A 68,000-nucleotide genomic window follows, 5' to 3' on the forward strand; every position below is an offset into this window, starting at 1 on the left:
TCCTCTTCGACCACAGTAGCTGGGTGCTGTGCTACACCTTCAGCATCCTCAACTGCCTGCAGGGCCTCTTCCTCTTTGTGCTGTACTGCCTCCTCAACAAGAAGGTGGGCTGCAGGCCGGGCTGCGGGCGGGGCTGGGACCCTAGTCCGGGGGCCCCCTCCTCCCCTGACCTGGCGCCCTGTGCCCCACAGGTGAGAGAAGAGTACCGGAGGTGGGCCTGCATGGTCACCAGGAACAAGTACTCCGAGTTCGCCACATCCACCTCTGGGTCTGGCTCCAGCCACAGTCAGACTCAGGTAAGGGCTGAGCCTGGAGTGGGGGTGCAGGCCATAAGGCTGCTGGGCCTGGGATCAGTTCTCACGGGGCTCCTTTCTCTCCAGGCCCTCAGGCCCTCAGAGTCTGGCATGTGAAGGCGCGGTTCTGGCCGGGCCAGCGGCTCCCGTGGCCTCAGCAGCTTCTGCACGTGCTGAAGACCTCCTCTCCTCTCCCACTGCTCTGCTCCCTCCTGCCTTGGTCCCCATACGCACCATGGAGAGAAGGGTGACACCTGCCATCTGGCACCGAACTCCAGAATACCCAGCAAGGGTGGAGAGTCGGACCTACTGGGCCTGCTTCTGGCTGCCTCTCAGCTCCACCCCAGCCAGGACCCAGGGTAGGGGCAGAAGCTGGCCCAGGACTGCAGCCCCTTGCCCTGGTACACAAGGCCCAGACAGACTGAGGGCTCCTGTGCCCCGCCTGGCCCTCCCCCCTCATCTGTCTTTGCTACAGAACAAGAGGCCAGGGTGCTGGGACTCAGCACCGGTTAAGCTAAGACTGAGGTCAGGGGTGGGAGGAGGGCAGGGCCGAAGGCTCATGGTACAGAGGCCCATCTGCCCCCAGGGCAGAGGGTTCTCACTGATGTGAAGGCTGTGGATATTGTGTAATGTTTTGTATCTGTATAAACCTTTCAGTGTTGACACTTAAAATTAAATATCACGTTGACATAGAAAGTGGCATTTCTTCCTGGCTAAGGACTCGGAGACCAGGCCCATGGTGTCCACGAAATGCCGAGAGCTGACAGAAACAGACATGGTGGGAGCCAGGCTTCCATAATAAAAATTTATTCTTACACAAATCTACAGCTTTTGAACAGTAAAAAGAAAGGCCCACTGTCACCTAGGAAGAGGACTTGAAGCAACACGTGGGAAGCAGGGAGGCTCCGGGACATCCGGGCACGTGGTTACCGGCTCTGCTCAACTGTAAGACACATACAGGGAAGGCCAGTGAGGAGGGGGCGGGGGGAAGAAAGGGCCCCACCACCGTGGCCCCCCAGCCCTGTCTGAGCCACTTACTGTATGTGGAGATGTCTATTTCTTCTGGAAGTTCTGCCACATTCACTTCAAACCGGTCCTGGACATCATTGAGGATTTTGGCATCATTCTCATCAGACACGAATGTAATGGCCAGGCCTTTGGTACCAAAGCGACCCGCACGGGCCACCTGCAGGGAGACAGGAGCAGGGGTCAGGCCACAGGACACAAGCTGGGGATCTGAGAACAAGCAGGGAGAGGTCCTCATCCAACACCAATCCTGGGAAGGGGGCACCAGGGAGGGGACACCTCTGGGGGGCCACTCACGCGGTGGAGGTAGGTGTCTGAGTCCTCGGGCATGTCATAATTGAAGACAATGTTGACACGCTCAATGTCCATTCCTCGGCCAAACAGATTGGTGGCCACCAGGATCCGCCGCTGGAAGTCCTTAAACTGCTGATAACGTGACAGGCTGGGTGCAGGAGGAACAAGGGGCGGCCATCAGATACAGGGATCCTGGGCGGTGTTCCCCTCCAAGGGGCCTGCCTGGGGCTTTGAGGGCGGCGTGCACTCACCGCTCCTCCTGGGCCATGCCCCTGTGGATGGCAATGGCTGGGAAGTTCTGCTCCACAAGGAGCTGGGCCAAGGCCATGCACCGCTGCACCGACTTCACAAATATCACCACCTGTGAGGGAGGGAGCGGCAGTCAAGGCCAGAATCCCTCCCAAAGGCTTAGAGCCCCAGGACAGGCCACAGGAGTGCGGAAGCATCACCTGGTTAAACTCCAACACATCCAGGAGGTCAAAGAGCTTGCGGTTCTTCTCACTGTCCTTAAGTTTGACGTAGTACTGCTGCAGCCCATGCAGCGTGAGCTTGGTCTCGTCGTCCACAAACACCTCCATGGGCTGCGCCGGAAGGAGAGGAGGAAGGGGCAGGCAGGGCTTACTTCTGGGCGTCCTGCCTGCCGAGAACCTTCCAGGAGCGACTCCTTTGCTGCAATGCTTCCAGAGAGCCTGCTGTACCCCAGTAAATACTTCTCTCTCAGCAGCTGCATCTAAGGTCTGGTCTGGCTCTAGTGTAGACCAAGCTCTCAGCTCCCAGTGTGACAAGCGAGGAAGAGAGCTCTGCTGGGCTCCCAGCATTCGTGTGCCATGAGGGCAGTGTGGGAGTGGGGGAGCAGCAAGGACTCTAGGAGGCCAAAACTACTGCACCGAGGTCCTGGCCTCTACTCACGTCTTGCATGAACTTCCTACAGACGGGCCGGATCTCCTTGCTCAGGGTGGCGCTGAACATCATGCACTGCTTCTCGTGGGGTGTCAGGCGGAAGATCTCCTGCACGTCCCGCCGCATGTCTGGGTGGGGAGGGCAAGAAACAGGTGGACGTGAGCGCCTGCCAGACCACGACCCCCACCCGAGACCAGATCCAGCCCCTCCCAACCTGTGCCAGGGAGCCGTTGGCACCATGACGAGGGCGGTGTGAGCGAGGACTGGCTGGAGGGGAGAGTCCCAGGTGCCCGAAGGCCCGGACTCGGGGTGAGCACAGGCGCGGGAGGAGCGGCAATCCACTTACACGCTGCCAGAGCGGAGCAGCCGTGCCAGCGCGCCTCGAGCCACGCTTCAGGGAGGGGAGCCTGAGGCAGAGACAGCCGCTGGGGTGAGAGCTGCAGCCGCCTCCCAGGACACAAGCCCCATCTCCCACCGGCCCTGTCAGGGCTCACTGAGGGCAGGCAGGGGCCTAGAACTAACCCAGCAGGCAGCGAGGCCACGGTACTCTGAGGGCTAACGTGGACGTGTGCCTGGATACGGCTCACGTGGGGCGCCATGGTCCTACTCAATCTTAAGCTCAGAAGAAGCAGGTCACTCTGCCAACACCAGAACTCTCCCTAAAATCGCTTACAGGAGACCTGAGTGCTGGCCACCCACGGGACCCCACTTCGGGGAAACCTCCGGCCTGCCCTGTCAGGGCCCGCCTAGCTCTGACGTCTGGGGGGCTGCGAGGGCGAGGAGGGTGCGGCTGCGTGGGCCTCCACAGCCCCCAGGCCCAGCGAGGACACTCACCCAACTGCTCCAGCATCTTGTCACACTCGTCCAACACGAAGTGCTTCACGTTCTTCAGGTTGAGGCTCCTGTTCCGCACAAGTGCCAGGATCCGGCCCGGCGTCCCCACCACGACGTGGGGACAGTTCTTCTTCAACACCTCCTCATCCTTCTTGATGGAGAGACCCCCGAAGAACACAGACACCTGTGCAGGCGGAAAGGTGCTTTCAACCATCTGGCGGCCGAAAGCTCACACCCCACCCTGTGCCTACGGTCGCTCAGCTAACGGCCCCGCCAGCAGCCCCCCAGCACCCCAGGCCTGGTGCCTGGAGCCAGTGGAGGCCTGAGAGTCTGGCCCCAGCTTCACCGAAAAGCAGCCCCAGGGCTGGGACCGGCACAGGCCTCTGGGGGCCATGCATAATTCATCAAGCTTTTAAGGAGCATAAACCACCACAAACCTCAAAGGCAGCCGCTGCAGCCAAGCTTGGTTAATGCTGGCTGGGCTAGAGCTGAGGCCAGCAAGGCTGCAGAGGACCACATGGCACCCAACCTGGCCTGAGGGGGCTCACCTTGACGCTGGGCATGTATTTGGAGAAGCGCTCATACTCCTTGCTGATCTGGAAGGCCAGCTCTCGAGTGTGGCACATAACCAGGACCGTCACCTGTGGGGCCGGTCGGGGAGAGACACTCAAGACAGTCCCCTAAGTCCTCCCCCGGTCAGAGCCCACGCCGGTGCTCACCCCTTGGCGGCCCCCACCCCTCGGGCCATTGGAAGGCCCAGTCCAGATGCCGCCATCTTCTCACAGCCCGTCACGTGCTGCTCATTCCCTGTGTCTTCTCACAGCTCCTCAGCTGTGTCTCCCTACGCCAGGTCCTGCACTGAGGCCTCAGTAAGGGTTAGACCCAGCCTAGCTGGTGACGCGCCCCATGCTAACAGCTTCCTGAGCCTGCCCTCGGGCTGGCCTGTGACCACCAAGGGGAAGGCTGCCCCTGCCTCTTGGCCCACAACACCAAGCACTGAGACCACACCGTGGCCTCGAACGAAATCCTCCTCTCCTTGACCATCCACCCTAAGGTCAGTAACAAGGGCTCACACACCCACACACAGCCCAAGGATGTGTGCCCCAGCATGTCAAGAATGAACACCAGCATGCACCTCAATTATCCCCCAAAACAGGGGACTACAATGTTCATGACATGAGAAGTACAGCTGTGGCCTGTCAGCAATAACAACAGGAACAAAACCGTGTTCAGTGTAATCCCACCTTCATAAGTGTGCACGATCTAGAAAAGCACATATGGAAATACCAGCCATCTTGCTGGATGGTCAAATTGTGGGCACTTTTCAGTTTTTTCTCTTGGCTTGTCGTTTTTGGGGCGATTTTGTTACAACTAAGTACTGTGTTTAATTTTTAAAGTCCAGAAAGAGGATGCGGGAACAGGGATTTTTAAAAAGAGGAGCCATGACTCCTGCTGCCTCGGGTAGCTTGGGCCTAGGAAGGAGGGTGCCCACCCACCTGTCCGTTGACGGGCTCAATCTGCTGCAGGGTGGCCAACACAAAAACCGCCGTCTTGCCCATCCCTGACTTGGCCTGGCACAGGATGTCCATGCCCAGGATGGCTTGTGGAATACACTCGTGCTGGACTGAGGGGGAGAGAGCACATGAGCTATCAGAAACCGGATGTCCCCTCTGCGCAGGCCCCTCACCGGCTGGCTGAGGGGACCACACTGAGGCGGTCAGAGGCGGGCCTCGGCGGGAAGGACCAGGGAGGCATACCCTCAGATGGATGCTCGAAGCCACAGTCCACTATGGCCCTCAGGAGCTCAGGCTTCAGCAGAAAGTCCCGGAAGCCAGAGCTGTGGATGGAAACGTAGGAACCCTTGACATCTTTCTTGGGGGCAGCTGGAGCGCTCTCTGGAGGAGCCTGGGGCTCTTCATCTTCCTCGTAATCCAGAAGCTCGTTTTCCACATCCTGTTCCGCCATGGTGCTGAGAAACAGAGGAGGGAGGGAAGGGCTGAGGGAAGCAACTAAGGTGACTGATGCATGCAGGTAAACCCACCCAGCATGGGAGAAGAGGGAGATGGCTGCACAGAAGCTGCAGGCTGTTGACACAGGTCCCAGAGGGGCGAGGTGCTGGCGTCAGCTCTTGCGAGCTGGCACAGAAAGCCACCCAGCCACTGAAGTCAAGACCGGACATCGTTCTCCGATCCCTCTTTAGCTCACCCCCGACACTGACTCCAACAGCAGGTCTCACCACTCCATCTGTGCAGCACCTCCCAGCTTCTGCCTGTTGTGGCCACATCTCCACCATGCCCCGCCAAGCCACCTCACCTCTCCCTGCACCCTGCCAGCCACGCCCACATGTGCACCCACACTCTCCACCTCCAAGGGCTTCCCACTGCTCTAAGTGAAACCCCAATTCCTCTCCACTCACAACCCTCCCCACTAGCCCCTGCCCACCTCATTCCACACCACCCCTTTCAAACCACCCCCAGCCTTATTTGGCTGCTGATACTCATCGAGCCCCTACTCCAGCTCGGGCCGCCCACCCCCACCCCTGGGAACGCACTGCTGCACTGCTTCCAAGTCTCTGCACAAATGCCTCCTTCTCAGCATCAAGGTCAAGGTCTCAGCTCTAATGAATGGCCTCAGACCAGCTAGCTTCAAGGAGTCCCCTCCCCTTCACTCCCCAAGGACCCCACCCAGCCTACACGGGGCAGGACCCCCCACACCCCGCTTTCCCACTCCCGACCTGGATATGTGGCGGCCAGGATGCTGGAGAGACAGGGGTTTGTGAGGAAGCAGTGTCTGCCCAGGCCCAGCTACTCCTGCTATTTGTGGTCTGCACAGGGGAACAATTAAGTGCTCTCATGAAAAGACCTCCCATTGGGCCCAGAGGCAATAAGAATACAGCTGAGATGGTAAATGGAATTAATACAAAGCACGCTCACCTCCTGGCTTCGTTTAATCCAATACATACAGAGCGCCTACTGGGTGCAGGCTGCAAGGGACCCAGACATGAGAATACTGTCTTTTGTCCTCCCTGCTGCAACCCAGCCTCCAGACTAGGGGGTGGAAGTACTAAAGCAGTCCCTCTTCTTCCTGAGCTGGATGCTGAGGGTCCCGGGCCCAATTTCTGGCCCTTCTGCCACTCATTCTCTGTGACCATCAGCCCCAGGGCTTTAACCACCTCTGTGCAGCCTCCCAAACTGTGTCTCTATGGAGACACAGACTCCATACTCAGTTACCTAGCTGCCTCTTTCACCTCTCCCCCTGGAAATTGAGGCCTGTTTCCCCCATCTCAAAAAAGGCAATTCCATTCTCTGAACTGTTCTGTCTTTTCTCTCTCTTTCCCTGTTCCATCAGCCAACGAATCCCACCAGGTCAATCAGGCCACTTCTCACCCCTGCTACCTTGCCAGTCTCAGGCTGCCATCTTTCTTTTTAAATTAGAATAGCTTTATAGAGATATTCACATGCCATACAAGGCACCAATTAAAAGGTACAATTCAGTGGTTTCTTGTACAGTCATATATATGCGCAATCACTGCCACTATCAGCTTTAGCACACATTTCCTCAAAAAGACTACATCCTTTAGCTACCATCCTATGCCACCAACTCCCTTTGGCAACCACTAATCTATCGTCTTTTTATGAATTTGCCTATTTTGGACATTTCATATAATGGAATTATACAACATGTGATGGTTTGACTTCTTTCACTCACATGCTTTCAAAGTTCGTCTACATTGTAGCCGTGTATCAGTACATAATTCCTTTTCGTGGTTGAATAATATTCTTTTATACTGCGATACCACAGTTATTTTATCCATTGTCAGCTGACGGACATTTGGGCACCATCATCTCTTGCCTGGATTATGCCAATAGCCTCCTTGTTGGTCTCCCTGCTTTCCATCCCCGACTCCTCCTTCCATGCCCCTCAGCAGCTGGAGGGAGCCTATAAAAGCTAAGTCAGAGAATGTCATTCCTCTGCTCAAAACCCTCTACAGGTTCACCCTGTGTTCAGAATAAAACAGTCCTCACCACAGCCTATCAAGCCCCACACAACCTGACTCCCTTTACACTCAGACCTTATCTCCCCCATCACCCTCACTCACTGGCCTTGCTGCTGCGCCTCAAACATGCCTCAGCGCATTTGCACTTGCTGTTCCCACATCTTTCAGATCTCTGTTGCTCCAAAAAGGCATTTCCCATTGGCCCAACTGAAAAAGAACCCCCTCCAGTCATGCCAGCCCAGCACCTAGTACAGGGCCTGACATACATTCCGTAAGCACTCAACAGCAATGGCTGAATGAATGGAATTAGGATCAGGGCCTCAAAGCAGAGTTTAGGGGCTAAAGTTAAGCATGTACCCTTGTCTGATTCTTGAAAGAAGCAATCTGATACCAACACTGGCAAAAACACGAAGGAGTCAGTCCCCAGGCATCAGAGAGAAGAACAGGAGCCAGCAAAGGCCAGTCCAGAAACCACCAGACCCTTTCAGGGAATGGAAAGGACTGGCTGCTTGAAGTAGAGGCAGAAGACAGAGCTGGAAGAGCTGGTCAAGCCCAGGGCATTCATACTTAATTTACTAAGCAATAAAGAATCGCTGATTAAGTTTTTGAGTTGTGACTCAATCAGGATTTGCCCAAGAGCAAGTTACTCCAGAAAACATGGAATGGGGTAAGAGACCAGCAGCAAGGAAAACCAGACACCAAATTAACTACAGTGGGGGCATTGTTAAGTAGGGAAAAAGATGGTGGAACACCCTACAGGGTGGGACCACCCCCTGGGAGAACCTCGGACAGAAAAGAGCCAGAGTCATCTACTCTGGGCTTCAAATCTGGGAGTAGATGGTGTATTAAAAAAAAAAAAAAAATTAGGAATTCAAAGTCTTTTTGTTTTGATGGGGAAACAAATTTGGGGACAGACTAAGTTTGATATACAAAATTTTCTAGAGTAAGTGACTAGACAGGATCTAAAGCGCAAAACAAATTACATCAGGAAAGGATTTGGCGGTGTTTGTTCCACCCAGAGAGGGTGGCCGAGACAGCTGAGGCCCCAAGAGCTGATGAACTTGAAAGCTGACACCAGAATAAGTAACAACTCTGACTCGCACGCGTACCCTTTCACCCTGAAGTGTCCCCAGAGAGAATTTCTACCTAAGAGTTTATTCCTTATTGAACATCTTTATTGCCCGAAATCTCTGGAACCACGAATCCACCCCCTAAACGCAAGAGTGGGGGAGGGGAGAGTCTCTCGAACTCGGAGAAGACCGTCAGGTCTACAAGTTCCGGCTTCTCCCACCGCGGCCCCACACCCCGGCGTCACCCCCTGACGCCCTCCACGAATCGCCTCGGGCCTCCTCGAACAGGCAGACCTCCCCCAGAATCGGGCTCAGCCCGCGGGCGGCCATGACAGTCCCTGCCAGAAGCGGTCTCCGCACACCGCGCGCCAAAGGCCGGCCCGCCCCTTGCGCGTGCGTCCCAGCGCCCAAAGGCCGCCAACGCGCGCGCCGGACACCACAAGCGCCCCGCCTCCCCTCGTCTCGCACCCAGTCTTCGTCCTTCCCTCAACCCCTGGCGTCTCCCATCGCCCGCTCGCCCGCAGGTCCGACGTCTCCACACCGCGACCCCGCGCCTGAGCCCGCCGCTCACCTGATTCCTCGTTCGCCTCCGCGTGCTGTGAGGAGCGCCAACCGACTCCTGTTACCGGTCGCGCGCCCCGACACGAGCTATCGCGCTTCCTGTCTCGTGCGTCCGACTGCAGCTCCGCTCACTGGACCGCTCGCTTTTCATTCAAAAGAGGCGGAAGCGATGATTGGAGTCTGCGGGAGGCGTCTGGAAGCTATTGGTGGAGAATGGAAAGAGGGCGTGCCTCATGCCTCGGATTCATTGGTCAACCTAAAAGTTGGAGCCCGAGTGGGCTGACTGAGGCGGGCGTCTGCTAGCGTGCTGTCATGTGATCGGGGATGTGAGCGCGGTGGGTGCCGCCATATTTGGTACGGGCAACTGAAGCCTGGATGTGGGCCCGGGGTGAGCGTCTCCCCCTTATGAAATATGGCCTCTACGCTGGGCTCAGAACTCAGTTTTCGAAGTGGATGTCCATCCGCGAACTCCTGGTCCTGCAGAGTGGAGGCTCTGAAAGGGTTCTGAGAAAGCTTGGGAGCTTGGAATGACTCCAGCGTGGAGAGGACATTTAGCACCAGCAGTGGGAAAGGGGCCCCTCAGGGCGTGGGAGTGAGAGAAATGGTCCTAGGCCACAATTCCCGTTTGCTGAGAGTCATTTCCTGGGTCAGACACTGTGCCAGTGACCATGCAGGTTCAGGCCAAAAAACCAAAACCAGATGTTTTTGTCATAAAACTTTTTTGTTGTTGTTAATTTTACTTTTCCTTGTATTAAATTTCCCCAACCTTTTTCTCCCTCCCCCCCCTCCCAGTACTTTACTGAGTTGAGCTAAAGTGTATAGTAAAAGGAACAGGTCCGTGAGTTTTGACGATTGACACCCGAGTGACAATTCCCTGGTGAAGATATGGAACATTTCCGTCACCCCAGAAAGTTCTGCTGTGTCCCTCTGAAGTCAACCACACCCCTTTCCTCCTGCCCTCACCAGGCAACCAGTTATGTGGATTTCTATCACTATCGTTTTGTCTGTTCTTGAATTTCATATAAATGGAATCATGCAGTAGATTGTCTTTTGTGTCTGGCTTCTTTTGCTCAACAAAATGTTTTGAGATTTTCCACATCGCTGCACATAGCAATATTCCTTCTTTTTCATTCCTGAGTAGTATTCCACTGTGTGGCTATACCACAATATAGCCAGTATAGTTTCTCCACTCACCTATAGATGGACATTTGGTTTTTTCCCAGTGTTTGGCCATTATTAATAAAGCTTGTACAAGTATTTTTGTGAACACAAATTTACTTCTCTAGGGGAAATACCTAGGAGTGGAATGGTGGGTGGAAGATTATGTGGGTGTTCAGCTTTAGTAGATCCTGACAGTTTTCCTGAGTGGTTGTTCCACTTTACACTCTCACTAGCACGCTGTGAAACTTCCAGTTACTCCCAGTTCTTGCCCATACCTCAGTCTTTTCTCAGCTATGTTAGGATTGGGGGATTTGGTGGGGGGGGGGAAGGAGGGAAGGTAAGTAGGACAAACTCAATAAGTCTGCTCCAGCATTCCAGTCTCCCTAAGCCCCTGACACAATTAAATCTTCCTCCACAGTTTTCCAAAGAGGTTCAAGCATTTCATTTTCATTTAGTATAAGCTATCTCAGGGTCCATGTTCTAGACAACCTCAGAGCTAAAGTCATCAGAGGTATGTAACTTCAGCCAAAAAGCCCAATGAAGAGAAACCAGTCAATCCAGAGGGAGGCTTTACATAATATAAGGTAAATATTGTATGTACAATAATAATTACATCCTAACACTTATAGAGCACTTCCTGTGTACCCAACAGGGCCAGGATGAGGGTGACGCATGCAAAATTTAAGGGGGCACCAGGGACTTCCCAGGTGGCACAGTGGTTAAGAATCCGCCTGCCAGTGCTAGGGGACACGGGTTCAAGTCCTGGTCCGGAAAGATCCCACATGCCGCAGAGCAATTAAGCCCGTGCGCCACAACTACTGAGCCCACGTGCCACAACTACTGAAGCCCCCGCGCCTACAGCCTGTGCTCCGCAACAAGAGAAGCAACCGCAATGAGAAGCCCGAGCACCGCAACGAAGAGTAGCCCCTGCTCGCCGCAACTAGAGAAAGCCCGCACGCAGCAACAAAGACCCAACGCAGCCAAAAATAAAATAAATAAATTTTTAAAAGGGGGGGGCACCAAACACCAAACCAAACAAAAATAACCAAAAAAACTCAGTCATCAAGATAAATTATATTTGAATGCACTATTTTAAAATCAAATTAATTTAAAAAATCTATCTAAAATCTATGATGAACAAAATATCAAAATTTTAAATAAACACAGGGTCAGTAATAGTGCTGCGTGAAGCCGAGCCATATTGGCACCTGAGGCAAAAGGAAACGATCAGATCTACTGATCCTATCTTTCTTTGGATTTTCTGCATTATTTTGATTTTTTAAAAACTGTGCTAGGACTTCCCTGGTAGCGCAGTGGTTAAGAATCCGCCTGCCAATGCAAGGGACATGGGTTCGAGCCCTGGTCCGGGAAGATCCCACATGCCGCGGAGCAACTAAGCCCCTGTGCCACAACTACTGAGCCTGCGTGCCACAACTACTGAAGCCCGCGCGCCTAGAGCCTGTGCTCCGCAGCAAGAGAAGCCACCGCAATGAGAAGCCCACGCACTGCAACCAAGAGTAGCCCCTGCTCGCTGCAACTAGAGAATGCCCGTGTGCAGCAACGAAGACCCAACACAGCCAAAAATAAATAAATAAATACATTAAAAAAAAAAAAATTGTGCTAAAACACGTGTATCTTGAATTTGGGAGTGCCTCTTAAATTCTGTGTCTGAGGCAAGTGCTTCCCCTCCTCACCCCAGTCCCTGTCCTGGTGTTCAGCCTTGTTCGGAGAAACCTAAATATATGAACAGACTAATCACCGCCTGGAGCAGATGGGGTGCGTATATTAGCACATCCATTGTCCATATCCATTGTCGGGTGGTTAACAGGAGCTCCAGAGAGGATTAATCTCAGTCCCAAAGTCACACAGCTGGCAGGGATTCAAGCCCAGGCCATCTCTCATCATTAGACATGGCCAAAACCTCTACAGGTGGAGATAGAGGCCAAAGCCAGGTCAGTTGGAAGCCTGGAGAAAACCACTCCCCGGGGAGACAGGAGGTGCTCCAGGAAAGCAGGTGGGAGGTGAGCTTGGAGTAATTAGATCATCTGAGATGATGCAGGAGGAGTAGGAGACCGAAGCTAGTTGAGTCCAGTAAAGAAGTCTGGAAAAACAGGAAAAAAAAAAAAAAAAAAGCCCAGCACACCCACCATCCATGCAGCTGTGGGCGGGGCAGGGGGGTGGGTTTCTATGCTTCAAAACAAACAAACAAACAAACAATAACAAAAAACACAAGAAACAAAAAACCCCACAAACTTTAAATCCAGAAAAGATCAGAGCCTGCTAAAGTACCTCCACCACGCAAGATGAACAAATAGTAACATTTGTCACGTTGGCTTGATTCACTTCAGAATTATTTTAAGATACAGAAAATTTGAAAACACCCACCCAAATGGCTAAAAAGGAAAAGACTCACAGTACTGAGGCTGGAGGAGAGGCTGTGGAGAAACCAGAATTCTCACTGCTAGCAGGCTTGTAAAACGAGAAAACCACTTTGGAAAACGATTTGGCAGTTTGTAATAAGGTTAAGCAGGGTATCTCAACCCCAGCACTCTTGACATTTGGGCTGGATCCTTCTTTGTGGTGGGAGCCATCCTGTGCATTATGGGATGTTTAGCATCATCTTTGGCCTCTCAATGCCAGTAGCACCCACGCCTCAATGTCTCCAAACCAAAAATGCCTCCAGACGTTGGTAATGTCCCCGCCCCTGGGGGGGGGGGGAAGGGATCATCCCAGATCAGACCCATTGGATTGAACAGGCACCTATGTCATGACTAAGCAGTCCTCCTAGGTATAGACTTAACAATCAATGAAACACTTTTTGTCCCCAAAAAGATATGAACAGTGAACATTCTCTATGCATAAGAGCTCCAAACTGGAACAACCGAAATGTCCATCAACAAATGAATGGATAAAGAAACTGTGCTCCATCCATACCATGGACTAACACTAGAAATAAAAAGGAATAAACTATTGATATACACAACATTATGGATGAATACCAAAAACATCATATTCTTTGCAAACATACTAAAAATCACTGGACTGTACACTTAAAAAGGGTGAATTTTATGGTGTGTGAATTTTATTCTAATAGAAAACAAAACAAATATATTGAGTGAAAGAATCTAGACATTTTAAAAAATCATAAAATGATTCCATTAGGTATGAAGTTCAAGAACAGGCAAAATTAGTCTATGGTGATAGAATCTACATGAGAAGGTTGCCTGGGAAAGAACACAAGTAAAACTTATGCAGCAGGGGAATGGCCTGGGTGGTGCCACAGGGGTGTGTACGTATATACAAATTCACGGAACTGAACACCAAAAGATTTGTGTACTTTACCATATGTAAGTTATACCTCGATCAAAATAAAATGAAAGACATAACACCTTATCGTTAAAGTGGAAGTCACTTCTGTTCACTTCCCCCACTCCACTCCCCTCCCCCACTACAGAAACATCCTCAATAAAAATAACGATACTGAACAATTACTGCACGCCTATTCTGTGCTTTACAAGAATTAATTCATTTAAGCTTCCCAGCAACCTATGAGGTAGGCGCCACTATTATCATCCCCTTTTACAGATGAAGAAACCGAGGCACAGAGCAGTGAAGTAACTTGCTCAGGGTCTCACTGTTCATAGGCAGTGGTGTCAGGATTTGAACCCAGATAGCCTGGCGGGCCTCAGCCAGGATGCCAGGCATACTACAAGCCAGCTACTCTGAACATTCCACAAACTTAATACACAGTTCCACTTTCTGTTTTTTAGTAATTGATATAGACAATATCAAACTGTATCATTTTTTTAACTTTCTTTTTTATCCCCCCCTTCCCCCCCCCCCCCACACATGGTGTTTTTGAGTTTAGCCTTGTTGATACATTTAGTTCTTCTGGTGTCAGATGAATCTACTCCCATTTCTTTTCTCTGGCCTTGACTGGTGGAGACTTGGTTTGCAAAGAACCTTATCTTTTGAGAGATAACCCTCACTCAGTTCCTCCCCTGCTAAGAATCCACCAGTGGTTCCCACAGTCCTCAGGGTCAAGTCTGAATTCCACTCCCACCATCTGCAACATCTGGAGCCTTCCCTCTACTCCAGGTTCATCAGCAGTAAAAAAAAAAAAAAATCCAGCCATGCTTTATGATACCTGGTTTGTTCATCCATCTATTCATCCAGCAGCTATTTTTTGAGTACCTTCTGTGTGCTAGACCCTGTTCTAGGAGCCAGGGACCCAACAGTGAACAAGACAATGATCCCTGCCCTCTGGGAGCTGACATCTTCCTGGTGAAGTCAGACAAGAAAGAAAACAGTAAAGTCAAATTTATTAAAATCTGCAAGGAGGAAAAATCAAACTATGTGAGGAATAGAGTTTGGTAGGGATGGGGTGGGCCTTGTTTTAGGTGGAGATGCAGTCAGGGAAAACTTCTCTAAGAAGGTGACATTTAAGTAAAGATGGAAATAAAGTGAGAAAGAGAGAAGGCCAAGATGAGAAGGAAAAGCACTGCAGGCAGTGAGAACAGCCAGAGCAAAGGCCCTGAGGTAGGAATCAGCATGTGTGAGGAGCAGTGAGGAGGTCATGCAGCCATAGTGTGAGTGAGGGGATTGGGGCGGGAGATGAAGGCAGAGGAACTAGGACATGCCGAGTTCTACCTCACCCACCTCTAGGCCTTTGCCCTGACTGTTCCTTCCACCAGACACCCTTTTCCTCTTTATCTATTTTGTAATTTCCTAATTTGTCCCTTAGTGCCAGCCCTTCTGCCTCCTCTATAGTGGGACATCTATGTCCTCAAGGCATTCACTGGGCTGGGATACCTTTCTCCTGACAGCTCACAGTGTATGCATTCACTCATTCCACAAAGACTGAGTGAGCTTAGGCCAGTTACTGGGAAATTTCAGAGAGGAGTGATATTTAAAATAAATAAAACAGAGCCATGGGCCAGAGATGACAGGGCATGGAGGTGCTCTGGGAAGGTCTCCCAGAGGAGGTGACATTTAAACAGAGACCTAAGTGATCAGAAGAGGCCAGCCTTGGGGAGATGTGAGGGAAGGGCATTACAGACCAGGGAACAGCCAGCGCAAAGGCCCTGTGGTTGGAAATAAGGTGAGAATATTTGAGGAACAGAGAGAAGGCCAGTTTTGCTAGATGGGGTTGAGGAGAGTGGAGGGGGATGCGGCTGGACAGATGGGCAGAGGCCTGACAGGACCACCCTGTAGGCCAGGTGAGGAGTGTTTTTCCTAAGAGCTCCAGAGAGCCAGAAACAGGTTTTTCAGCAGGCAGAGGTAGGGGGGTGGGTGTGATTTAGGGTTTCCAAGGCCCCAGAGAGGATTGGAGAGAGGCCAGAGGAGCTACAGGGAGGTGCTGGCGCAGTTATCATATTTGGCTGAGATTATACAATAAGTCCTTGGTTTCCCTGTTTCAAGCCCAGAGTGCGACTCTGTTTCCAGTGCTACCAAAGTCCCCAGTGGGTGCCGATAAATATTCACCGAGTAAATGAATACCGGAAGCTTGGAGAGAGAATCTGGCAGGGTTCCCCAGCTCCATCCGGGGAGGCAGCCTGGCAACCTGGCAGGCAGCAGAGGACCCATCCCTGGATAAGGTGACCCAGTTCCTGGGCTGGCTCTCAGCCTTGCTTTGCCCCCTCATCCCCATCTGTAAAATGGGTGGGCTGGAGAATTAGAGGAAGACAGGGCAAGGACTATAAACATCCTGACTTCATAATTGGGGTGAGGGGCTTCTCTCTGAGCCTCAGTTTCCTCATATTTAAATCAAGAGCAAAAGAACTAGCTCAAAGGTTTCTTTAATTCAATGGATGAATATTCGAGGAACTGCCAGGAAGCAGGTGTAGCTGGAGGGAGTGAGCAAGCGAAAGAGGTGGGAGAAGAGGAGAGAGGGAAGGTGAAGGGGGCAGATCGTGCAGGGCCTTGTGGGCTGCGGGTAAGACTTTGGCTTTTACTCTGAGGAAAGTGGGAGCCAAAGAGGGATCTAGGCAGAAGGAGGGACAACGACCTGACTCAGGTGTTCCTAGGAGTCCTTGGGGTGTTGTGGGGAAAAGAGACTATGAGGTCGAGGGAAGAGCCGAAAGACCTGGGAGGAGGCGACTGCACTGGTCCAGGCGAACGATGATGAAGACTGGACCCGGTGGAGAGAGTGGAAGGGTGAGAAGTGGGTGGATTCTGGATTGGTATAATTTCTCCTCCTCCTCCTTCTCTTTCTTTCTCTGTTAACCACCACCACCACCAACCAGCCCCAAAGAGTCGCCGAAAGGAAAAAGGGAGAAAGAAAACATCCCGCCCCGGTCTCTGGGACGGTGCAAACCACTCACAGCTGCGGGTAACCAAGGTACCCGCAGCCCTCCACGCTCTGGCGGGTCCCAGGAGGGCACCAATGAGGCGGCGCCGCCAGGGAGCGCTCCCCGCCCCGCGCCCCAGGGACCGCGGCTTGGCTCAGTCACCGGATTTGAAAGGGAGTGCGGGGTTGGCCACGAGCCCGGCTGCATGCCCCAGAGACTCCGGAGACCCTGAGAAGCTCCTCAAAGGTCTCCACCTTCTGCCTCTGATAGGGCAGGAGTCTGCATTGTGGAGTGCCACCTGCATGCAGCAGCCCCGAAGAAGAGGCGGGCCCCCATTTTACAGCAGGGAAAACTGAGGGCTCAGCGGCCACAGGGCCCGCAGCGAGTCCGTGACGGATTTAGGGTTCGAATCCCTTTTCATAACAACGGCAAAAACACTAAACATCACAGCAGCTAACCTTTATTGAGCGTTGTGTTCACAGCACTTGGCATGTACTGTCTCATTTAATTTTGCCAACACCTAAGGGGTGGGTAGGTAAACCCTTCCCGTTTTACAGATGAGGGGCTTTTAGGATTTGGGGACTCTCCCAAGGCATGGAGCGCTGGGATTTGAACACAAGTCTGCTCAGCGCTTGTCTCCAGCCTATGGGGAAGCTCCGGTGCCCTAGAATGACGGACCGTTCCAAGAGGCCTGAACTCGCAAACACAGGCGGGGATGAATTGGATTTGTTTTTTGAGAGGTCCCGGGAGGCCCAAAGGCCTCCACAGCTCCCCGCTTTAACGTGGCTCACTCTTTTCTTCGGGTTCCTGCGCGCTCAAATGGGGCACCCGTGAGCAGAGGGAGGATTCAGAAAGAGGAAAGGGCCAGGGAAGAGGACAAGGCGCTTTCGGCCGGCGACGGGGGCGTCCGGCAGGCAGGACCCCGCAGCCCCGGGGGCCGCCGGGAGCCGCGCCCCCTCGGCCCCGCCCCCTCCTCGGGCGCCGACCTAGGCGGTCACGTGACCGAGCCAGGCGGCAGCTGGGGCCGGAGGGCGCGGCGCGCGGACACGGCGGCCAGGCCAGGCGGGGCTAGAGCCGAGCAGGCCGGAGAGGGCCGTGCGCCCGGGGCGGGGGGGTCGCGCCGCGCCCGCCCCCTCCCCGCCCCGCGCGGGGCGTACGCACGCTCCTCTCACCGCACCTCTCTCCGCGCGGGGACCCCTGGCGGACGGCGCGTGGACATGGCCAGCGATGCTTTGCAGGTAGGCGCACCTGCGTCCTCAGCCCCCTGGCGGCCAGCCGGCGCCGGGGACCCCCGCCCGCGCGCTGCCGGAGCCCCCGGGATCGGGGCGGCCAGGGCGGGTCCCCCGAGCACTGGGCGCCCCCTCCCGGGGCCGGCACCGTGGAGCCAGCACAGTCCCCTTCTCGGCAGGTGGAGGTACGCACAGGGGGGGAGCGGGGAGGTCCTGCAGCACCCCCAAGCTCCGCCCTTCCCCGAGAATTAGAGAGGGCGCGGCGGAGGCTAGAATTCAGGTGTCTGTGGCTGGCTGTGCATCCCGGTGCCTGTCGCCCCTGCCACTCGTTCTCCCTCCCAGCGTTCGGTTCCGGGCAGGTGCAGCTCCACCTGAGCAGGTGCCTGGCGCGGTGCCCCGGGAAGGGAGGAGGCCGCCTGGCCCGTTCCTCTCCCCCGCACAACAAAGCTCCAGCCGCCCCCACCGCCGGACTGAGCTTTATGATGGTCCCGACGCCACCCACATTGTCACCTGTTGCCGGAAGTGCCAGAGTCACCTCATTAGGTCGGGGACGGGAGACCCACACGGCCACCCGGCTGCCAGGTGGAACCTTATCCCAGGTGGGGAGTGTCCATGTCAACAGACTGGGGATTCTCTTATACCTGGAATCCCACCTGGGCATGGGCTGGGTCACCCCACAACATACACACACACACACACACACACACACACACACACACACACACACACACAGTTGACTGACACCAACCTGCCGCCCAGCCAGGTTCTTCCTGTGCCACCTTGTGGACATCACAGCCCTGGACTCACCTTCCCTATTTGTGGCAAGCAGGGCCAGGGTGACTTCTGAAACTTCTTTCGTTCAGTGACCCAAATCTGAGACATGTCCTGTACCTCTGGTGCCCCCATTAGCGCCTCATCATCCCTCCGTCGTCCTGTGGTTGCTGTGTAACTGGGTTCTCGTCTCCTTCTGCACCTGCCCCCACATCCCCTTTGTGTCTGTCCCATGACCCCCATCCCCCACCCCAGTCCTGCTGATGGCCTGCCAGCCTTGCCGAGGAGCTGGGCGTATCTGGTGTTGCCGATCACACAAGGTCAGACCTTGGGGGCTGGGGAGGGCTGGGGTCTCTGCCTCTACACCTCAGCCCTGGGAGGGCTGTGTAGGAATCCCCTGGCGCATGCATGCGCTTGGCGTGTAGCAAACATGACCCGGACGGAGGCTGTGATTCCTGGAACGAGGCTGGACCTGTGCCCTGGTCCCCTTTCCCATCTCCTTCCTGCTCTCTTCCCCTGTCCTGGTCATTCCTTTCTCGTGGCTGCTTGGGTCTGCTAACCTGTCCCTCTGTCTGTCCCAGCGTGTGCCTGTCTGTTCTGTGTCCAGAAAACGGATGTCCTGTCCAGATTCCGGAAACGCCCAAAGCATTGAAATCTCCGGACATGGGGTCTAGGTCCCTGGCCACTCTGGGAAGAGGGGAATTCTGGAAGATGGACCCGCTGGACCTGGGGTCTCCTGCTTCATGGTGGGAGTTGGGGGAGCAGGGATTCTCCAAGGCCAGGCCAGGCTCCTAATTCATGGGTTCATCATGCTGGCCCTCAGGTGACCCCTGCCCTAGGTAGGAGTGAGTCACCCAAGAGAGGAGAACCCAGGAGGGCAGGCCTCCCTCCCTCCCTCCCTCCCTCCCTGCTCTGCATATTCTCGGGCCTCAGCAGCTGGAGGAGGTGAGGCTGAGGGAGCCTGCTTCTCCTCTCTGCCTGGACTTCCCTCATTTGACCCGGCCCTGCTCCTTCCTGGCTGTACCCCTGCTCTGCCTGCTGGGGATAGTGTGGGGCTGGGTGGCAGGTGGGGCCTGGTTGGTAGCAGGTGGTATTAGGTGAGCCTGGGTTTAAATTCCAGAGCTGTCACTTCCTAATGGTGTGTCCTAGGCCCAGTGCCTTTCCCTCTCTGAGCCTTGGTTCTGCCATCAAAAAAATGTAGCTGGAGGGTTTTCGTGGTGGGGAAAGATGTAGACCAGGCCAGCACCTTGCATGTGGGGCTGCTGTGAAATCCTTCCTGGGTCACGGTCAGCAGCTCAGCATGTGCATCTGTGTCCTTTAATCCAGGGTTTCTAAGCCTCAGCACTATTGACATTTGGGGCTGAATCATTCTTTGAGATGGAGGCTGTCCTGTGTACTGTAGAACGTTGAACAGCATCCGTGGACTCAACCCAGTAGATGCCAGTAGCACCCCCAGTTGTGACAACCAACCAGAAATGTCTCTGGATATTGCCACATGCCCCCAGAAGTGGGGTGGTAGTGGAGGCGATCCCCTCCCCCACGGAGAACTGCTGCTGCCACCTCTCTGAGCCTCAGTTTCCTCACCTGTAAAGTGGGGGAGAATTATGGCAGTTGCTCAGGATAAATGTGAGGGGTCAGTAGGATCATGGGAGTGACGCTTTTGGCCTGAAGTAAATCCTCCCTGGGGCCAGCTGCCCTTGAGGTTGGTCGGGAGCCAACCATGACTTTCTTCATCTCTGAAATGGGTTCTCATGGCGGCGGCAGATAATGTATGTGGGGCTCTTCATGCCGCGCTGACACCTAGCTCAGATTCTGGGCATTCCTGTTTGATATCCTAGTTCTGCCTTCTGCTGGCTGTAGGACTTTGGGCAAGTTACGTCACCGCTCCAGGCCTGTTTCCTCATCTTGAAAATAGGGTGATAAGAGGGACTTCCCTGGCAGTCCAGTGGTTAAGACTCTGTGCTTCCACTGCAGGGGGCACGGGTTTGATCCCTGGTCAGGGAACTAAGATCTGGCGTGCCATGCGGCATGGCCAAAAAAAGAAGAAAGAAAATGGGGTGATGATAGCACCTTCTGGAGTTGCATTAGTTGACCTGGGTGCAGCCTGTAGTAACTGCTATCATACTTGAGCTTTAATGGAGACACTCTCACCCCAACCCTCCAGCGCTGCCTCCTCACAATGTGGGCCTCAAGGAGGTGCCGCTGGGCTGGCCAGGCCCCTTAGGCCTCCAGGCTGTGGTCAGCAGCAGCGAGAGACCGAGCTGAGAAGAAGCCGGAAGCTGGGACAGGCTGCATCTGCAGGAAGGGGGCTGGGCCACCCATATAAGCACTCCTGGGTGTTTGCGTATAAGTGTGCACGGGTAGATGCAGCGGGTGTGCACACACTTGCTAGCCTGCGATGCGTGCACATGCCTATAGGTGTATGAGAGTGTGTGCACACCCAAGGCAGCCCCTGGAGCCTGTATACACGGGGGAGGCTGCTCTTCATGTCCACACTAGTGGGCCTGTGAATGTGTGCACGCTGTGTACACCTTGGGCATCCTCTCGGGACAGGGAGCAGGGGCCATCCCTGGGGTGCCTCCAGAGAAGCCGGCTCAGGCTGGAGTGGGGGCTGAGAGGAAGGCCCTCTAGATGCCCCAGAGGCCCAGAGCTGGCCTTTTGCAGGGGTTGCCGGGAGCTAGCAGGAAAGAGGAAGTAGCAGGCGAGAGGCCCTGACAAGGCTGAGGTTCAGGAAGAGGGCGGGGCCCTCAGCCGGGACCCAGGATGGCGGAGGCCAATCCCCCTTTGGACCAGGAGCTGGAGGTGCGGGCTGGGGTCCTTGTGGGGGGCCAGCAGGGGAGGACCCCAAGTGGCACAGGCCAGGGGCCCTGCCCCCGGTACCTCTCGGTTTTGGACTGAAGGGAGGAGATGAGGTGTTGGACTTGGAGTTTTCTGTTTGAGAGATGAAACTGGGGCCCTTTGGGCTTCCAGGCTGGGGAGATAGAGGTGGAAAGGGAGAGGACTCTGCTGTTTAGGGTGCCGGTTGTAGAGGATGAAAGGAGGGGAGATGGGGCCTGTCCCCGGGATCTAGTTTGGGGGTACAGCAGGGGATAGATGAGGCCTCGCCCCGTGTCCTCCTCGTTTGGGGGTATAGCAGAGGGAAGGTGAGGCCTGCCCTCAGTACCTCCTAGTCTGAGGGCACAGCGGTGAAGAGAAGGGGCCTGGGACCCCAACCGTATGATTTGGGGGGGCATCAGAGGCCTGCCCTTGATACTTCCTTGTTTGGGGAGCAGCGGAGGGAAGATGAAACCCGCCCTCAGGACCTCATAACTTGGGGGATAGGGGAGTGGAGATGGGGCCTACCCTTGGGACCTCCTAGTTTAGGGGGGCAGCAGAGGGGAGAAAGGGGTCTGCCCTCAGGACCTTGTCATTTGGGAGGGCAACAGAAGGGAGACAAGGCCTGTTCTTGGGACCCCCTAATTTGGGAGGACAATGGAAGGGAGATAGGGCCTGTCCTTGGGGACCCCCTAGCTTGGGGGGCACAGTGGTGGGGTGATGGGATCTGACCTGAAGAATCCCACTGCATAAGGACAGATGAAGGGAGATTGAACTGTATTTGTGGTCCCCTCCTCTGAGAGAACAGGGAAGGAAGAAGCCCCTGCCCTCGGGACTTAGCAGTTTGGGGATGTCTGAAAGCAGGGACAGGGCCTTGCCTCACCTCCCACTTTTGGCGGCGGGGTGGGGGGGGTGCCCATCAGAGGACATGGAGCAGGCCCTGTGTCAGGAGTTACAGTCTGGCGGGGGGGGCCGGCCAGGTCGGCTGAGCACGGTCTGCACCCCGTAGGCCTCCTGGCCCCGCTGACCCTGCTCCGTCCTCCTCAGAGCGAACCGCGCAGCTGGTCCCTGCTGGAGCAGCTGGGCCTGGCAGGTGCCGACCTGGCGGCCCCCGGGGTGCAGCAGCAGCTGGAGCTGGAACGGGAGCGGCTGCGGCGGGAGATCCGCAAGGAGCTGAAGCTGAAGGAGGGCGCCGAGAACCTGCGGCGGGCCACCACCGACCTGGGCCGCAACCTCGGCCCCGTGGAGCTGGTGCTGCGCGGCTCCTCGCGCAGACTCGACCTGCTGCACCAGCAGCTGCAGGAGCTGCACGCCCACGTGGTGCTGCCCGACCCCGCGGCTGGCGTGCACGGTAAGCCAGGCTTCCCCCAGGATGCGGGGCAGCGGGGCGTTCCACTGCCCAGGGCTCACCCGCCGTGTCCTAGAGCGAGGCCAGCCCATTGCCTCTGACCTCCAGGGAGACACGCTCGGTCACAACAGCACCGAGCCTCAAAACACAGGCAGACCAAAGGCCAAAAGCAACACCCAGAGAAAGGTACACACAGTCACACCCACACCTGGACAACACCAAAGGGCTTACACGGGGTCACACGAATATCCAGACTCACAGAGTCATACCACCACCCGGACAACACCCAAAGACTCTTTCTAAAATATCTTTAATTTTGATTGATTAAAAAAATTTTCAATTGTGATCAAAAAACACATAACAAAATTCGTCATTTTTAAGTGTATAGTTCAGTGGTGTTGAGTAGATTCACATTATCGTGCAAGGGATCTGCAGAACTTTTTCATCTTGCCACCGAAGACAAAGATGTAACACACATCACATCAGTAGCCAGAGACATTCACACACGGTCACACCAGCACCCAGACAACTCCAAGGCCATACACACTATCATATGAATACCCACAGACTTCCATACTGGTACCCAGCACCCAGAGAAATGCACACACAGTCACGCCAACACACAGACAATACCCAGAGACTCGCACATGCTCACGCCAACCCCCAGAGATTCACACTCACACAGAGCTGCCCAACCCCTACAGACGTCCACCGACCTATCAACAGCCTGAGACCTATACACATGATCAGACAAAGCCTGAAGACTCAACACCACTTAGCCCAACACCCATATACCACTTAGGTGTGTCAACAGCTAGAGACCAACATTGTCATGTCAACACTCAGAGATAACAGTTCAGCCGACACCCAAAACTTCATCCGGTCACAGCTGCACCCAGAGTGACCTGGACAGCCACACCACTCGCTAGAGACTCACAGAGCCGTGCCAGCATCCAGAGACACGCACGTCCGGCTGTACCAGCACCCAGACACGTGGACACAGTTGTACCAGTGCCAGGAGATCAGAAAGCACAGTTGTGCCAACAGTCGGAAGCATATGCCTAGAGTCACCTCCAGCACCCAGAATCTCACACAGTCATTCTAACACCTCGAATCTCACAGTTAACACTAGCACCTGGGGAGACACACACTTGCTCAGTTATGCCAACACCCTGCGGGTCACAGACTTAACCACTGCCACACCCACGGATGCCCACACAGCTGGGTAAGTAGTTGGGGACTTCCGTACGAAGGTAGATACAGTCACACCAACAGCAAGGACTCAACGCACACCTGGACACTTGCCTGTGCTCATTCATGCTGGTCCTGCCCCAGTCCTGAAGGGGTTTCCCTACGAGGGCTGGGGTGGTTGGGCCCTCTGGACCCTGGTCCCCAGCTCTTCCTCCCCCTGGCCCCCGCGGTGGATCTTCTCAGCTGGGGCAAAACCACCTGGGCAGATGGAGGTGAGGGCCGTGGTGACTCTGCCCCATCCACCCCCTCCAGATGCCCCCCAGTCCCCCGGTGCGGGCGGCCCAGCCTGCTCAGCCACCAACCTGAGCCGCGTGGCCGGCCTGGAGAAGCAGCTGGCCATCGAGCTGAAGGTGAAGCAGGGGGCGGAAAACATGATCCAGACGTACAGCAACGGCAGCACTAAGGTGGTGGCAGCGCGAGTGCACATCCCCCCGTGTGCATGTACACCCTCAAGCGCATCACAGTCGGGGTGGGGGCAGGGTGGCACCTACATCTGCTCCCCTGGGAGTCTGGGGTCCTCTGGGTTGGGGACAGAGGGGCTGATGGGTGGCTTTGCAGCAGGACTGGGGTGCGGGCAGCTCATGGGGGCATATGGGAAACAGGGTAACTGTGGGTGATGTCAGACAGACACATGGCAGAGACTGTCCCCCCATAGTCAGTTACCCCCAGAGACGGTCAGGGCAACATGCAGCCTCTCGCTGCTGGTGGTCTCTCTCTGACACCTGTACACACAGATCAACACCTAGGTGCACCACATACCATCATCCTAACATCTAGAGACACAGCCATGGTCATGATAACACCTAGAGACACACAGACACACATACACCGTCATAAGATCTAGGGTCACATCAGTAACAACGCTCATAAACATGTGGAGGATAATCACCACAGCCACCTCTAGATACAGAGAGACACACACCATCGTATAACGCCCGGACACACGGCACAGGCCAACAGAACACCTAGACACACAGACACACACATCATTCAATTCACACTCGGAGACCAGAGCTGTCACACGGGTGCTCCCCCAGTTGTACCAACACTGAGTACACAGTCACAGGTTTGCACCAACACCCAGAGATACACCCACAGCACAGCCAGACCTGTAGCTAGAGACCCGGAGAGCACCCGTGCCTGTGTGCGCACACAAATGCGAATATTATGTGGGAGGGCACGAACCATGCAGAAGTTTTTTGTTTTTTGTTTTTTTGTACCTTTTATTGATGTGTAACAAATGGACGTAAAGTGCAGAAAACTAAGTGTACAGACCGATGAATTTTTATCTGGGCACACATCACCCACATCGAAATACAGAACACTTCCTGTCACCCAGAAAGTGTTCCCTCCTGCCCCCTTCAGTCAATACACAGGCTTCTTTCACCACAGGTTAGCAGTGCCTGGTTTTGAAACACAGCACCAAGTAGATGGAAAAATCCACAACCAGTGTCCGGTGCTTGTACACACCACGGGGTCCTTGGCTATGCCCAGTCATCGCTGTGCCTTGACCTGCACACACAAACATCGGGACTCCACTTACTGCAACTGTCTCACATCCAGTCACCCTTGGACTCACCCACGTGGCTACAGTCAAGGCTACACCCAGCACGGGGAACACTTACACATGTACGCCATTCTCATAGCTGACACAAATACAGTGCCTGCTGGTGCAAGGCACGGCTCTGAGCCCTACACACAGATTAGCTCCTTTAATCCTCAGCCCAGTGTTGGTTGGTGCTATTAGTACTCCCCTTCCTGCAGATGAGCAAACAGGCCCAGAGTAGTTGAGTGGCTTGCCCAAAGTCACACAGCTGTTAGGCGGCAGAGCCAGGATTCAAATGCCATGGGCTACATCTCCCATGAACACCCAGGAACACACGGAGGCACATGTTATCACACCCACACGTGAATGCTCTGTCACAGGGTCACCCAGGGCCTGCACAATGTGGAGAGCAGGCCTGGTGGTCAGACCCTCATCTGCCCAGCCTTTCCCTCATGGCCCATCTCTGCCTCCAGGACCGGAAGCTGCTGCTGACGGCCCAGCAGATGCTGCAGGACAGTAAGACCAAAATTGACATCATCCGCATGCAGCTCCGCCGGGCGCTGCAGGCCTGCCAGCTGGAGAGCCAGGCGGCCCCAGACGAGGCCCAAGGTGAGTCCCTTGCCATGAAAAAGCCTCACCTGCATTCCACCTTGGAGAGTTCAGCTCCCAGCCCCACGAGGGGTCCCTTTCTGAGGCAGGGAGGTGGGTGCTGTGACTTCACCATGTGACTGGAACCCATTCCTGACCCTTGCCAGGCCTCAGTTTCCCATTTTGTCCTATTTCAGATTTGCATGTGATCATGTATTGGCAAACCACAGTTCTTGGACCAGATCTGCTACTGCCTTCTTTTTTTTTTTTTTGCAAATAAAATTTTATTGGCACCCAGCCATGCCCATTCATTTACTATCACTTAAGGCTGCTTTTGCAGTGCGACAGCAGGGCCAAGTAGTGGCAACAGAGCCTGTGTGGTCTGCAAAGCCAAAAATATTTACCCTTTGGCTCTTTACGGAAATAATGTGTGGACCCCTGGACTAGGTGATTGCCTTGTCACGTTGGCCCCTGTGCTGTAGAACTGTGGGTGTCCACGGCGTGTGTGTGTTTCTTTGTGTGTCTCAGTGTATGAATGCCTGGGGGTGTCTCAACCCCACTGTTAGCCTGAATTTGTGACAGGGTCTTGATGTATTGTGTGCAGAGATTATCTGTGCTACTGATGTGTGTCAGTGTTGATGTGATGATGACCGTGGGGACCAGAGGTTGTATGCATGCCCTGTAACTATGGTAGTTTCTGTGTCACCATGAGAGGTAAGTGTCAGCTGTTGGTGGGTGTTAGTGCATTTGGGCTGCTGTACCACAATACCACAGACTGGGGGTGGGGGCATGTAAACAACAGACGTTTATTTCTCACCGTTCTGGGGGCTGGGAAGTCCAAGATCTAGGCGCCAGCAGATCCAACGTCTGGTGAGAGCCCTCTTCCAGGTTCATAGACAGCTGCTTTCTTACTGCGTCCTCACTGGTAGAAGGGGCAAGGGAGCTCTCTGGGGTCCCTTTTATAAGGACACTGATCCCATGCATGAGGGCTCTGCCCTTATGACCTAATCACCTCCCAGCGGCCCCACCAACTAATACCATCATATTGGCGGTGGGGTTTCAACGTATGAATTTTGCAGGGACGCACACATGTAGTCCATAGCAATAGGGCTTGGAACTCGGATGACAATGCATGTGTCTTTGTAGCGGGGAGGTGTCGGCGTGACTGTGTGGTTATTCATCTGTACTCTGAATGCCTACGTGGGCTTCTCAGTGACAGTGTGTGATGGTATGATCACGTCCCTGTGCTTTTGGGTGACATTGTAACTTTTGGTGACAGCCTGATTTTGTCCCCATAAGTGTAAAAGCTTTGATGACTGGGCACATGTGACAGCAGTCCCGGTGGGTGCCACACAGCTGTGGGTGACTGTGACTGTCGGAGTGCCCAAGTCTGAGTCTAGGTCGTTGTGCAGGACAGCGAGAACGTCCTTGGAATCTACAGCCTTGGATAAGGGTGACCGTGACCTTGTGTCTCTGAGTGACAAGTTTCCTGCACCTGGGTGACAGTGTATCCTTGTGCCTGTCCCTGTGCCATTGGGTCTCTGTGTCTATGGGTATCAGTGATGCTGCCCTGCCTATGTGACAGTATGACGGCATTTCTTTACCTGTCCCTATGCCTTATCCATGTGGCAGTGCGATTCTGTTCCTGTGATTCTCCCTGGGCTGGAGTTAGAGCCCTGGGAGTTTTGCCACTCTGTGACTGTGTCCTATAAGGGTATTTATGTTTTGAGACCATTTCCCTCTGCCCCTGTGACTGCGTCCCTTCGCGGGGGGTTGACAAGGCATATATCTATGTAATAGCCTCACCACTGTGACAATGTCCCTATGTGGCAGTGTGATGGCGTCTTTGTGAGAGTGTGTGTTCCTCAGCGTGTGGGTGTGTGTGTTCCAGTGCCTACACTGGTGACAAAGTGATAATGCTGCTGTCATCCTGTGAGTGACAGTGTGACGATGTCTGTGTGACACTGTTCCTGTTCTCCCAACTGCATTGTATTTCATGGGGTGGGTGGTCACTATGCATTTATCCAGACCCCTGCTGGAGGAAATGAGGTTGTTTCCAATCTTTTGCTCTTAGAAGGAAGGTTGTGAATAACCGTGTAGAGGTGTTTTTTTTTTTTAATAAATTTATTTATTTATTTATTTTTGGCTGCATTGGGTCTTCGTTGCTGTGCACGGGCTCTCTCTAGTTTCGGCGAGCGGGGGCTACTCTCCATTGCGGTGCGCGGGCTTCTCATTGCGGTGGCTTCTCTTTTTGCGGAGCACGGGCTCTAGGCGCGCGGGCTTTAGTAGTTTTAGCACGTGGGCTCTAGAGTGCAGGCTCAGTAGTCGTGGCGCACGGGCTTAGTTGCTCCGTGGCATGTGGGATCTTCCCGGACCAGGGCTCGAGCCCGTGTCTTCTGCATCGGCAGGCGGATTCTTAACCACTGCGCCACCAGGGAAGTCCCTGCAGAGGTGTTTTTTATGGGATAAAGTCCCTGAACTGGGATTGCTGAATCAAAGGGTAAATACATTTGTGATTCTGATAGAAATGGCCAAACTGCCTCCATTGGAAAGCCACTTGTATTCCCATTAGCAATGAATAAAAGTTACTATTTTTTTTAAGTGTCCCTGTGTCTGTGTGACTATATCCTATCCAGTTGCCATGGTATCCCTGCGACAGTCCCTGGGGATGAAGTGGGACCCTGACAATGTATCTGTCCCTAAGACTTTGTTAATGGTGTGCCTGTATCTATGACTGTCCCCAGGTGACAGCTTAACTACATCCCTGGGACGTCCATGTGGGTGTGAGAGTGTCTGGATAAAAGAGGCACAGCATCTGGGTGGAAGTGTGGCCGTCTGCCTGTGGGTGACAGTGTGACTGTGTCACCGTGACCCCCCCCCACCTTGGGAGAAAGTGATGCATATTGATGGCCATCTGTCTGTGGCCAGTGCTTGTTCCTGCAGATGGCTGCGTGTCTGGGACCGGACTGGTTGGACCTGGGCCCAGGCTAGCCTCACTGCCTCGTGTCCCACACCCACAGGGAGTCCGGACCTGGGGGCCGTGGAGCTGCGCATCGAGGAGCTGCGGCACCACTTCCGAGTCGAGCACGCGGTGGCCGAGGGCGCCAAGAACGTGCTGCGCCTGCTCAGCGCTGCCAAAGCCCCAGACCGCAAGGCCGTCAGCGAGGTGAGGGACGCGGTGTCGACCCAGAGGGGTGGGGCTTCAGCGAGGGGTGGGACCTCATGTTCAGGGAGCCCAGGGGTAGGACCCAAATGGCTGAGGGCTTGGGCTTCCAGGGAGGAGCTCCAGGTAGGACTTAGCCAGTCGGGGGGAGGGGCCTGGGTCTGCACTTGGGGAGGGGCGTGCCGGATCCCGCCCCCAGCCCGGCCAGGCTCCTCCCACCGCAGGCACAGGAGAAGCTGACCGAGTCCAACCAGAAGCTGGGGTTGCTTCGGGAGGCGCTGGAGCGGCGGCTCGGGGAGCTGCCCGCTGACCACCCGAAGGGGCGGCTGCTGCGCGAGGAGCTTGCTGCGGCCTCGTCCTCAGCCTTCAGTGCCCGCCTGGCCGGGCCCTTCCCCGCCATGCATTATAGCACCCTGTGCAAGCCCGCGCCGCTCACAGGTGGGTCCCGACGTCCACCCCCAATCCGGACCCTACTTCCCGCAGCTCTGGACTCCTGACCCCTCCGAGTCCCCCAGCCCCGAGACTCCCAACCGGGATCTCCACTCTCCCCAACCCTGGACTCCCATCCCACTGTTCCCTCCCTTCTCCATTCACCCCAGCCCTCTAGACCTGGGCCCCATTTCCCATGCCAGACAGCCACATGCACCCTGGACTTCCCACCCCACCCTGCCCTCTGAGGGACTCTTGCCCCCATCCCCATCCTCACTTTCGCCACCCCTCCCCGAATGACCCTGCCTTTTTTCTCCAGCCAGAGTCCCCCAGCCCAGTCTCACAGTCCCTTGCTCTCAGAACCCTCAGCCCTGAACCTCTGTCCCCCCACCCCCAGGCTAGCCAGCCCCTCCCTCCTTAGATCCCTCAGCCACTACCTCCTCAGACCAGCCCTACCATAGACCCCAGCCCCAGTGTCAGACCTCAGATCAGCCTGCCGAATCTAAGCCTGGACTCCTAGTCCTACCTGGCTCACCACCGCCTGGACCTTCAGCCTACACCCTGAACCTCTCTTCTGTCACTAAACCCCGGCATCCAGAGCCCCTCCCCAGATTGACCCACCTGTCCCCTTGTCCCATGTTTCTCACTTCCGGACACAGCCATCCCTGCATCAGACCCCCTGCCTCACCCTGATAGTCCCTCACCACCTCCCACTTGCATGCTGGCCACTTCTGCACATGCCCACTTTACCTGCAGGCCCTTCCCCTCGTCCTGCCCCAGATGTGACCACCCCCCCGCCCCCGTCATGAGCCTGCCCCTCTCTCAGGGACCCTGGAGGTGCGTGTAGTGGGCTGCAGAGACCTTCCAGAGACCATCCCTTGGAACCCCTCGCCTTCAGTGGGGGTGCCTGGGACCCCTGAGAGCCGCACCCCCTTCCTGAGCCGCCCAGCCCGGGGCCTTTACAGCCGAAGTGGAAGCCTCAGTGGCCGGAGCAGTCTCAAAGCGGAATCCGAGAATACCAGTGAGTGGGCATCGAGGGTCTGGAGGGATGAGGTGGGGTGGGGGGGTCCTGGATTTCCCACATTTGTAACATTCTTAAAAACTAGTACATCACACCCATTAGGATGGATACCGCAAAACAAAACAAAACAAACAACAGCTGTTAAGGAGGATATGAGAAATTGGAACTCTTCTGCACTGTTGGTGGAAATGTAAAATGGTGCAGCCACTGTGGAAAACAGTATAATAATTATCCTCAGATAATTAAACATGGAATTACAATATGATCCAGCAATCCCGCTTCTGAGTAAATACACAAAAGAGTTGAAAGCAGGGTCTCGAAGAGATATTGGTATACCCATGTTCATAGCAGCATTATTCACAATGGTCAAAGGTAGAAGCAACCCAGTGTCTGTTGACAGATGGATGGGTAAACAAAATGTGGTCCATCCATGCAATGGAATATCTTTCTGCCTTAAAAAGGAAGGACAGGGCTTCCCTGGTGGTGCAGTGGTTGGGAATCCGCCTGCCAATGCAGGGGACACGGGTTCAAGCCCTGGTCCGGGAAGATCCCACATGCCGTGGAGCACTTAAGCCTGTGTGCCACAACTACTGAGCCTGTGCTCTAGAGCCTGCGAGCCACAACTACTGAAGCCCACATGCCTAGAGCCCACGCTCCGCAACAAGAGAAGCCACCGCAATGAGAAGCCCGCGCACCACAACAAAGAGTAGCCCCCGCTCGCCACAACTAGAGAAAGCCCGCACGCAGCAGTGAAGACCCAACGCAGCCAAAAACAATAAATAAATAAAATAAATAAATTTATATTAAAAAAAAGGAAGGACATTCTGAAACATACTGCAACGTGGATGAACTTGAGGACATTACGCTAAGTGAAATAAGCCAGTTATAAAAAGACAAGTAGTATATGATTCCGCTTATATGATCTAGAGTGGTCAGATTCATAGAGATAATGGTTGAGGGTGGGGGGGAACGGAGAGTTATTGTTTAGTGGGGACAGTTTCAGTCTGGGAAGATGAAAAGAGTTCTGGAGGTGGAAGGTGGTGATGGTTGCACAACAGTGTGGACGTACTTGATACCACTGAGCTGTACTCTTAAAAATGGTTATGGTGGTAAATTTTATGTTACGTGAATTTTACCACAATGTGAAAAAAAACTAATACATACATGTTTAAAAGTATGAATAAAAGAAGAATAACAATAGAGTAACCATCTGTGTTACCACCACCCAGGTCAAGAAGTAGAATTCTCTGAGCCCCCTCATGCCCCATCCTCAATTCCAGCCCCTTCCTCTGTCCTAGAGGTAGCTACTCTCCTGAGTCTCATGGTTATCATTTCCTTGTTTTGCTTTGTAGTTTTAGCACCCATGTACCATCTGAAAACAATGTAGTTTAATTTGCCTATGTTTGAACTTCATATATGTGGAATCATACAGAATGTATTTCATGGTAATGGCTTCTTTTATTCAACATTGTTTGGGAGACTTATCCCTATCGTTGCATGAAACTATAGTTCATTCATTTTACCCCTGTTTAATTGTCTTAGACTGAGGCATGTCAAATTGCTGTCTTTTTTTAGGTAAAAAATAGTTGAATATCAGCCATTTCATGGTTTAGCTAATACGACTATATTACAATTTATATATTAATTCATGGACAGTGAGATGTTTCTAATTTAGGGCTGTTATATAAGCATTATATTTATGCATCTCCCGATGTACACTTGCTTGCATTTTTCTAGGATGAATACTTAGGAATATATTGCTGGAACTTGTATACAGCATAAAAGTGAATTTGGATGCCCGCCTCACACCACACGCAAAAATCAACTGGAGATGGATTAAAGGCCTTAATGTGAAAGGCAGAACTGTAAAGCTTTGTCACATAGCACAGCAGAATATTATGGGGGGAGGAGAAGATTTCTTCAGTAAGATACAAGAGATTACCCTCCCCCTGCCAGCATCTCCTGACACCCTACCCCACCCCCTGTTCCAGGTGAGGTGAGCACCGTGCTCAAGCTGGAAAACACAGTGGTGGGGCAGACGTCCTGGAAGCCGTGTGGTCCCAACGCCTGGGAGCAGAGCTTCACCCTGGAGCTGGAGAGGGTGAGTTCGGTTAGGGGATGACAGGGCTTGGAGGAGGAGGAGTTTGAGGCCTCGGGCACCCCAAATGACGGCCCTCTTTCTCTCCCTTGAGGCACGGGAGCTGGAGTTGGCCGTGTTCTGGCGGGACCAGCGGGGCCTGTGTGCCCTCAAATTCCTGAAGTTGGAGGATTTCTTGGACAACGAGAGGCATGAAGTGCAGCTGGACATGGAACCTCAGGGCTGCCTGGTGGCCGAGGTACAGCCTGACCCCGACCCTGAGAAAATGCTTTGGCATCTCCTGCTCTCGGTTTTCTGGAAGGGGGAAGATGTGTTCTCCATTGGTCTCTGAATCTCGATAGAAAAGTACATATAATTAGTCACATCAATGCATGACTTAAGCTGGGAGTGGTTTTGTTCTGAAACAAGATATTAAAAAAAGAAAAAAAAAAAACCCAAAATTTTGTCAAGCTAGAAAAGCAAAGCAAAACCTAGCAACATATCACGGAGGTTGCTACCAGAGCCACGGCTGAGCAGAGAGATTCCTTCCGCAGTGATGTCAGGGTTAGGGTCCAAATCAGAGTAGCCCACCCTGGGCACTGTGGACATTTGGGCTGGGTCATTCTTGGTTGCAGGGGCCGTCCTGTGTAGTGTAGGGTGCTGAGCAGCATCCCCTGCCTCCACCCGCAGGATGCCAGTAGCAACCCCCCGCTCCACGTTGTGACAACCAAAAACGTCTCCAGACATGGCCAGGGTCCCCTGATTAAGAGCCCATAGTCTAAATAACATTCCTAGCTGACCCCCGGTAGTATGGCCAGGCCCTGTTCAAAGTGCTGTCCTGGCACTGACTTGTTAATCCTCACAATAACCCAATGCAAACAGGACCATTATTAGTCACATCTGATAGAGGAGGAAATGCACAGAGAAAGAAAGTCACTGGCGCCCTCATTTAACCAGAATTATCCTCAAATTTCTGTAAATTTGCCCCTAACATATACATGTGTCCTGTTTTTTGTATATATATATACGTGTGTCTGTGTATGTGTGTGTCTCCCCATGTCCTTAAACCCAGGAGGAAATTTGGTTTTTTTTTTGCTACTTGCTTAGATTTTTAAATACCACTTCTCTTTGCAAGAACATCAGACCACGTGAAAGAGATCAGAAATGTGAAAGAGAGACAGAGTTCACAATGCACAGTATAAAAAACAGCTGTATAATTAACTCTGTTTTCGGGAGTGGGATAAATATCAAGTGAGTCATTGAGTTCAAGTGAGTTTAAAGATTAACCTGAAAGAAGCTTTTCCTTGGTGGCCGGAGACCAAATATATATTAGTCTAAGTTTTCACTAAAAAGTGCTTTCAAAATTAAAAAAAAATTAGTAAATTTTCACTAATTCCTAACATGTAGTTTTTTCTTGAAAAAGTATCTAGAAAAATTCTTAAAATATTCAAGGGCTATTTTACTATCCAGGTGGAAATTCTTATGTGATCTCATAATCGAGGACTCCTGAAGGAAAGGAGCAGAGAAGGGCAGACTTCAGATGGTAGGGCCACGAAATTCTTCTTCTATTAGGAAGACTGTCCAAAACCCAAGTGGACAATAGAGGTGGGTGGCCCGGGGGACAAGTTCTGAGGCAGTCCTTCTTGCCTTCAAGGTTTACTTATAACATTCTATTTTGTTCTCCCCAAAGCACCAGCCTGTAGGACTTTCTGCAGTTCTGTTGTCAGTGAGCCTACAATAGTTGAGTTCTGTTGTAGGTAGAAATGTTCTATATCTGTGTCATCCAATACAGCAGCCGCTAGCCAGTTGAAGTGTGGCTAGTGTGACTGGGGAACTGACGTTTTCATTTCACTTAATTGAAATAGCCACATGTGGCTAGAGGTGACCAGATTGGACACCCATAAAGTCACACAGTTCTATGACTTCAGCACCTTCTAGAAGATGCGTTGGAATCGGGAGAATTCAACTAGACCACTGGTTTCCCCACATGGGTGGGCGCCAGCATCACCTGGAGGGCTTGTTGAAACACAGACTTCTGGGCTCCACCGCCGGGGTTTCTGATTCAGTGGGTCCAGGTTGGGGTGGCGGTGCTGAGAATCTGCATTTCCAGCAGGTTCCCAGGTGATGCTGCTGCTGGTGGTCTGGGACCACACTTGGGGAATCGGGACACTAGGTGAAGTGTAGGGCCTGTTTGCTGGAGTTGTATGTACATCTCATTGGATCAGACCCACTCCCCACCCCTGGAGGAGGGCCTGCTTGCCTACTTCTTGCCTTTCCAAGATGGCACTTCAGGAGGTGGTCCTGTCGAAGGATGGATTGGCTTTATGACCCCTTAATACGATGCATAGTACTCTGTGGTTGGATGTGATGCCACAGCGATCAGAACCCCCGAAACATATGGGCGTGCACACCTATGATCCTAAGGGCTTCCCCACCAAGCTGCCTGGAGGTGGGCGAGGGTCCTCACGCTAGCCCCTCCCTCAGGTCACCTTCCGCAACCCTGTCATTGAGAGGATACCGCGGCTCCGACGGCAGAAGAAGATCTTCTCCAAGCAGCAAGGTGAGGGGATGGGCTGGGGCAGGGGAGAGACCAGGGGTCCCGGGAGTGTCACAGAGGGTGACACCTGCCCCCGTCTCCCCAGGGAAGGCATTTCAGCGCGCTAGGCAGATGAACATTGACGTCGCCACCTGGGTGCGGCTGCTTCGCAGGCTTATCCCCAATGCCACTGCCACAGGCACCTTCAGCCCCGGGGCTTCTCCAGGACCCGAGGCTCGGTCCACAGGGTAAGGAGGGAGGGCCCCGGGGTTCCGGCTGCCTCTGGTTGCTGCCTGGGTTGCTAGGTCTTAGATGCACCCTCTTCCCTTTGCTGCAGCGACATATCTGTGGAGAAGCTGAACCTCGGGGTTGACTTGGACAGCTTACCCCAGAAGAGCTCTCTGGGTCCTCCTTCCAGCCCATCAAGTCTGGTGAGCTTCCCCCTTGGCCTGGGCAGTGTTAGGGGACCTCCACTGCAGCTCAAGGCCCAGAGATCGCCAGGAACTTCCCTGGTCACACAGCACACCTCTGCCAGAACCGGGGTCCTGTTCTCTATCCCGGATAAAAACATGAGCTTGGGAGCCAGGCCACCTGGGTCCCGTCCCTGCTCTGCTGCCTCCTAGCTGTGTGACTCACGCCAAGCAGCTTCACCTCTCTGTGTTTAGTACACTGCCCTGTAAAACGATCACATTTAAAACTCATGTCGATGACAGAAGTCCAGTTAGTGGTTTTCTCTGGGCGGGGGTTTATTGATAGGAGGGGGGACACAAGAGAGCCTGGCAAAGATGATAAAAATGTTCTGCATCTTGATCTAGGTCGGAGGTCAGCACACTTTTTCTGGAAAGGGCCATATAGTCAGTATTTTCAGCTTTGTGGGCCAGAGGGTCACAGTGATGACTAGTCAATACTGCTCTCGTAGAAAGCAGCCACACCTGATACAGGCAGACATGAAGGGGTGTTGCTCTGCGCCAGGAAGCCTTACTGAATGTCTGTCACTTTCGTGGATCATGAACTATTATTCTTCTTTTGATTTTTTCCCCCAACCCTTTAAAAACGTAAAAATCATTCTTAGCTTACAGACTGTACAAAACATGGAGTTTACCAACCCTTGGTCTAGGCGACGGGCATCTGGGTAGATACGTATGTAAGAGCTCTTTCCATTGCCCACCTCACTGAGTGCATTTTATACCTCATTTTCTAAAAAAGTGGAAACAATAATATATGCTTCATGGCATTAAATTAAAACGAGATGCCTCATTAAATTAGATGAGTTTGGCAACAAAAATGCAAAAGTTGAATAACATTGAATGCTGGGGAGGATGCAGGAAAACAGCACGTGAATCACTACATCTCCTTCGGAGGGCACAGCTGGCTGAGTTAAAAGAATGGGCATTATCTTGACCCAGAAGTTCCACTCCTGGACATCTGTGATGGACATGCACACATGTGCACCAAAATGCTTGAATGGTATAAAATACATCTAGAAAGGTACCCACGAAATCATTAACAGCAGCTGGCTCTGGGGAGGGCAGCTGGGGCAGGAGAGGACTGTTTCCTATTGTACACCTGTTTGCACTGATTGAATCTTTAGAACTGTCTCTATAGTGGAGAATGATGGACCAGTAGGTAAATTTTTCCCACTTAAATTATTAATTTTGATTCTTCTCAAAGTTATATATGCATATGATGTAAAGAATTAGGTCACTCCTAATGGGACTAATACCAATAAAGGGGATAAGTAGATAAATGATAAAATACAGCATAGAATGTGCTGGGAAGAAAAATAAAGCAGAGAAAGGGGACAGGGAGTGTTGGAGCTTCTGTTAGTTATTTAATATGGCGGTCAGTTGGCCACCTTCAGAGGTGACATTTGAATAAAGGCCTGAAGCAGGTGAGGGAGGAACAGTGCAGGTGCTGGGAAAAGAGAGTTCCTGGTGAGAGAACAGCCCCATGCAAAGGTCCTGGGGTGGAAACATGCCTGGTGTGTTCAGGGCACAGTGAATGGAACAGTGTGGCTGAAGGGGGATTGAGTGAGGAGGGGAGGGGGAGGAGAGGTGAGGTCAAATTGGTGACGGGAGCCTTGGTGGCTGTTGTGGTTATGGGTTATTGTACTCTGACCTCCTCTGTCTGCCACAGACTTCTCTGATCCAGGAAACTACCACCACTCCTGAGCTGCCTTCAGAGACCCAGGAGACCCCAGGCCCCGCCCTGTGCAGGTGACACCCCTCCCCTGGCCACCACCCACCACCCCTGCCCACTGTCCCTTCCCCACCAGCCTCCTCTTTCCACAGCCCTCTGAGGAAGTCACCCCTGACCCTCGAGGATTTCCAGTTCCTGGCGGTGCTGGGCCGGGGTCACTTTGGGAAGGTGAGGTGTGGGGGCAAGGAGTTGGGGGTCTATGGGGTCCAGACCTCCCGGTCCTTGGACTGGCCACTAAGGCCACCCCTGCCCACTGTGGTTCCAGGTGCTGCTCTCCGAATTCCGGCCCAGCGGGGAGCTGTTTGCCATCAAGGCTTTGAAGAAAGGGGACATTGTGGCCCGAGACGAGGTGGAGAGGTGGGGACCCTGCTCAGGGCCTCTGAGAACTTTGGTCTTCTGGGAAATGGGAGACAGAGCAGTCCCCTCCTTGGAGCTGCTGTGAGAGTGATTCATAACAGTCACTTGTACTTATTAAGCTAGTATTGGGTTGGCCAAAAAGTTCGTTCGGGTTTTCCTGTAATGCAGCGAAACCCGAACGAACTTTTTGGCCAACCCAATACTTAGAAGAATAACGACTCCTAGAAAGCACCCACCGTGTGCTTTACATTCAGTAACGAATTCCTCACAACAGCTCTAAGAGGTAAGTACTGTTATTGTCCCCATTCGGCTGATGGCACAGAGAGGTTGAGCAAATTGCCCAAGGTCACATAGCCAGTAAGCAGCAGGTCCGCAATTTGAACTTAGGGACTCGAGTTCTGAAGCCTGTGCTATTAATGGTGCCATTGTACTGCCTCTGCTTTGGGGTCAGGACCCTGAGTTCAGATCCTACCTCTGCTACAGATATGCTTAGAAACCTTAGGGAGGTCATTTCACCCTTCTGAACCTCAGGCTCCCCTTCTAGAAAAGGGGAGTAATAATGCCTTTCTTGCAGGGTTGCCGGGTGGAATGAATGAGAGGATGACTCCAGAGCGTTCTGCACAGTGCCTTGCCCCCTGTAGATACCTGAGATTGTCCCCAATCTTCTTGACATCCTTTTATTAACCAGGAACCCAATTTAGGCTTAAGCAAATACAGGAATTTATTGCTCTGCATCAGAAAAGTCCAGGGGTGGACTACCTTCAGGCATGGCTGTACGCAGGTGCTCAGCTGATATCTCTCACTTCTGCTTTTGTCTGTGTGGGCTTTGCTTGCAGTCCCCTCGCAGGGACAGAGATGCCCCCCACCCTAGCAGTTTAAGGCTCATCTGCAAACTTTAGCTCTTCTTCCTTAATAATTCCAGCAGAAATCCTGAGATTGAGCCCCATTGGCTTGGCTTGCCCTTTTGTGAGCCAATTCCTGGCCAGGGAGATAGGGTGCTCCAAAGGGAAGTAACGGTCCCCCTGGTGGTTTCCCAAAGGGAAGTTACTAGGACGGTTACTAGGACAATGGATGGATTCTGGGTGCCTGGTTAGCACGTTCAGAAGCATTAAGCAACTTGCCCAAGTGTGCACAGCCATGCAAGGCCCTTGACAAACATCTGATGATTGAGGACTCTAGGGAGTGGGCGAGTTGGTGGTAGGGAGCTGCTGTGGTCTCTGACCCCTGCCCCACCCCCATCCTGCCCAGCCTGATGTGTGAGAAACGGATCTTGGCGGCCGTGACCAGCGCGGGACACCCCTTTCTGGTGAACCTGTTTGGCTGTTTCCAGACACCAGAGCATGTGTGCTTCGTGATGGAGTACTCGGCCGGCGGGGACCTGATGCTGCACATCCACAGTGATGTGTTCTCAGAGCCCCGTGCTGTGTGAGCCTAGGCCCCCTCCCCACACCTCCACCCACAGGCCCTGCCTCCCCCCAGCTCCTGGAGTTATGGGGTAATGGGGGGCTTTTGAGGATGTGGGAGCCTTATGTGACCCTCTACCTTTCCTGGAAGCCCAGCTCCCTCACACCAGCCTCTCTCTGCAGCTTTTATTCGGCCTGTGTGGTGCTGGGGCTGCAGTTTCTCCATGAACACAAGATTGTCTACAGGTATGTGTGTGTGCGTGTGTGCGTGTGTGTGCGCGTGCGTGTGTGCACGCGTGCGTGTGCGCACGTGCCCGCGTGCGCATATACCCGTGCATGCATGCTGTGCTCACTGGGGGGCCCTGAGGCTTCAGGCAGGACCCAGATCCCCACTCATCCCTCTTTACATCCTCCCATCCCTCCCCCCCGCCACAGGGACCTGAAGTTGGACAATTTGCTCCTGGACACCGAGGGCTATGTCAAGATTGCAGACTTTGGCCTCTGCAAGGAGGGTGATGAGGGGCGGGACTGGGATCTGAGGGGCTGGCTTCTGGGGTTTAGACAGAGAGGGGAGGGAATGGAGTCCCCAGCCCTACCTGGGTTATCCCCTACCCTGGTCCTGGGACAGGGCTGGCTGTCTGGACCACCCCATGCTGGGCTGGGCTAGAGCTGTGACCTCCCCCATAACCTCACATGGCCCTGCTGCCCCCAGGGATGGGCTATGGGGACCGGACCAGCACTTTCTGCGGGACCCCGGAGTTCCTGGCACCTGAGGTGCTGACAGACACATCGTACACTCGGGCGGTGGACTGGTGGGGGCTGGGCGTGCTGCTGTATGAGATGCTGGTTGGTGAGGTGAGGCCCCAGGCCGCTCCGCCCTGCCTGTCCCTGGTAACCTGTATATGCCCGGTGGGGGAGAGCGGGGTCAGAACTGGCCTCCACTATGTGCTGTCTGATTGAGGACAGGTGGCTTTGCCTCCCTAGCCTCGGTTTCTGCATCTGTAAATTGGGGTACTTACCCTCCCAAGTGAGGCTTGTAAAAGTGCAACGGGAGCCCAGGGTGGAGCTGGGTGTGGTGTGGCCAGAGGGGCCTAATTCACCCTGGCTCTTCCTGTCCCCAGTCCCCATTCCCAGGGGATGACGAGGAGGAGGTATTTGACAGCATCGTCAACGATGAGGTTCGCTACCCCCGCTTCCTGTCAGCTGAAGCCATCGGCATCATGCGCAGGGTGAGGACCCCTCCAGGTTAGGGTGGGCCAGGGGAGTGGCTCTGGGACGAGGAAGGGGAACATTGACACAGAACTCCCTCCCCCCAGCTGCTGCGGAGGAATCCAGAGCGGAGGCTGGGATCCAGCGAGAGGGATGCAGAGGATGTGAAAAAACAGCCTTTCTTCAGGGTGAAGTCCCCCACTCCCAGGAGCCAGTCATCCCCCCCACCCAAGACCTAGTGGCTTCACCTCCAACACTGTCACCTCCCCTTGACACCTGCCTGCTTTTCCTTCCCCCTTCCTCACCCTCACTGGCCCTCCTACACCCACATCCACTCCAGGCTGGCCTGGGGGGGGAGCACTGCCCTGTGTATGAGCCCAGGCCCCTCCCCCCACTCATATGGTGATCCTTCCTGAGCCCCCAGGCCCGACACTTTACCCCCCTCTATTTTGTGACTCCCTATGTTGATCCCCACAGATCCAAGGCCAGACAGGGTGCAAGGAGCAAACCCCTCCTGCGCTCTGCCCTGAGCCTCCCCTGCTGACCTCTCCCCTCTCTGCCCTGCAGACATTGGGCTGGGATGCCCTGCTGGCCCGGCGCCTGCCGCCGCCTTTCGTACCCACGCTGGCCGGCCGCACTGATGTCAGCAACTTCGACGAGGAATTCACAGGGGAGGCCCCCACGCTGAGCCCACCCCGCGACGCTCGGCCCCTCACGGCCACAGAGCAGGCGGCCTTCCGGGACTTCGACTTTGTGGCCGGGGGCTGCTAGCCCCCTCCCCCACTTCTGCCCCCACCGAGCTGTCAGTAGTTTTTAAAAAGGCCTTTGGGATTTGCTCTATCCATGCATCCTCCGTCGCTTTTTGTGCACAGTAATGGGGGTGGGGGGCGTGCTTGGAGGTGGGGAGAGTTGGGAGGGGATGTGATGCGTGGCCGGCGGCGTAGGGAGTGATGGGGAGAGGCCCTGGATTATGGTGGGGGATCATTTGAAGGGGGCCAAGGGATGGTGGAGACTCGGGGCTGTTATTATGGCGGGGAGCATGGGCAGGCTGCCATGGGAGGGGGCTCAGAGCTGTGTTGAGGGACTTCCGGGGGTAGGGGCCAGTGATGGGGCGTAGTTTGGGGGGTAGGGACTTGGGGTTGTGTGGGGGAGCTCAGGGCCACAATGAGCGAATGGTTGCGGGAGTCACTCATGACGGCGGCAGGGGCGAAAAGCGCCCCCCAACCCTCCCACTCTGCTCCCAGCCGAGCGCCCGCCCCAAGACTGCGGCCACGGCGTTGTGCGCATGCTCCTCCGGCTCTGCGTCTCTGCGCCCCCGCGTGACTAGTCCCGGAACTGCACACCCCGGAGGCGTACACAGCACCTCTGCGGCCCCCGCGCGGCCGCGAAGGTGCTGCAGCCACGACGGGACGCACCGCCCGGGGCTTGTCCGCAAAAAAGGTTTTAGTCCCCGAAGTCTCCGAGCTGCGGACCAGAGGCCGGCCCCGGGTGGTCTGGCTTAGCCGCCGGGCGCCCCTAGAAGTGACTGAGGCCACTGTGCCGGGAGCTGCGCAGCGAGTTGGCCTCCCAAGCGCTCGTTAGGCCCAGCCCCGTGGGGCTGCCCTTGGCACCTGCCCTTGAAGGCAGGAGGCGAAGCAGTTGGTGAAGCACAGCCCGGCGCAGCAAGATGTACACCCAAGGGTCCAGAATCTGGTTCCATGAGGCGAGGCGCACGGCCAAAAACAGTGGCCGCTGCAGGGAGCTGGAGCCCCAGCCCGCGATGGCCAGCACCACCAACACCTGTGGGAGAAGACAGTGTGAGCGGTGGGTGGTGTAAGAAAAGGGCACCGGCGAAGGGTAGGGCTGAGATGGATGGGAGAGTGTCTGGAAGGTAAGGAGGCTGTGAGGATGGATGGAACGTCACGGGGAGGGTAAATGGGAATCTAATTGGGAAGGAGCTGTGGAGAGAGGGGAGAAGAAGTGGGGGCCTTAGAGAGCGTGGCAGAAGCAAAGGCCTGCAGTGGGTGTGTGCTTGGGCAAGAAAGAAGTCCCAGGTATCCCAAAGGACGGGGGATTGAAGGGGAGAAGAGAAAAGGGGTGGTGATGGTGGAAGGAAGCTAGGGAATGAAAGCACTTAGGTGGGTGGGGTTGGAGGGGAACCTTGCCTGGGTGGGGTGAACTACAAAGACCCCAGGAAGGAGTAAGATAAGGGGACTGGGAGGAGGAGTGGGACGTCAGAAGGAGAGGACAAAGGGTGGACTCTGGCAGGTGGGGCCTCGAGGGGGCAGTGCCCTGGCTGGGTCAGGGAGAGAGGACCCAGGTATCCCAGGATGGAAAAGGGTGGGAGAGGTCACGGAGGGCGTGGGAAGGAGCAGGGTTGGAGGGGCATGTGCGCCCCTCACCAGCAGGGGGCTCCAGCAGATGCACGACACCACCATGATGCCTACGAGCTGGCCCACCATCTCCACGTCGTGGGCACGGGCTCGCCGCGCTGAGCCACGGCCCAGGGAGCCGCCGGGGGCGCCGGAGGCCGAAGCGACGGACGAGGCGGACGAGGCGGACGAGGCGGAGGCCGGGCGGGGTCCGCTCCCTCCCCAGTGACGGCGGCTGTCGGGACCTCCAGCCGGGAAGTGCCGTCGAGAGCGGCGGCGCCAGCGGGCGCGCAGCAGGGCCAGGCCGCTGAGCGTGTTGCACACGAGCGCGGCGAGCAGCGAGGCCAAGCCGAGGCCGGCGAAAAGGCCGGCGAGCAACGACTGGCGCCAGCCTCCCGCCGGGCCCAGACCGATGAAGCACCACGTACCCGGGTACTGCAGCTCGTAGCGGCCCACGCGCGCCAATGGCAGCAGCGCCACGGCCAAGGCCACGGCGGCCAGCGCGGCCAAAGCCAGCCGCGCGCGGGCCACCGAGACGCCGGCTGCGTGCAGCAGCGGCCGCGTGACGCCCACGCAGCGCTCCACGGCCATGCCGCAGCCCAGCAACAGCGGGCACAGGCCGAAAAAGACCATGCATCCGCCCAGGAAGTGGCAGGCGCCGCCGGCCGGCGAGCGCCCCGCCGCGTACAGGCGCAGCACCAGCGCACCCGGGATCACGTGGCCCGCCAGGTCGGTGGCCAGCAGGCTGGCGACGAACAGCAGGAAGGTGGCTGCCGAGCGGCGGCGCCGCAGACGGCCCGCGGCCTGCGCCAGCAGTGCCAGCGCCAACACGTTGGACACGGCGCCCAGCGTCATGGAGAAGATGGGCAGCGCGGGCGACACGCCCGCCAAGTCCGACAGCGGTCCGGCGGACGCGTTGGAGGCCCCGGGTGCTGTACACGTGGTCGCCTCGCCCGCCAGGCTCAGGTTGAGGGGCCCGCAAGGGCTCATGTCAGGTGCGGGGGGTGGGGCTGGGGAGAGGAGAGGAGGGGTAGGTGAGGTTCCACCATTGGCCTGGGACCAGCTGGTGGTCCCATCTCAGCTCATCAGGACCCATTTGACCCCATGGAGTTCTTCTATGGACCCTCTGTCCATGGCAACTCCAAATGACTCTGGCTGCCCCATTCCTGATCCACTCCTCCTCCTCTTCCTCTTCCCAGCCCATCTCTTGCTCCAGGCCTCAGTCTGCCCTCATTGCCCTGTCCACCAGGGTCACCTGGCTTCAGCCCCACCTGTCTCTGACCCCACCTCTGGGCCTTAACCCACCCACTTCTGACACCCACCTCCTATTTTGACACCACAGCCAATTCCTGGCCCCCGGCCCCACCTGATACCCACTGACCCATTTCTGATCCCAGGGCACCATCTGACCCCACTGCCCCATCTTTGACCATCACTATGTCACCTTTACTCCAGTCCCATCCTAGATGCTCACAGCCCCACCTCTGCCACCTCTCTCCCCACCACTGCCTCTTTCCCCAGGGCCACATCCCTGTCCCCACAGCTCCATCCCTGTTCCCATAAACCCATCTCTGTCCCCTTGGCCACATCTCTGTCCACACAGCCCTGTCCCTGTCCCCAGAGCCCCATCCTTGTCCCCCACACTCCCATCTCTGAGCCCCATCGCTGCCTCTCGCCCAGGCCCTACCTCTGCCCTCTGCTGCCTCACCCTGGATGCCCACAGTTCCGCTCCTGCCAGCTCCATGTCCCTGCCCCAGAGGCCTCAAGGCTAACCCGTCACCACCCATTCCTTGATAGCCCCTGGTGAGGGCTGAGAGGTCAGAACTGTCTGCTAGGTCTTATGGGAAGGGAGGCTGGACAGACAGTAAGATCAACAGGGACAGACAGATGGGCTGAGTCAAGGAACACAGGAAGGACAGGCTGGGGGAGCCATGGCCCCATCCTTTCACGCCTTCCTCCCCCACTGGAGATCCTCGTGCCCCAGCCTTCTTACCCGGAGCTGCCTGGGACGCAGGGTCCCCATCGCCTGCCGCTTGGTCCCTGCTGCCCCGCTGCACCGGCTGCCCTGCTGCGCCCTAGCCTGCTGCGCCTGAGCTCTCCGACAGGCCGCTCCCTCCCTCCCTCCCTCCCTCCCTCCCCGGGTGGCTCCTCGCTCCCTGCCTCCTCCCGCTGCCCGCTCCAACCTCCAGGGGCCGTTCCACCCAGCGCACGCCTTCAGGGGACCTGGGGTGACAGAGACCCCCTTTTTGTACTCCTGGCAATGGTCATGGGCCGCTCCAGGCCCCAGCTCCCCTCATGAGTAGGGGGGGCTCTGGGAAGTTGGCCTGGCCCCCGTGACCCGCTCCCCCTGGTGGGGCCTGAGCAGCCCCATTCCCTCCCGGGCGTGGGCGTCTCGCCTGCCTCATTAATAAAGCGGATAAAATCTAAACACTGGAAAACGTGAGTGTTGCCCAGGGCAGGCTGGGCCGGTTTAGGGGTGCTACTACCCCCACCGGGGCTGCAAGGTTGGAGGACTAGCCCTGCGTGGGGACAGCAGCACCCCCTTGCCCTGCCAGGGCCTTCATGGATGTTGGGTGGGTGGCGGTGGGTAGTGCCCTGGGTGGACCAGCTTGGGTCACGCCCAGCCTGACCAGGAGATCCGCCCATTATTTACACAGGGGCTTAAAGCCTAGGCCAGGGCTGCAGCGAGTCAAACTCTGGGAGGGAAGAGGGAGGAGGCTGAAGGGGGGCAGGGGAACCAGGAAGATCGGTGACCAGTGGACTGTCTCCTAGATCCTGCTTTAGGATGTGATGAGCACACACACGTCCCAAGCCACAGACAGCCACACCTGTGGGCACACAGCTGCATCCTCACCTCCTGCCCTGAGAAGGAGGATCACATCCCTGAGGGGCACACACACGGTCACACACTCGAAGATACACAATCATATCCCTTAACACCCTGAGACCCCCCACCGTCATGGCCTGTTCCCAGCTCAGCAGCAGCCACGTTCCTCGGGGCCGTGGGGTCAGCCATCGTCACACTGAGACAGTCTCACCTCTAGCACCAGAGATGGGCCCATAGTTACCGACGCTAACACCCTGAAATACAGCCCCCTGTGAAAGAGAACATCACACCCCTTAGTGCTGGCAAATGTAGTCTCACTCAGCCCTTGAGCAGTGCACACAACTGTTACCACTGACACAGCCCCCAGCCACACCCCAATATCACCCAGAGACGCCCCCTAACAGTCCAAGACAGGCCCCACAGGTACACACCACATACACCCAAGACACAAGGAGTGGCACCCCCTGGACACCCCGAGATCTAGCCGGTCACCCCCCCCACCCTAGCAACAGCAACACCCAGAGACACACATGCTGTCACATGGCCACACTCCACACACAAGCCCTGCCAGTGACATCCACGAACACCCTGGAACGCGAAGACAGTCATCACAGCCTGTTCCCTCAACACAGTCACAAACCACCAACACTCTGAGAGACACAGTCCCACCTGCTCAACACCCAGACTCACACAGCCTCACCCCTTCACAACCGGAGCTGTATATTAGCTCAGACACACAAAGTGCCCACAGGTGCCCAGCGATGCCCAGAGTAACCCGTCCCCGCCCCTGTCCAGCTGGCCCTCCCCACTGCCCCCTCCCAGGGCCCATTGCCTGCATGTGGGAAATGGGGAGCGGGCGGGCTTAGACCTCCCCTCTCAACTTGCCCCCAAACATTCCTGCAGGGACCTCTGGCCTGGTTCCCCCCACTTCAATCCTCGCTCTTCCCTCCAGGTCTGGCCAGGACGCCACCCCCCGCCCTTCCCTGATCCCCGCCTCAATCCTTAAGGATGAAGTGGGTTGTCAAAACAAGCACATCCGGCGCAAAGTATGGCACGCCATGGACGCTGGCAGACCCCACATGTCCAGCGTCAGCTGAGGTCGGGGTGCATCATGACTCCTCCCCCCCAGCCTCGGGGTGGGGTTCCTCTCCATCAGCACTCAGCGGGGCAGGCCTGAGACTCCATCTTAAGCCCACCCCATCTTTCCTTCTCCATGCCTCCTGGCCCTGGGGCTCTCCATGGCCCTGGGTTGGAGCAGGCAAGGACCCACAGCCTTCTGCCCACCATTCGCATCAGGCCAGGGGTGGCAAGAGCCTTGTTGGAGAGGGAGCAAGATTTGCACCCTCAGCAGGCCGAGAAGCTCCGGCCTTGCCTGGAAGCCTGGTGGCTTGCGGCCAAGAGCTTCCTCAGGCGGAACGGGTGGGAGGGGGCGGGCGGCTGGGGCCAGCTCCTAATTCAATCTGGAGCCCGAAGAGGATGGATTTCAGCTGCTGCATTCTTTCCCAGCCCCAGCCCACCCTCCTCTCCCACCCCGAAGCCGCCACACAGGTCCAACAGCAGATTCTTTATCTTCCAGACGGCAAATTCGGATACGAAAGCCCACCGCCATCATCCCTCCTGCCCCTTCTGTCCGGGGCTGAGCTGAGGGAGACACAGGGCGGGGCAGGAGAGGGAGGGCATCTGGGGGCTTCACAGCAGACTTGTGTTTCAAATGCAGAGGTAACAGACTCCACAGTGGGGGCTCCTCTGGGGGGACGGAGGCGACGCAGGGGGAGGGTATTATTGCATTTGCCGAGGGGGGGACACCCCTCTTCTGCACGCCCTGCGTCAGGAAACTAGGGAGGTCACGACCCCCAAACAGAACCCAAGGCCCCAGGGAGATAGAAGGACCAGTTTGGCAGCTGAGGCGGAAAGTACTGGGGGCGGGGGTGGCCGCCCAATCTGGCTGGTCCCTCCCCGCGCCTGACCCGGCTGAGGTAGGTGGGGAACAGGGCGGGGCTGGGGTGGGGGGCTGGGGACCCCAGCCAGGCTGGGAACTGTTGAGGGGGTGGTACCGATTGGAGGGGGGCAGAGGTCGGGCCCCACTTCCGCTCCACATCATCTTCGGGCTACTGAGCTGGGCCTGAGCTGGACACCGGGGTCCAGCCTGTGGTGTCTCCACCCCAGAGGCTCCCACCAGGCCTGGCCCAAGTCATCTCAAGGTCCAGAGGGAGGCCTAGTAGCGGCCAACCTTGGCGTCCCCAATGGCTCCCCAGACGTCAAAGACAAACTCATCCGGGAAGGCAAAGTCACCAAGCCGTTCATCCAGGGCCTCAGCCAGCTCGTCCGGGTTCCTTTTGTCCTTTCCAAGCTCTACCATGGTGGCCGCTGCAGGGGTGGGGGGGTGCGGCAGAATGGAGGCACAGATGACAGAGGTGCTCAGGGTGGACCCAGCCCCCCAGGACCTAGAAGCTCCTTCCCTCAAACTCCCACCCATCCCCAGACCCAGGCGCCCCCTACTCACCCAGCTCTGTGTCCCTGATGCCCATGTAACTCTCCAGCAGGTCATCCACCTTCTCAATGGCCTTCTCCTCAAAGGCTGAAGGCTGGGGGGCGGGAAGAGGGACAACAACATCATAATAATATGAATATAATTGTAATTGTACTTACTAAGTGCCGTGTACAATTTTTACCACTTTCGGTATAGAAACCCACAGTTCATCCTCGTGACAACCGTGAAAGTGTCAGTATCATTATCCCCATTTTACAGATTAGGAAACTGAGGTCCACTTGCCCAAGAAAGGTCCCAGAGCTGGGAGGTGGCAGAGGTGGGTTTGCATCCAGTGCCCAGAGCCCCTCAACTAAGAGGTGATGCTGCTGCCTATGAATTTCACAGGGAAGGGGGACTGGGGCCTGGCTAGAACACTCACCAGATCCTCTACTGTGGCAGGACCCCGGGATCGGAGCCGGAGGGTCCCTCGGCCAGTGCCCAGCTGGGGACCGGAGCCTGGGCGGCCACCCCCTGAACGCACACTGATCATGTCTGTGGGAGACAGGGAAGGGGTGAGGGCTGGAGAAGCCCAATTCCAGCATGTTCTGTGCAGGAACCCAGGCATCCCGGCCTCAGACAACCCTCCACCTTCTCCAAGCTTCTGTAGGCTTTGGGGGAATTGGAGGCTGAGGTGACCCCAGGAGGGCAGGACTCCTGACTCAGGCTTGGCATGGGTGTAGGAGGTGCAGCCAGGGGCTAGGAATGGAAAAGGCTGGAGGGGAGACTGGAGGGGGCCACTTCTGTTCCCAGGGCCTGAGGGACAGGAACAGGGTGGGTCCTGGGTCCCCAGCTGCTTTCCCCAAGGCCAAGGGGGTATAGCTGCTGGGCCACAGACCAGCCCTATCTGCCTGGGGAAGTGTGTCAGAGTCCCCCACCCCCACCCCAGGGGCCTCGGGCCCATTCCTGAGAGTTAATGAAGCCAGACAAAAAAGGGGGGGGGGGTTGGCACCGGGCAGCCAAGCCTGGCTTCTTGGGGGGTTGGGAACTGGCCAGGGTTGGGGGCGCTTGGCTGGGCTAATGGCTCCTGAAAGCTGGGTGTGGGGGCAGCTTCCTCCTTGCCTCCATCCTCCTCCCAGGCTGGGCGGAGAGCCAGCAGCCCCTCCCCAGGGCAGGGTGGAGCTGCCCCCACCCCCTTTCCACTGTGACCCGCTGGGCTTGGGCACCACCTGCTGGTGGCCCTTGGCACTGCAGCCAGGGCCCAAGTGAAGGGGACCATCCAGGCGGCAGGAGGCAGCCCCTCACCAAAGGCCTTTCGGGGCTCTGTGAGCTTCAGCGTGAAGGTGCGGCCTCGGGGCAGCTCCTTGAGCAGCCGCGCCACCTCGTAGTGCCGGCAGCCCAGCAGGCTCTGTCCGTTGATGGCCTCGATCATGTCACCGACGCTGATGAGCTGGATGTGGTCAATCACGCTGCCCTCCTTAATGCGCTGTGGGGAAAGGAGCTGTCAGCCCCTGTGGCTCTGCCGTTGGGTCCTATGGGTAGGCCTTACCCTCAGGACTCTGGGTGCCCCACCCCCAGGCACCTTGATGAAGGCATAGCCAGCCCCGTTGTCTGTGATGGTGAGCCCCAACGCCTCCTCCGACTTGAACACCTCCACTTCCTTGCGCTGCCCCTTGACGTGGGCGAAGATGAAGTCCTCCAGCCCGATCTGGCCCCCCAGGAGCTTGTCCATGTCCACTTTGTGGGTGTTGAGGGTGCAGAACATCACCTACAGGGGTGGGAGATATTCAACCCTCACCTCCTTCCTGTGCCCTTTGCTAATCGCCACCTGAGGGGGAAGCGAGAAGAGTTGGGAAAGGCCTGGGGGTCCCCATCACAGTGCCTGACCACCCCCAGAGCCAGGGCAGGGCCCCACTAGGGCTGGGTTTCTGTCCTAGCAAAAACTCCCTGCTGTTTCCGGGGTACAGAGCCTGGCACACAGTGGGTGCTCAGAAAATGCTTGTGGAATGAATGAAGGGGCACAGATATCCATCCTGCCTACTGAGACCCCTGCATCTACTCCCTGCTCAGTCCCACTGTCACCTTCCTTGCTTCCCTTCCTTTGGTCCCCAAAGTCCTTGGGGTGGGACCTCCCAGTGAATCATGGAGAAGTGAATGTTGCATCTGACCTCCAGTCCCCACAATCCGCTGGGCTGCAAACCTCTCAGTGTATGATGGGAATGTAGCATCCAGCCCTGGCCATCCATTCCCACAATCCACTGGGGCAGAGGCCTCCCAGTGCCTGATGGGGACTCAGCACCCAGTCCTGATCTCCAGTTCCCCACAATACATTGGGCTGCAGGTCTCCTAATGCCTGATAGGAACTCAGCATCCAGCTGTGGCCACCTGCCCCCACAGTCCCCTGCGGCACAGGCCTCTCAATGCCTGATGGGAATGCTGCCTCCGCCTGTGGCCTCCAGTTTGCCACAGACCAATGGGGTGCAGGCCTCCCAATGCCTGATGAAATTCAGCATCCAGCCCTGGCCTCCAGTTCCCCATAATTCACTGGGGTAAGGCCTCAGTATCTGCAGCTTCACCACCTGAGCCACAGCTCACAAACAGGACGCACATTCAGGCCTCTGTCTAGCTCACCATCAGGGACTCTGGTGCCCGGCTCCCCAGTGGGTACCTCAGCAGCTGGCAGCCGGAAGGCCTCAGCAATCTTGCCGTACAGCTCCTTGACGTTGGTGAAGCCCTCGATGCGGCCAGTGGGACTGCCATGGGCCAGCTGGGTGTGGAACACAAGGCGGGGCCGCAGGGCAGGGGGAGGGGGGGGCAAGCCCATTTGGGGGGCCCCTGCCCCACCTCCGCCCAGGGGCCCCGGCTCCCCCACGCCCAGCCCACCACGGCCTGGCTCCGCCTCCTCATTTTCCACCAGAGGCGGTGCCTTTTTCCGCCGCCCCAGTCCCAGCGGCATGAGCAGCGAGAAGAGGGGGCACGCCCAGGAGATCTGCAGGACAGGAAAAGGGGCTCAGGGCCTGGGCAGTGGCCTCGGGCCGCCTCGCCCCTACAGGTCCAATGAAATATTTAGAGAACAGACTGGCCTCAGTTCGAAATCCGGTCCCAGCTCAGAGCCAGGCAAAGCAAGATGATTGGCCAAAGGAAACCCAGAAGAAATGCCCCATATAAGCGATTCAAACTACCACGAAGGCACGACTCTCTCTGAGTCCGCCCGTGTGTGCCTATTTACACGTACTCTTTTTCCTAATAAACACTTTACTTGTTTCACTTAAAAAAAAAAAACAAACATCCGGTCCCAGCACTTACACACTTGCACAGAAGTAATAATATCACCTAATATCTATCATAACCCCATGCTAACTGCTCTGTATCTTAACCCTCACACCACATCATGGGGACCATATTACCACCCCCACGATGTGATTATGTGATATACCATAATATGTGATTATGCCCATTTAACAGATGAGAAAATGGAAACTCACAGCCTACGTTTTCTCTTTTTTTTTCTACTGGTCACAGTCATTAATGCTGTGTGCTAAAAATTTCTGACTCCCCCCTTCAAAGCATGTAGGCAGATGGCACTTACTGGCCTCCTTGTGACTGGACAGGCATGTGACCAGTACTGGCCAGTGAGTTGTGAGAGGAAGTGACACATGACATTTCTGGGCTGAAGCATTTAATTACTGGAGCAAGAGCCTCCAGAAGTCCCTTTCTCCTGGTAGGGTGACCAGCCTCATTTGATGTGGTGGTGGCCCCATCAGGCCAGGCTCTGAGTGACGACAATGAATGGAACCCCCCACTGAGCTGCAATGGACACGTAGCAGGAACAAAAAATAAACCTTTGTTGAGTTTGGCCACTAAGATTTTGGAGATGTTTGTTATTGCAGCAAAACCTGTCCTGACTGACACACTTTCCTCTTTACTCTCCCTCTACTCTCTCTTTCTTTCTCTCTTTCTCCCTCCCGCCCTTCAAACAAATGTTTTGGGCACTTACTATATTCCATGCACCAATATGGATATTGCCTTCAATAAGACAAGCAAGGTTCCACATTTCCTTACCCAGAGTAAATAAGGAGCCTCTGAGGAATGGTTAATGGATGAAGAAAACAACCCTATATGGATAAATCCTGACAGTTTACAAATACACATACATATGTATGTGTATATATATAATATGTGTATGTGTTTAAGGAGATACATACACGTGTGTGTATATGTTTTAAAAAGCTTTAATTAGGGAATTCCCTGGCAGTCCAGTGGTTAGGACTCAGCCCTTTCACTGCCGGGCCTGGGTTTAATCCCTGGTTGGGGAACTAAGATCCTGCAAGCTGCATGGCACAGCCAAAAAAAAAAATCTTTAATTAATTATAATTCAGACTTCCCTGGTGGCACATTGGTTAAGAATCTGCCTGCCAATACAGGGGACATGTATTCGAGTCCTGGGCTGGGAAGATCCCACATCCCGCGGAGCAGCTAAGCCCATGCGCCACAACTACTGAGCCTGCACTCTAGAGCCCATGAGCTACAACTACTGAAGCCCGCGCGCCTAGAGCCCGTGCTCCACAAAAAGAGAAGCCACCACAATGAGAAGCCTGCACACTGTAATGAAGAGTAGGCCCTGCTTGCCACAACTAGAGAAAGCCCACGCGCAGCAACGAAGACCCAACACAGCCAAAAATAAATAAATTAATCAATTAATTAAAAAAATAATTCAAAGCTGTAATTAATAATTTCATAAAAGTTTGCTACAAAATGTACCTACGAAGGCGAGAAAAAATCTCTTTGAATAACTCAAGCTCATTATTGAACCACCGCACAAAATGTATGCTGGCAATATTAAAACAACTTCTATTATTAAAAAAAAGAAAAAAAAAAAGACAAGCAACAAGGTCCCTGACTAGGGCCACCATGAGCAGTTACACTGGTTGTTCACTGTGCAAAAGCACCAGACCCTGGTCTGGTGATGTGTCTGATGGGAGGAAGGGTTGCATTTTTCTAATTCATGCCCAAGGTGCTGCAGAAGGCCAGCTAGCTGGGGCTCTGTCCATGCTGTCCAGAAGCATAGTCCAGAGGAGAAGATATACAGTGAGCAAGCAAACGTGTAAATATCTAATATAATTTCTAAGAATGCTATGAAGACAATAAAACAAGACAAGTTCTACCGACAAGGTCAGGGAGGGCCTCCCTGAGAAGGTGAGGCTGAATCTGAGACTTGAAAGACAGGAAGAAATATCCGTAGGAGGATATGAGGCAAGAACATTCGGGCAGAGAGAACAGCCAGTGCAAAGGCCCTGAGGTGGGGATGTGCTTGGCATGTCTGAGGAACAGCAAGGAGGCATATGTGGTTGGATCCGAGTAAGGGGGACAACAGGAAAAGGTGAGGGCAGAGAAGTAACAGGCAGACTGTGCAGGGCCCTGTAGGCCAGAGGGAGAACTTGGGCTTTTGGTCTGAGTGAGGTGGCAGTCAGGGGGGGTTCTGAGCAGACTCACAGATCAGCTGGAGACCAGTGTGGTTGACTGGAGTGAAGTGAGCAATGGGAGAACACGAAGACGGCAGGTAAAAGAGGTGACTGGGCGGGGGGGGCCTTGTAGGCTGGGAAAGAGTTCAGATTTAATTTTTAAGTCACATGTCCAAAGTCACAGAAGCTGGCTACACCCTCAGGTCTGATTCCCAAGCTCAAGTTCATCACTGTGACGCTGTCCCCTAAGTGACTCAATCTCTCTGGGCCTCAGATGCCTGGTCTGCAAATGGGGATGTTCCATCCGCCTGGTTGTGGTGAGGATCAAATTATGCCAAATTACATTTTTCTGTGTAAAGGGGACTTTCTGCTTCTCTTCCAGAGGGCCGTCCTGGATTCAGTTGAGCCCCTGGGCTGCACCATCCTCATTCATTTATTCATTCATTCATCTGTTCTCCAACACCTCCTCTCCTCATTCATTCATTCATTCATCTGTTCTCCAACACCTCCTCTAATATCACTGGTCCAGCCCCATCAGCACTCACCTAGATCAGTGCAGTTGCCTTCTCTGTGTCTCCCAGCTTCCGCCCTTGCCCCCAACAGTCTCTTGTCAATCCAGCAGCCAGAGTGATACTGTAAAACATAACTCATATCACATCTGTCCTCTGCTCCAACCCCTCCCAGGGCTCCTGCCTCACTTGGAGTAAAAGTCAATGTCCTCCCCTTGGCCCACAGGCCCCAAATGATCTGCCCACATTACCTGTGTGCCCTCATCTCCTCCCACTTTCCCCCTAGCTCATCCCCTCCAGCCACATGGGCCTCCTCCCTGTTCCTTCAACACACTAGGCGAAGTTCAGCCTCAGGGCCTTTGCACTGGCTGTGCCCGCTGGTATCCACACAACTCACTCTCTCACCTCTTTCAGGTGGAAAACATATTTCATTCATTTAGCTTGTTCATTGTCTGTTTTCTGAAAGGGCAGGGAACTTTGCCTGTCTTACTCATTCCTCTCTTCTTAGTGCAGAGAACAGTGCTTGGCATATAGCAGCTGCTTAATAAATATTTGTGGAATGAATGAATGGATGAATGAATGATCCTAATATTCACCAGCCCACCAGTCTCTGTGCCCAGCTTCTCTGCAGCTCTGGGGAGCCAGAGAAGCACAGGCTGTAGCACCTGCCCTCAGTAGGGTCTTGTCTCCCTGGCAAAAGTACAAGTCCTACCTCTGTGGTCCCTCATCCCTTGCTTCCCAGCATAATTCTGGACAGAATAAGTGCTTCATTTAGCAATGAAGATATTGTCATTTTGTTTTTCACTCCCCTCCTAATCAATGATGCTAAATGACTTTTAATACATTTATTAGCCATTTGGATTTGCCCTTTTGTGAACTGCCTGTTTAAGTCTTTGCCCATTTTTAAAAACTGCGTTGTTTTTTTGAGTGTTTTTTTTTTTTTTTTTGCCACGCTGCATGGCTTGTGGAATCTTAGTTCTCCGATCAGGGACTGAATCTGTTTTTAATTGCAATGCAATCTATATGTTCTAGATACTAGAAATAAAATAAATTCTGAATGAATAAACCAGTACTGCTCTGTCAAGTTATTTTACTACACTCAATGATACTACCAAAACAAAAACAAAAACACCCAAAAAAACTCCCCCACATCAGCACCTCCCCTGGTTCCCCTCCAACCACCCCCCATACATCTTAGCAGAATGCTAAGAACATAAATCTGAAACCTGGATTCGCCACTTACTAGCTGTGTGACCTTGGGCAAGTGTCTTAACCTCTCTGAGTTCCAAGGAAATCATACATGTGCTTGGAACAGTTCCTGGCACACAACAGGAGTTCCATAAATGCTGGTGACAATTACTACTATTTCCATCTGTATCATCTTTCAGTCAGTTGCCAAGATTCAAACTCCCTCCTTTTCCCAGGGTCCCTACATCCTGATCACCAATTCCCAACATCCTTACTCTGCCTACACTTGATGCCCTGGTTCAGGCTGGCTTCGTGTCCTCACCCAGGAGAGGGTAATAATGGTGGTGAGGAAAGTGGGTGATTAATGAATTTGCTTTCCAGGCCAGAAGAGGCACAGTGGTGTGGGTTCAACTCCCACCCCTGTTACTTACCAGCTGTGTGGCTGTGGGGAAGTCACTTCACTTGATGGGGCCTCAGTTTCCTAATCTGAAAAACGGGCAGAATTCCTGTCTCTCAGAGTGCTTATGGGAATCCAAAGAGATTATGCAAGTAACTCAATTATCACTTTGCCTGACATCAATCTAAGGAAGTTGTTATTATTATCATCATTATTGCTTCTTCCCTTGCCCTGCCCAGAACATCCCAGTCCTCTCTGCCTGCCAAGGCCTACTTCAGGCCACCTCATCCAGGAAGCCTCCCCAGCTTGCCCCAGCCTGTTGGAACCGGCCCTGTGGTCCAAACTACACAGGCCCACGAACTTAATTACATGTTGCCCTGGCAGAACTCTTGTCTTCCAGTCTTAGGTTGTTATTTAACTTCATGTCTCTATTTTAAAACATAAACCAGATCACGTCACTCCCCAGCCTCAAATCTTACAACGGTTTCCCACCTGATGGAGGAAAAGCTCTAAACTCCTTAATGTGACCCCCAGACCCCTGCAGAATCACCGCTTTGGGTCCTCTCTTGCCCCAGGCACACCATGCCAAGATTGGTCCAGCCTCAGAGCCTTTGCCCTGGCTGTGCCCCCTGCCTGATCTTTACAAGGCTGGCTTCTTTTTGTCATTCAGACCTCGGCTCCAAAGTTACCTCCTCTGAGATTCCCCCTTTGCCCACAGATTCTACCATGCCACTCCCTCATATTTTATTCATAACATTTATCACCCTCTGCAAGTATTTTCTTTATTTACTTGTTAACTTGTTTGTTGTCTGTTTCCCCCCATTAGAATGGCAGCTCCCCAAGAGCAGGGATTTTTGTTGTGTTCACTATTGTATCCTCTGTGCCAAGAACAGTACCTGACACATAGTTGGTGCCTAATAAATATGTGTAGAATGAATGAATGTGTCTTATGCCCTCATTCTGACTACTCTCTGAGTTCCCCTATCCTCAGAACATGCCCACTGTAGACCTGCTAACTGCCACCTCCCCACCACATTCCCAGTCTCCCCTCAAACCTGAACACAGGTACGGAGAAAAGGAGTTTCAGCCCCGGGCATCAAGCAGGTTGGCTGCAATCCCAGCATCCCCACCCTCTCTTCCCTGGGAAGGGCCTGAAACTCAACAAGCTCACAGCCACACAGAGTTGCAGTGAGGGGAGCAAGAAGTGGGGAAGGGGGTTCCTGGGAGCTCACAAAAGCTGGCGGGGGGGACACCACGCCCAGGCTCCCCTTTTCAGCAGGGTATTGCTTGAGAGAGGAGGGCGGGAGGGCCTCTGAATCAGTCTTGAAAAACCGGCTCCTGGGTGTTTCCAGGGAGAACGCCTACCGTCCTGGGCCCATGCTTACCAGGGGGGCCCAAGAGGCACAGAACCCCAGTGGTGTTGGACCCCTGCCTATCTCTCCTGCAGATGTCACTCTCTTCTCAGGACCCAGGTATTCTGGCCTTGCCTTTCCAGCTCAGAGGACAAGGGCCATGGGGACAGCTTCCTGTTTGAGCAGCTGGTGAAAGCAAAGACCAGCAGGTGTGCCCCAGACGGCGTGTCTGGCTGGAGGGAGTGGAGTGGAAGGAGCTGGTCAGAAACACCTGAGCTTGGGAGCCACCGGGCATCTCGTATAGTGGTGGAGACTCCAGTTCTGGACTCGGAGGCATGGGTTTGAGTCCCAGATCTGCCACTTACTCGCTGTGGGACCTTGGGCAAGTCACTCCACCTCTCTGGGTCTGCTGCTTCAGCTCTGAAAGAAGTAACAGCACCTTCCATGAGGTATTGAGAATCAATGATAAATATGTGGAAGTGTTCAATAAATGCTAGACGGGGTGATTTTTTTCATTATTATCTTCGGAACCTCGGTCCTCCCAAGGTCCCCCTAGGCCCTGGAGGATTGGGACTGGGCCAGCTTCGGGGAGCTGCCCGGGCAGGGCTCAGAAATACCGATCCTGCGCCTGTCCCCGCCGGGATGGGAACTGTCCAGAGGTGCAGGGGGCTGGGGTGCGGCTGGAGACCCCATCCCGGTGGCGGAAGGCGTTTACCCCTGCCCCCAGCGGGAAGGCAGGCGGCCCTCTGGGAAGGGGCCTCGGGCATCCCCCCGCTCAGCCTAGACGTCCAGCCGCGTCCATGGGGCCGGCCCCATACCGCAGAATCGGCCGGATCACCGGGGGTCCGCGATCCCGCGGGTCCGCGCCGGGAATCCCCCAAGCAGCCGCGATGCGCCCCGCCGGCGGGTGATACTCACCTGCGGCGCCGCCGCTGCCGCCCAGTGTGCGCCGGGTTCGGCCCTCGGCAAACTCAGGCCAGGGCCTCTCCCTCAGCCACGACCAGGGGGGCGGGGCCAGGGCCCGCGTCCGGTCAATCAGGAGCGGCCGCCCGGCGCTCGCGGCCAATCCGCTCCACGCCGCGCCGCCCCGCCCCGGGGGACCCGAAGGAAACATTCCAGAGGGATCCCTGCTCTTCGCGACACCTCCCCCGCGCCGCGGGGCGTTGGACCTTCCCGCCCCTCCTAAGCCGCGGCGGGCTGTACCACCGCAAGGCTGCGGAGGGGGGAGCTGCGGCTGGGGCCGGGCCAATCTCGGGGAAGGAAGGAGGCCAGCGGCCAATGGGAAGCTGGGGCCCCTTGACCACGTGCTGTTGGCTGAGTGTCCGTGTGGGGTGCCCTGGGTGGTAAGAGGGCGGGGGGCTGGTCGTGGGAGTCAGCTGACCGAGGCTGAGTTTCGGGGAGAGGATGCAAACTCCCAAAGTCCAGAAAAGCGGACCCTTTAGGAGACCCTGGAGGGGGCCAACGGCAGCCCCCAATCCAGTCCTCTGCCTGGCCTGCACATGCCCCAGCCCGGCCGTCCTCGGGGCGGGTAAAAAGATGCATTCATTCTGGGCGGGCGGGGGACTGAGATGAATAGGGAGGGTCCCGAGTGTCCCTGCGTCCTGGATGGACAATGGACAAGGGCATTCATTCATTCATTCGCTCATCAAATATTTAATGTGCCCCTGCTCCGTGCCAGGCTCTGTCCTATCTCTACAGACACATAGACGAATAAGCTGAATGAATGTGCTCCTGGTAAAGGGAACAGGGCGTTTAAAGGCTTGGAGGTCGGACAGAGAGATACAGCACACTTTAGGAGAGTACAATATCGTAGGAACTAGCAAAGCAGCTAGCAAAGCACCTTTCGGGTGCAATGGAACGGAAAACAAGGGCAAGATGGCCTGTTCTCTTGCTGGCTGACCAGCGAATATTTATTGAGCACATACTAAGTGCTAGATTACAAAGGGTACCCAGCCAACCCAAGCCTCTGCCCTCAGGGAGCTGACTTTCATGAGTCTGTCTACTACATCTCTGTTCCCGCTCCCCGCAACCTCCCTCCTCCCGTCCCACTTCCGAGACTGGCACAGAGCAGGGTCTCAGTACACATGTGTGAATGAAAGAACTAGGTAATCTCACCATCTCCAGGTTTGGCTTGAAACCGGGATTTCTCCGGCAGGAGCAGGTCCAAGAAACAAAGACCCAAACGCACCTTGCCCAGGCGGGGAGACTCAGTTCCTAGGACAGGTGAGATTTCCTTGTTCTAGGAACAAGCCAGCCACTCAGACAGCTGGGGCCGGACCAGGAGTTCGCTGTGTGTTCTGGGAATTGTAGTTCTTGGAGACCTCTAACTGTTCAAACCTCAATGAACGATTGGGTCTTTGCAGTTCCCTGGGTGAGCTGCTGCGTTTTCCAGGCCTCGCTAGGGCTTGCAGAGGGACAAAGTGAGAGGGGAGAGTGGGCCCTGGGCTTAGTTGCTGAGGGCTGCCCGGCCGGCCCCACCCAGCTGGCAAATACTGAAACTGCTGTGGCAACAGGCACAGCTATTGTCATTCTCTTCCTGTTCTGCTGACCTCTGCCACCCCCACTGAGTGATCGGTTGTCTCTGGCTAGGCCAGTGCCCTCTGTGGGACTGTGTCCACTGCCCTGCTTGTGCCTGGCGTCTGAGCTGCCTCCTACACACCTGGAGAGGACAGTATGTGGGACATGGGGACAGCAGAGTCCTGAGTAGAATCCATCTGAATCCACCTGTTGACTGATGAGCAAGTGCCCAGGGAGGGGGGAGGGGTTGCCCACAGGCACAGAGCAACACCGGACGTCTCCTTCCTACTTGATTTTATAGCTCAAGAGGCTGGAAGCCTCAGCTGGTGAGGAGCTCAGATTTTAGTGCTACCTCTGTCCCTTTTGGGGGATGGAGGGAGAGAGTTCTGGAATGCCAACGAATACATACAGAAGGAAAGTTTGAGTTAGAAAAGCACCATTGTGCAGCCACAAGATGAATGATTGATTCAGGCTGTGCTTTGTCAATGGGGAAGTGGATATTCAGTCTCAAAGAACCAGCCCACAGATTACTTGTTAATTTCAATGGCGAAAAGGTACCTTGGAAAAGGCACAGCGGAGAAAGCTGGCAGTCACCACCTCAACCAAGTGATCAAAAAACTTCACCACTGCTGGAACAGGCTGTCCTCACTGTGTTCCCTGCTGTGATGTATTACTGAGAAGGGCACAACATCACTTTCAAAGAACTTGGTCCTGCCCAAAGTGTTTAACCTGAATCTAATAACTAGGAAAAACCCAGACACATCCTGATGGAGGGACATTCTTTAAAAAACAAAAACACAAACAAAAGCAAAAGGGTCTGGACTCTTCAAACAGATCTATGTCATGAAAGGCAAAATCAATCCATTAATTAAACAAATGAATGACTGGGAAACAGTTCTAGATTGAAGGAGACAAAAGAGAAAAGACAGGGACTTCCCTGGTGGTCCAGTGGTTAAGAATCTGCCTTCCAATGCAGGGGACGTGGGTTCGATCCCTGGTTGGGGAATTAAGATCCCACGTGCCGTGGGACACCTAAGCCTGAGCGCCGCAACCACTGAGCCCATGTGCTCTAGAGCCCGCGTGCCACAACTAGAGAGAGAAGCCTGTGTGCCGCAGTGAAAGATCCTTCATGCTGCACCGAAGATCCCACGTGCCGCACTAAGACCCAATGCAACCAAATAAATAAATATTAAAAAATAAATAAAGTGAGAGAGAGAGAGAAGACAACCAAAATCAATGTTTGATCCTTGATTGGGTCCTTGATAAAAATTTCAAAAAAAAGGTAAAACAGCAATGAAGGATATTCTAGGGATAACCTAGGATATTTGAATGTTAACTGGACAATATTGGGTTGGCCAAAAAGTTCCTTTGGCTTTTAAGTTAAAAATAAAGACACATTTTTCATTTTCACCAAGAACTTTATTAAACAGTGTATTCACAGTTTTGTTCCACTACCTTCTGCCATTTTTCAGGCAACTTCATAATTCCATCTTCCCAAAACTTTTTATCTTTTCGAGCAAAGAACTGTTACAGGTGCCTTTTACAGTCTTCCAGGGAATGGAAATTTTCTCATTAAGAGAATTTTGTAAAGACCGAAATAAATGGAAATTTGAAGGTGTGATGTCTGGTGAATACGGTGGATGAATCAGAACTTCCCAGCCAAGGTGTAACAGTTTTTGCCTGGTCATCAAAGAAACATGCAGTCTTGCATTATCCTGATGGAAGATTATGTGTTTCCTTTGACTAATTCCAGACGCTTTTTGTCGAGTGCTGCTTTCAGTTGGTCTACTTGGGGGCTGTACTTGTTGGAATTAATCATTTGGTTTTCTGGAAGGAGCTCATAATAGAGGACTCCCTTCCAATCCCACCATATACACAACGTCACCTTCTTTGGATGAAGACCAGCCTTTGGTGTGGTTGGTGGTGGTTCATTTCGCTTGCCCGATGATCTCTTCCGTTCCACGTTATTGTACAGTATCCACTTTTCATCGCCTGTCACAATTTGTTTTAAAAATGGAATATTTTTGTTACTTTTCAGTGGAGAATCACATGCAGAAATAGAGTCAAGAAGGTTTTTTTCGCTTAACTTACATGGAACCCAAACATCAAGCTGGTGCAAATGATTTTCAATGCTTGATTTGAATATTTTGAGTATGCCTGCTATCTGGTATAACGTTGATTGCTCTCAATTAATGTCTCGATTTGACCTCTGTCAACTTCAACTGGTCTACCCAACCGTGGAGCAACATCCAGCAAGAAATCTCTTGCACAAAACTTCGCAAACCACTTTTGACACATTCGATCAGTCACAGCATCTTCTCCATACACAGCGCAAATCTTTTTTTTGCGTTTCAGTTGCGTTTTTACCTTTCTTGAAATAATAGAGCATAATATGCCGAAAATGTTGCTTTTTTCCCTTCCATCTTCAAGATTAAAATGGCTACTACACAAAAATTCCCCAATTTTGATTTTTTTTTTTAATGCACGCTGATATGACAGCTGTCACAATACAATCTGAAAAAATTATTTCGAATGAAGTTGAAGACAACTAAGTGCTACAAGAGCCATCTTACGGAAAAAAACGAACGAAATTTTTGGCCAACGCAATAGATAATATCATATCCATGTTAAATTTCCTGAGTGTGATTGTTGTACTGTGGTTAGACAAGAGAATGTTCTTATTCTTAGGACATACTCACTGAATTATTTAGTGTTAAATTCATGATGCCTGCAACTGTCACATGTTTCAGAAAAAAATTATATATATATATACAACATTTTATATACAATATTATAAGATGGTATACATTCCTATTAACATATAGGGAGATAGAGAAAGCAAATATGGCAAAATAGTAACAACTGCCACTGAATCCAGGAGAGTGGTCTATGGGTATTCATTTTACTAATCTTTTTTTTAAAAAAAAATTTGTTTATTTTGGTTGCACTTGGTCTTAGTTGTAGCATGTGGGATCTTCACTGCAGCCTGTGGGAATCTTTACTTGTGGTGTGAGAACTTCTTAGTTGCGGCATGCATGTGGAGATCTAGTTCCCTGACCAGGGATTGAACCCTGGCCCCCTGCATTGGGAGCTCAGAGTCTTACCCACTGGACCACCAGGGAAGTCTCTCATTTTACTATTCTTGTAAGTTTTCTATAGCTTTGAAATTTTTAAAATAAACACCTGAAAAAAATACCCCTATTCCCCTCCCATCCCCAGCGGCAACCCTCCAGTAGGTTTAATAGACACCCTTGCTTGTGTCTTTCCTTGAAAATGTGCATTGTTTTATATGGGTGTTCTATTATATTTGGTTTTTTACTTTTTTCACCCACCCAGTACTGTACTGCTTGTTTGTTTGTTTTGCATTCTGCCTTGAAGATCCATCTGTATTGCTAACCTCTTGAATCTCTTTTCTTCTAACTTCTGCTTGGTGTCTCAGGGGGTGCATCCCTCACACCTTACTCCTCTGTCCCCCAAGGGTGGAAACCAAGCAGCCTCCATCTCCCCACACCACAGTGAACAGCCTTGGACACGCCCCCTTAGGGACCTGATGAGAATCTCCCTAGGGGAGAGTACTGGATGCAGAGATACTGGGTCTCTGGGCATACTCAGTTTTGCTATGTGGTCTTCCAGACTAAGTAACCCCATCACATCCACTGGCTTTGCAGGAGGGTCCCATGTCCCCACATCTCCACCAGCCGTTGGCATTACCCAACTTCTAATTCTTGCCGCTCTGACTCACTATCAAGTGACATCACCATTGCTTTATTTTACATTTCTCTGATTTCTAATCACTTTGAGCATCTTATTTGCATGATGGCCTTCAGGTTCTCCTCTTCTGTAAATTGCCTGTTCATACTCTTTGCCCATTTTGCACTTTGGGTTGCTATCTTTTTCTTGTTGATTTGCACGTGTTCCTCACAGAGTCTAGATCTGCACTGTCCAATATGATCTGTCTAATGTGACACTCCGCTCTCCACATGTGGTTATTGAGCACTTAAAATATGGTTAATACCAATTGAGATGTGCTGTAAGTGTAAAATACACTCTGGATTTCTAAGATTTAGTAGAATGAAAAGAGGATGTAAGATAGTGCATCTCGTTTATTAGTTTCTATACTGATTACATGTCAAGATGACAATAATTTGGGTATACTGGGCTAAATAAAAAGTATTATTATAATTATTTTTACCTGTTTCTTTTTACTTTGTTAATGTGGCTACTAGAAAATTTAAAGTCACGTATGGGCTTGCATAGTTCTATTGGATAGCACTGGGTTATTGAACCCTTGTCAGTTTCAATAATGATAGATAATGTTTAGGCAGAGTTTCCTATGTGCCAGGCACTGATCTAAGAACTTTATATTTATTAAACCATTTAACTCTTCTAACAACCATGTGAGGTGGATACAGTGTTAGACATTGCAGATGTGGTCTAACACCGTGTCATGTGATGATTCACTTTGTCCATGTTATCCTTCGTTGGAAAGAAATTTTTAAAAAAATATTCATTTATTTATTTGGTTGTGTTGAGTCTTAGTTGCGGCACGCGGGGTTTTCGTTGCTGCATCTGGGATCTTCGTTGCGGCATGCGGGATCTTCAGTAGTGGCATGAGGGATCTTTTAGCTGCAGCATGTGGGATCTAGTTCCCTGACCAGGGATCAAACCCAGGCCCCCTGCATTGGGAGTGGGGAGTCTTAGCCAGTGGACCACCAGGGAAGTCCCGCTGGAAAGAAATTTTAAATTTCACTGCAATAGAACATATACATTTTGTGGTTTGTGCCTGCAACATTTCATTCAGGAGGCCCTTTGTCCCCTTAAATCACAAAGTTTTTTTTTTTTTAACCCATTCTATGGTTTTTCTTTTCCTTTGTCTTTTTTCCACCTCTAGGTCATCTCAGGTTGTGGGGTAGGATACAGTCATATTTCTCCATAACCTGCACTGCTCACCAGCTGTGTGACCCAGGGTGAGCCCCTGCCCCCCGTATACCCAGTCGCCTCATCTGTAAAATGGTGATCATAATAGGACCCACTTCCTAAAGTCATTACGATTATACTAGGATAAGTGAACTATTCTGTGTCAAATGCCTACAATGGTGCTGGGCAGATAGTAAGTGCTCAGTGAACATCAGTTGCTATTATTAAACTGTTGTGATGAATAACACAGTATTCATGATAGAAATAGATACATTTATTAATCCCTTACTGTGTGCCAGGCCATGTGCTGGCTGCTTTTCAGGAGTAATTCCACTGGATATCTCCCCCATTCTACAGAGGAGGTGTCTGAGGCTCAAAGAAGGGGAGCCACTGGGTTCCAAGTTGCACAGCAACTCATGGGTGTGATGCTTTAGCTCCTCCCCCAGCACTTGTGACATCCCTCTGGAGGTGTAGGTTGCACGCGAGGCCTGCTCCCGAGATGTGCGGGACAGGTTAGACCCAGGAGGGACATTGCTGAGGGACATTGCCTTGGCCAGAGTGATCTCAGAGTTTGATTGCCTGGCTCTTTGTGGCCTGTGGTTTGACTCCCCCTATTAGCTTGGCAGGACTGGACTGACTCAGCGGGATGGGCCTTGAGGGGAAGCAGAGGAGGTGGGCTTGACTGGGCTAGGTCCTGTGGCCCCAAGGCTCAGCCCCAGTGCCAGCAGCTGCCTTTGGCTGCTGGATTTCAGGAAGTCACCATAAAACCCAACAATAGTGCTGCTTTCTGGAGGGCCAATGGGTAGATCTCCTTTCAAAATACATCTCCAGTCGTTTCCTACCACCTCCTTGGCCACCACCTGGTCCAGCCCCATCACCTCCCACAGCCAATTTCTCCCTGATCTCCCAGCTCCACCCTGGATCACCCCCAGGTCTATTCCACGCCCCCCCCGCCGGCCCCACAGCACCCAGAAGGCACCTGTGAGCACCTAAGTCAGTTCCCATCCTTCCTCTGCTGATGACCCCCACGAAAAGGCCATGTGCCCTTAAAATACTTTGATGAACTATTTCATCTGGAGTCAGGCCTGGCCACATTGATGCCCAGCATAATCTTCCCAAGGAAAGTTGGGCCCCCACTGAGACAAACCACCCAGACGTCAACTCCAACTTCCAGGCAAAAGCAAATCATGCTGTGTCCTTCCTGACTCAAGCTCTTTCAACTGGCTTTTTCCTTCTCCTCTGCCTCAAGCATGGGGGCCAGTCTCAGCAGGGCCCTGACTCTGGGCCTGTCTCATTCCTGGGCACGCCCCACTTTACTCTCTCCTGCTCTCTCTGTTTCGCCCACACCGGGCCTCAAGGGCTTCGTGTTCCTCAGCTCAGCCTTGCTTGGTCCACGCCCCTGGTCTGTCTCGGAGCCTCATCCACAGGGTCGCAGCTCCAATGGCCCATCTCTGCACCCTGACAAACTCCTATCCCTTGGCCTGTGTGCCCGGGGCCCACCATGCATCCTCTCTCCAAGCTCTCCGGTCATGGGAAGTATTTACTTTGCCTGCTATCATAGGCCGAATGGTGGACCCCCAGAAGATATATGCCCGTGTGCCTGAACCTGTGAATGTGACCTTATTTGGCATGAGGGTCTTGCAGAAGTAACTAAATGAAGGATCTCAAGGTGAGATCATCCTGGATTTAAATGGGCCCTGAATCCAACGTGTCCTTATAAGAGACAGAAAAGAAGACACAGAGACAGGAAGGGGAGATGGCCTCGTGAAGACAGAGGCAGGGATTGGAGTGATTAGCCACAATCCAAGGAACGCCAAGGATTGTTGGCAACCACCAGAAGCCAGGAGAGGTGCATGGAACAGATTCTCCTTCGGAGCCTCCAGAAGGAACCAACCCTGTTGAAATCTTAGTTTTGGCCTTCTGGCTGCGTGAACAGCAAGAGAATAAATTCCTGTTGTTTCAGGCCACCCAGTTTGTTGTACTTTGTTACAGCAGCCGCAGGAAACTAAAACAGAGGTCTGTGTTTCCTGGAAGACTGTGAGCTCCACGAGTTCCCCCCCACCCCCGCCGGCGCCATCCCCCCCCCCCCCCAGTGGCTTTGTTTGCCTCTCACTGGGTCCCCTGGGGCCTAGTGTTGAGCTGGCCTTCAGGAACTGTGCCCAATGACTAATACATGAATCCTGAAGTAGAAACAGGATCCTAGGAAATAGGGGCTTTCCTGGAGCCAGACAGAATATCCACTGCTTCCAGGTGGGAGCTGGAAGCAGTAGGGTATGGGGGACCCCTTGCTGGGGGTACCCACCAGCAGACCTCAGGGCTGGGTGCATTCCTCTGCACACTCCCTGACATGAGCAGTGATACGGCAAGTGTTGCAGGTCATCTTGTCTGCATCACTTTGTCACTCGATTACTCATTCAACAAACACTCAGAGTGTCAGTTCTGGGCCAAGGGCAGCCCTGGGTGCTGGTGATGCACAGATTATTAGGGCATGGTTGGCGACCTCAAGGAAACTCAGGTTGCTCAGAAGGAGGACCTTCTGGAGTGTTCCCAAGGCTATCGCTCCTCTCTTCATGACAAAGAGGGAAGTTGTCTCACTGAATAATCATAGAGTTTGAGAACTCAGAAGAAATCAGACACCACCACGTCCCCCTCCGCCACCAAGCATGGAATCAGCAGGCCGTGAAAGCATTCTCAGGTTCGTGGGAGGGAGCATGAGTTTCTGTACTTTAAGGACTAGATTTTAATAGAAAATAGCTGCTTATTGTTTGCTTTGTGCTATTTGGAAATGGAAGGTTGGTGCGTTGAAATTTCGAGAGACTGATGATATAGCTCAGGTACTTGAAGTTATACAATCAAATGACAGTCTCCCCCTTCCCCACCCACCCCCTAAACAAAGGAAAATTAAGACAAAGCAAAAACCAAAACCTTTGCAAGCTCCTGCCTCACTCAGGAAAAGCCAAAGTTCTCCAGAGGCCCACCAGGCCCTGCACCATCTGCCCTGCCTTCACCTCCCACTCACCCCTTGCTCTCCTGGCTGTTCCTTAAACTCAGGCACGCTCCTGCTTCAGGGCCTTTTCACAGGCTGTTCCTTCTGCCTGGAAGGTCCTTCCCTCAGTATTCACATGACTCTCCCCTTACCTCCTTCAACTCTTTGTTCAAATGTCACCTTCCCCGTGAGGCATTCACTGACCATGTTACTTAAAACTGCACCCAACACTCTCTACCCACTTGTTTTATATTTCTCCATCACTCTCATCACAATCTAGCATATTAGATGATTTATTTATTTATTCTTAATGTTTTTCTTTCTCACTCCACTCACTAGACTGTCAGCTCTGCAAAGGCAGGAGTTTTTGCCAGTTTTGTTCACTGCTGTGTCCCCAGCATCAAGAACAGGACTGGGCACACTGTAGGTATTCAATAAATATTTATTGAATGGACAATGCTTATTATGTGTCCGGCACTATGCTGGGTCCTTCAATGATTAACAACTAATGAGAATAACTAATATTTAAGGAGACCTGGGGCAGGTTTACCCCAAGTGCCTTAGAAATATGTGTTTGTGTTAATTGCACATTGCTCCACGCCAGGCCTGTGTGAAGTTCTTCTCAGGGGTTAGCTGTCTGAGTTCTGGCTCTGGGGGAGT

At 53.8% G+C, this 68,000-nt stretch overlaps 5 protein-coding genes across 15 annotated transcripts in view; 2 read left to right on the forward strand and 3 right to left on the reverse strand.

Moving 5' to 3' along the window:
* ADGRE5 (adhesion G protein-coupled receptor E5) overlaps window positions 1–1,059 on the forward strand; it is a 15,752-nt gene extending 14,693 nt beyond the window's left edge. For 3 of the 5 annotated variants that reach the window (XM_061190388.1, XM_061190389.1, XM_061190390.1), the window contains 3 exons: window positions 1–104; window positions 192–296; window positions 381–1,059. The exon at window positions 1–104 is cut by the window's left edge and continues 65 nt beyond it. In XM_061190388.1, the coding sequence (XP_061046371.1) occupies window positions 1–104; window positions 192–296; window positions 381–410 (239 nt within the window). In that variant the 3' untranslated portion in view covers window positions 411–1,059. Of the gene's footprint in view, window positions 297–380 lie in introns of all 5 variants that reach the window. The other 2 variants (XM_061190387.1, XM_061190386.1) reach the window with 1 other exon arrangement.
* A 25-nt stretch (window positions 1,060–1,084) lies between these two features.
* Window positions 1,085–9,091, reverse strand: DDX39A (DExD-box helicase 39A). Of its 2 annotated transcripts, XM_061190391.1 has the most exons (11): window positions 8,986–9,091; window positions 5,105–5,316; window positions 4,844–4,971; window positions 3,896–3,988; window positions 3,348–3,531; window positions 2,523–2,641; window positions 2,063–2,194; window positions 1,865–1,974; window positions 1,617–1,761; window positions 1,332–1,479; window positions 1,085–1,236 (listed from the first exon to the last, which is right to left on the reverse strand). In XM_061190391.1, exons 2-11 carry the CDS (start codon window positions 5,310–5,312, stop codon window positions 1,220–1,222), a joined length of 1,284 nt encoding a protein of 427 aa, XP_061046374.1. In that variant the 5' UTR covers window positions 5,313–5,316; window positions 8,986–9,091; the 3' UTR covers window positions 1,085–1,219. The 2 variants fall into 2 exon arrangements, with proteins under 2 accessions (XP_061046374.1, XP_061046375.1); XM_061190392.1 differs by lacking the exon at window positions 8,986–9,091 and having other exon boundaries at window positions 5,105–5,339.
* An 8,374-nt stretch (window positions 9,092–17,465) lies between these two features.
* Window positions 17,466–41,207, forward strand: PKN1 (protein kinase N1). 2 transcript variants are annotated; one of them, XM_061190395.1, is made up of 22 exons: window positions 17,466–17,664; window positions 22,288–22,591; window positions 24,092–24,243; window positions 25,859–25,994; window positions 28,994–29,139; window positions 29,361–29,574; window positions 30,392–30,586; window positions 32,578–32,687; window positions 32,779–32,922; window positions 35,148–35,223; window positions 35,306–35,447; window positions 35,537–35,630; window positions 37,336–37,415; window positions 37,491–37,566; window positions 37,664–37,755; window positions 39,004–39,180; window positions 39,342–39,404; window positions 39,594–39,670; window positions 39,871–40,013; window positions 40,280–40,387; window positions 40,475–40,555; window positions 40,935–41,207. In XM_061190395.1, exons 1-22 carry the CDS (start codon window positions 17,644–17,646, stop codon window positions 41,136–41,138), a joined length of 2,835 nt encoding a protein of 944 aa, XP_061046378.1. In that variant the 5' UTR covers window positions 17,466–17,643; the 3' UTR covers window positions 41,139–41,207. The 2 variants fall into 2 exon arrangements, with proteins under 2 accessions (XP_061046378.1, XP_061046377.1); XM_061190394.1 differs by lacking the exon at window positions 17,466–17,664 and adding an exon at window positions 21,175–21,228.
* On the reverse strand, window positions 38,452–44,809 carry PTGER1 (prostaglandin E receptor 1). The gene is made up of 3 exons (XM_061190396.1): window positions 44,712–44,809; window positions 42,749–43,728; window positions 38,452–42,146 (listed from the first exon to the last, which is right to left on the reverse strand). The coding sequence occupies exons 2-3, from the start codon at window positions 43,706–43,708 to the stop codon at window positions 41,883–41,885; spliced, it is 1,224 nt and encodes a 407-aa protein (XP_061046379.1). The 5' UTR covers window positions 43,709–43,728; window positions 44,712–44,809; the 3' UTR covers window positions 38,452–41,882.
* A 2,285-nt stretch (window positions 44,810–47,094) lies between these two features.
* On the reverse strand, window positions 47,095–59,149 carry GIPC1 (GIPC PDZ domain containing family member 1). 5 transcript variants are annotated; one of them, XM_061188752.1, is made up of 10 exons: window positions 59,036–59,149; window positions 57,286–57,340; window positions 55,603–55,657; window positions 54,020–54,107; window positions 50,681–51,001; window positions 49,595–49,780; window positions 49,318–49,498; window positions 48,455–48,567; window positions 48,049–48,130; window positions 47,095–47,912 (listed from the first exon to the last, which is right to left on the reverse strand). In XM_061188752.1, exons 5-10 carry the CDS (start codon window positions 50,966–50,968, stop codon window positions 47,761–47,763), a joined length of 1,002 nt encoding a protein of 333 aa, XP_061044735.1. In that variant the 5' UTR covers window positions 50,969–51,001; window positions 54,020–54,107; window positions 55,603–55,657; window positions 57,286–57,340; window positions 59,036–59,149; the 3' UTR covers window positions 47,095–47,760. The 5 variants fall into 5 exon arrangements, with proteins under 5 accessions (XP_061044735.1, XP_061044734.1, XP_061044737.1 ...); XM_061188751.1 differs by lacking the exon at window positions 59,036–59,149 and adding an exon at window positions 57,839–57,921; XM_061188754.1 differs by lacking the exon at window positions 57,286–57,340.
* Between the last annotated feature and the right edge of the window lie 8,851 nt (window positions 59,150–68,000).

The sequence above is a fragment of the Eubalaena glacialis genome, chromosome 4 (assembly GCF_028564815.1).
Source record: "Eubalaena glacialis isolate mEubGla1 chromosome 4, mEubGla1.1.hap2.+ XY, whole genome shotgun sequence".
Lineage (NCBI taxonomy): Eukaryota > Metazoa > Chordata > Mammalia > Artiodactyla > Balaenidae > Eubalaena > Eubalaena glacialis.

What these genes read in the sequence shown, in the direction of transcription:
- DDX39A (XM_061190391.1), bottom strand. Translation starts at nt 5,312, where the DNA reads ATGGCGGAACAGGATGTGGAAAACGAGCTTCTGGATTACGAGGAAGAT. An exon ending in GTAGGAAGTTCATGCAAGAC is followed by an intron (nt 2,195 to 2,522) that starts GTGAGTAGAGGC and finishes CTTCCGGCGCAG; the next exon opens with CCCATGGAGGTGTTTGTGGA. An exon ending in GGCATGGCCCAGGAGGAGCG is followed by an intron (nt 1,762 to 1,864) that starts GTGAGTGCACGC and finishes TCCTGCACCCAG; the next exon opens with CCTGTCACGTTATCAGCAGT.
- PKN1 (XM_061190394.1), top strand. Translation starts at nt 21,190, where the DNA reads ATGGCGGAGGCCAATCCCCCTTTGGACCAGGAGCTGGAG. An exon ending in ACAGCAACGGCAGCACTAAG is followed by an intron (nt 24,244 to 25,858) that starts GTGGTGGCAGCG and finishes CTCTGCCTCCAG; the next exon opens with GACCGGAAGCTGCTGCTGAC. An exon ending in GGCCCCAGACGAGGCCCAAG is followed by an intron (nt 25,995 to 28,993) that starts GTGAGTCCCTTG and finishes CCACACCCACAG; the next exon opens with GGAGTCCGGACCTGGGGGCC.
- PTGER1 (XM_061190396.1), bottom strand. Translation starts at nt 43,708, where the DNA reads ATGAGCCCTTGCGGGCCCCTCAACCTGAGCCTGGCGGGCGAGGCGACC. An exon ending in TCTGCTGGAGCCCCCTGCTG is followed by an intron (nt 42,147 to 42,748) that starts GTGAGGGGCGCA and finishes CTTCTCCCACAG; the next exon opens with GTGTTGGTGGTGCTGGCCAT.
- GIPC1 (XM_061188754.1), bottom strand. Translation starts at nt 50,968, where the DNA reads ATGCCGCTGGGACTGGGGCGGCGGAAAAAGGCACCGCCTCTGGTGGAA. An exon ending in TCCGGCTGCCAGCTGCTGAG is followed by an intron (nt 49,781 to 50,680) that starts GTACCCACTGGG and finishes CCACCCCTGTAG; the next exon opens with GTGATGTTCTGCACCCTCAA. An exon ending in CTGGCTATGCCTTCATCAAG is followed by an intron (nt 49,499 to 49,594) that starts GTGCCTGGGGGT and finishes CTTTCCCCACAG; the next exon opens with CGCATTAAGGAGGGCAGCGT.